This window comes from Hemicordylus capensis, chromosome 2, assembly GCF_027244095.1.
Source record: "Hemicordylus capensis ecotype Gifberg chromosome 2, rHemCap1.1.pri, whole genome shotgun sequence".
NCBI classification, from domain to species: domain Eukaryota; kingdom Metazoa; phylum Chordata; class Lepidosauria; order Squamata; family Cordylidae; genus Hemicordylus; species Hemicordylus capensis.
The window spans coordinates 404,786,417-404,858,505 of record NC_069658.1 but is presented as its reverse complement, the minus strand read 5'-3'; the positions used below and the strand labels follow the sequence as shown (position 1 = coordinate 404,858,505).

At 46.3% G+C, this 72,089-nt stretch overlaps 2 long non-coding RNA genes across 6 annotated transcripts in view; one reads left to right on the top strand and one right to left on the bottom strand.

The window, feature by feature from the left end:
* Positions 1–39,167: 39,167 nt before the first annotated feature.
* On the bottom strand, positions 39,168–56,299 carry LOC128341570 (uncharacterized). 5 transcript variants are annotated; one of them, XR_008314459.1, is made up of 5 exons: positions 56,195–56,299; positions 49,854–55,032; positions 48,353–48,554; positions 45,894–45,958; positions 39,168–43,300 (listed from the first exon to the last, which is right to left on the bottom strand). It is a non-coding gene; the product is annotated as an uncharacterized LOC128341570 (long non-coding RNA). The 5 variants fall into 5 exon arrangements; XR_008314460.1 differs by having other exon boundaries at positions 49,854–49,939; XR_008314457.1 differs by having other exon boundaries at positions 48,353–55,032.
* An 11,809-nt stretch (positions 56,300–68,108) lies between these two features.
* The window catches only part of LOC128342286 (uncharacterized), a 10,333-nt gene continuing 6,352 nt past the window's right edge, over positions 68,109–72,089 (top strand). Inside the window, exon 1 of the long non-coding RNA XR_008314889.1 lies at positions 68,109–68,681. This is a non-coding gene — a long non-coding RNA (uncharacterized LOC128342286). The remainder of the gene's footprint in view (positions 68,682–72,089) is intronic.

Here is a 72,089-nt window from a genome sequence, read left to right as displayed (position 1 = left end):
TTTTCAGTTTCTCAGGTTTTTCCAGCTCAGCTTTAATCTGCTTGTTGTTTTCTGCTTTGTATTTAATGGCAATTGGCTTCCCTATGTACATGCACTTTGATCAAATGCTGCTCATATCCATGATATATCAAAAAGACTGCCAGCTAATGTGCTCTGGCTAACACAGTTAATTTGGGCATGGACTGTTAATTAACCCTTTGCATGGTGGCATTCAGGAGATGGTTGAATACTGCAGTCATTAGCTGTGGGCAATACCCTCCCCACCATTCAGTGAGCAGCTCTGCCTTCTCTGCATCACAGGTCAGTGCTAAGTTAAACTTGATTTAATGAGCAAGTGACCTGCAGTTCTTTTCATACGGAAAATACTGGTGAGTGGTGGTGGCTGCTGTTTTTTTGTATAGTTCCAAAGCTTAGCTGCTTTGCAGAAGGGCGGATAATTTAGTGATGCTGCTGAAATTCAACCTCATCACTGAATTTGAGGTTCTTCTGAGTGCTGAGAAGTACCCCAAAATGTCTTCTTGCCTTCCTAAATATTGTCACCTTTTCAAAGAAAAAGGGATAACTTCTGTTTCAAGTTAGTCGTTCTTACCTGCAGGGTGGGCATCAAGGATCAGCAGCACTCTGAATCAGGGATCAGAAGGCCCATGTCAGGTCCCTGAGGTGCCTGGAGGCCACAGACCAGCTTTGTGTGGCAGGATTTCCTTGGCTGAATGAGTTCCTCTAATGTTGTCTCCTCCTATCCTCCCCATCCACAAATGGGAGGTTTCCTCTGTCATCATAGGGGCCTCTGGGAGAAAATTCCCATTCATGGGTGGAGAGAGCACTTGGAAGAGACATATGATGGTTGAGCCCAATACCTTTAGAGTTCAGTCTCCTCTTTCCCATAGTGGCCCACCAGTTGCCTCTAGGAAGCCCACAAGCGGGAGATGAAGGGATGACCCCCACCCTCTTCCACTGTTGAGAATTTTTTCTTTGAGAGACTTGTCCTCCACAAATTTATCTAACCCCCTGTCAAAGTCATCTGTACTAGTGGCCATCACCACATCCTGTGGCAGAGAATTCCATAAATAATTCTCTGTGTGAAGTACTTCTTTTGCCTGTCCAACATTTCCTGCCAGTCAGTTTCATTGGCTGACCCCAGACATGTGTTTCTCCATACCATGCATTGTTTGATAACACTCAGTCATGTCCTCATTTGTCACCTCATTTGTCACCTTTCCCCCCTAAACTAAAGAGCCCCAAATTGCATAGCCTTTCATTGTAAGGAGGAGAGCTGGTCTTGTGGTCGCAAGCATGACTTGTCCCCTTAGCTAAGCAGGGCCTGCCCTGGTTGCATCTGAATGGGAGACTAGAAGTGTGAGCACTGCAAGATATTCCCCTCAGGGGATGAAGCTGCTCTGGGAAGAGCAGAAGGTTTCAAGTTCCCTCCCTGGCTTCTCCAAGATAGGGCTGAGAGAGATTCCTGCCTGCAACCTTGGAGAAGCCGCTGCCAGTCTGTGAAGACAATACTGAACTAGATAGACCAATGGTCTGACTCAGTATATGGCATTTTCCTATGTCCCTATGTTCCTAACTTAGCCCCTGATCATTTTCCTCGCCATCTTCTGCACCTTTTCCTCACTGAGATCCTTTTTGAGATACGACAGCCAGAACTGTACACAGTATTCCAAATGTAGCTGCACCACCAATTGTACAGATCTGTGAATGCATGTGCAATGATTCACAAGTTATGTCTGATGCACACACAGTCCTACACTTCTTATCTATACCCTGCATTTGAGGGGGCCTGGATTCAGGTTCCCTTTTTTAAATAACTCAGGCATAGTCAGTCAGACAAAAACATGCACATGACTTCTGTATGCACATGCAACACAATATCTGAATAGGGCTATTATCTCCTCCAACTCCACAATTCTCTATGGGAGAAAACTCCCATTCACAGATTATAAGGGTGTTTGGAGGAGAGGAGGCAGTGATGGACGGAGTGCAAGTCTTTTGGACTCTGGCACTGGGGGATGGGAGAAGTGTGAACAAGCCAGAGCCCACCCAATTAGGAAAGAGCCCACAGAAGTCCTGAGCTGGTTCTAATCATCTCTATTCATTCAATAATTTGTGTCACTTTCACTATCAAACAAGATGGAAATTGTATTCTCGTGATAGCTAGTGCGGTTATTCCCACAACCAGCCCTACCTGCTAACCTCTGCTAAATTGAGCAAAGAGGCACCTTTTAAAGTGGTGATTCTCTTAGATTTAGCAGGGAGAGAGCAACTGACCCATCCAACCCCTGCACAGCATCCCTCCCGTGGCTGTTGCTGGTGTTTGCCTTATGTTTCTTTTTAGATTGTGAGCCCTTTGGGGACAGGGGGCCATCTTATTTACGTATTTTCCCCCCTATGTAAACCATTTTGAGAATTTTGTTGAAGAGCGGTATATAAATATTCTTCGTAGTAGTAGTAGTAGTAGTAGTAGTAGTAGTAGTAGTACCTGGGTAGGGCAGTGCTAGCCCAGGTTGGGTCGGTTGTAAGAACTGCCAGGATCAGTCTCGATCCTAGCACTCTCCACCGGGTAGCCTGGGTTATGTACCCGGGTTAAAAGTGAGGCCTACCTCACCTCCTGGTCATGTGGGCGAGCGGACTGTCAGCAACCAACTTGACCACAAAGCCAGGGGGAAGGAGCGTCCTGGCAGCTGGGAGGCATCCCAATGAACTGCACACACCTTGTGCATTGTGGGATATCTGGAGGCTGGGCATCCTTCCTCTGGCCTCTGGATTTGCATGCATCATGCGGGCATGCAAGCAGTAGCGCCCAGAGTGGCAAGGATCAGGTGGGGGGAAGATAGGTAGGATCCTGCCTTCCCCCCAGTCCCCTGCCAGCCCAAGCAGTTGTATGATTGACCTTACTGTATCCTTTCAATGCAATTAGTTTGCAGTTATTCTGAGATATCTGCTCCCAGTTCAAAAAGGGCAGATGACACCCCTAAACATGGCTCAGAGGGTACAACCTTGGTCTCACCACTGCGTACCATGACACCAAGACACCTTTGCTAAGAAGGCAAGCCTCATCACTGGCATGGCTACTACAGCTTGAACTTGTGCCTTGTCCCGGGTCAAATTCTTATTGTCTACACAAATCCATATTGTCTACACTGACTGGCACTGGCTGTCTAGGGTTAGGGTGTATCCAGCGTGTAAGCCACTTTGGCTCTGATATGTTTATCAGATAAATTTATTGTGGAAGTTAAGTTGACGGTCTGAGTACTCCTCTTTAGATTGCTCTAGTCACGGTGGGTTGTTTGGGTATTTTTGTCTAGGGTTTCAGACAGAGGCCTAGCAGGAGATGCCAGGCATTGAAGCTGGGCCCTTCTCCATGCAAAGCAGGTGCTCTTCCACTGAGCTACAGTCCCATTTGAACCAGGACTTCCCATGACTCACAATCACCACACTACATCAGCTTCCAGTCAGCAAAATACTATGTTATCAAACTATCTTTGTCATATGTCTAGGAACAGAGGAAGCTGTTCAGCTTCCTGAGTCAGACCAGGGCCTTTCCAGCCCTCCCGGGAGATGCCAGGGATTGAACCTTGGACCTTCTGCACACAAAGCAAGTGCTCTACCTCTGAGCTGTGACCCCCCCAACTGTTCTCTAAGATCTAGTTTTTTGGCACAGTGCCCCAGTAAGGAGCGTTGGGAAGCTCCAAGATGGAAATTCCAGGAGCATCCCAAGATATTACAGTACCTAAGGTGAGGTACCAAATGCTGCCTTGCCCCATACCCTTGATGGGGCCCAGTTCCCTTTCACAACCAACTCTTGCAAGCTTTGGAAGTGGCGGGTGGGGTGTGGGAGGCAGAGAGCAGGAAGCTTGCCAGCAGCCTCCGCTTCTCTCCCTGTGCTTCTTGCAAACTTTGCAAGGAGTGTGAGCAGAGGCATTCTTTGCAAAGCTTGCAAGGATGAAGGGTCAGATCAGTCCTGAAGAATGGCAGGATGGCAGCAGCAGTGGGAGGCATCTTGCCGCCTTGCTGACACTGCAATAATCTGCCACCTGAGGCAACTCTCTTGCTTTGCCTCATGAAAGGGCTGGCCCTGGGGAGTTCCTTCAGGGTAGCCGGGCTGGGAATTCAGGTGGAAGAAAATACATTTGTGAAAGGACTGCTCTGCCCCTTCCCAGGTACTGGGGGCGGGGCAATGCAGGGCAACATGTCCCAACACCCCATCTCTCGGAGCAACTGGCAGCAGCTGGTGATCGTCTGGTCAGGCGATCCACCCACCCAGAGGCAAGGACCTGTTTGTCTGCAGGGGAGGTAAGTTTTTCGAGGCTTCCTCCACTCACCCTGCCAGAGCCCTTTCTCTTCTCATGAGAAAGGGCTCTGTTCCTTCTAGGCAGAGTGCTGTCTGCCAGTTGAAGACTGATCTAAAGCCACTGACCAGGCCCAAACACTGCTTCTCTGCTAGGGCCAGACTACATGTGAACTCAGGTATGTGTGATTTGTCCCTGATGTGTGTGAGTGAGTGTGTGTGTGTGTGTCTCCAGTCAAAGAGGCTGCAATCTAAAGCAAAAATTGTGTGTGTGTGTGTGTGTGTGTGTGTGTGTGTGTAGATATATATATATATAGAGAGAGAGAGAGAGAGAGAGAGAGAGAGAGAGAGAGAGAGAGAGAGAGAGAGTGTATTTGGCTTCTTAACCTTTTCCGCCACGGGCAGTTCTTTAGATAAAAATCTCCCCCTTCAGCTGCTTTCCCCCCTACATGGGAAAAGATGCACATAGCCATATTTTGTAAAAGGAAAGAAAAAATGACATGTAACTGAGCTTTGTGTGTCATTTTGATTCTTAGTCTCACCTGCAGCTCACCCTCTCCTCTCTTCTCTCTCTTTTTGCTTCCTGCCTCCACCTTTGACTCTGCTTCTTGCTGTGTACAGATCGTAAGCCTGGGAGAAGGGCTATTCTTTTTCATATCTGTACAGAGTCTAGTTTGCCTTAGGCTTAACTCATAACATTACATCAAGATAATTCATGTGAAGTACTTTGCACACGCAAAAAACTGCCATGCCAATGAAAGGTATGGTTGTTGTCGCTGCTGCTACTAGCTTCTCTTAGAAACATGATAGTTGTCCACACACACAAAGGAATGAGAGGCTGGGTCATGAGGGTGAATGGGGCACTGCCCCACCAGGCTCAGGCTGCCCTCTCCCATCTGCCTCCTTCCTTACTCCCTGTCCGGGGTGCAGGGTGGGTGACCGGTTGGTAGACTCCTAGTCTCAGTCTTGTCTTCGTGGAATTTGGCAGGCAAGTGCATATGAAAGCAGAAACACAGTTTTAATCACAGCCCCCTATTTTTTTTAAAGGGGAGAGCTCTTAATGGGCAGTGGTCATGGGCATCCTCCTGGTCAATGGATCCTTAATGGGAGATATTGAGAAGGAGCTCCAAATAGCAAAAGAGGCCTTCATTCCAGCCAGTGAGCAAGCGTCCTGGTGCCTGGCCTGGGCGGATGGGCTTGGTTTCGCCTAGACTATCCGAGCTGCTGCCGATGCTGCTTTCACTTCCTGCATGAAGAGCGGCTTCTTCCTGCTTTGGCAAGAGCCCTTCTTCTTCTGCAACTACACTCTGGTAAGGAGGGGAGAAGAGTTGGTTTGTGGAGTTGGGTGATTTCCCTGGCTGCTGGTGTTATTCCGCTCACTCAGCCCATGCAGCTATTAAATATAGATTTGTTAAGGTTAGGCCATTCAGTGTGTTAACTGCATATTTGCAAAGCCTGAGCTCAGTGTATAAAAGCATAATCTGAGACAGGCCCTTGTAAACCCACCACCACCCCTCCACTCCCTCCCCTCCCCTCATACACCTTCCTTCCCTCACAAGGTCCCTTGCCACTTGACCATCCCTCTGCATGACCTTCCCAACCCAGGGGATAGTGGGGCATTTATATGAAGCACATAAGCTGAGATTCCCAGAACTAGCCCTGCAGGAAGTAACAGGGGCCTACCCAAAGCCTGCAGACGGGAAGACAAACTGAGGGCAGAGTTTTCAGTGTCCAGTACAAGAGGAAAGAGCTCCAGCATATCAAAGATGTCCCAGCATACTCTGAATAAGAATCTGGACTTTGGAGGCATGTTTTGCAGAAATGGTGGAGCTGATGAGAATTGCAGGGACCATTCTGATGTCGAAACAGAGTGAGCATCCTCTGCTCTGAACAAAATATAAACTTTCCTGAGAAAATCATGTCCAAAGACAGGCTCAACACACTAGCAATGCTGTCCACAGAACAATGGTTGATAAAGCAATCCTGGACTTTAATTATAGGACAAATGAACTATTTGCAAACCAGAAAGAGCATTGGACTAGCATCAGCTACATTCAATAGGTAAGAAGGGAAAAGAATAAACAAAAAGAGGAAGCCATCAGTCCACATCCCAGACAACTGAGAAGAGAGCAGGCCATCAACATACCCAGTTATTGAGGTGCTTCTGGAGCCATCAACATCTGTGCTTGTAGGAGGGAGATGGTGTACAGCTGTGTGATCACTCTGTCCCAGTAGCATAGGGAGGGCTTGGGTGGCCCATGTTCTTATGGGCAGTCCTCCCACAGTGGCAGTGGTGGTGGTGGGCTCTCTATCCCAGCGGCGGCCTCCCCCACCCTCTGCAATTTGTTTGTTTGTTTGTTTGTTTATTCGATTTCTATATTGCCCTTCCAAAAATGGCTCAGATCGGTTTACACAGAGAAATAACAAACAAATTAGATGGAACCCTGTCTCCAAAGGGCTTACAATCTAAAAAGAAATGTAAGATAGATACCAGCAAAAGTCACTGGAGGTACTGTGCTGGGGTGGATAGGGCCAGTTACTCTCCCCCTGCTAAATAAAGAGAATCACCACGTGAAAAGGTGCCTCTTTGCCAAGTTAGCAGGGGTTAGCAATGGCAGAGGCATGCTCCTACCGCCTGTGCTCCAGCTGGCTCTGACCCCAAGGCAGCTGGGAATGAAGAGCATGCAAGCATGCCCTCAATCCCAGATGCCTCTGGACCATCAGAACCTGAGTGTCTGGGTAGCAGCAGCTGGCTGCAGGAGTGCTACACACCATTGGGAATGGACAGTGTGCTGTGCTGCTGAGGAGAGCAAGCTGGCCAGCAGGGCAGGGCAGGCAAGCGAGGTGGCCCCTTGTGGAAGGGCAAGGTGGCTGTGTAGGCAGGAAGCATAGGTTCTTCAGACTTGTCCACCCTATTGGAGCTCCATCCTTGCTCTATCCTTAAGCCTGCTCTCTCTCTTAGGAATGAGGTCCTAGCTGGGGTAGCTGAAAGGGGTGGTGGTAGCCACACTGTTTCCCCCCAGCAGAGACTCAAGTATGACAGCATGCAAGCCTACTAAACCAAAGTAAGAGACCATATTTCAGTTCAGTTAGATGTTCATTGTTAAGGAATTGTAATGCAGCACATAAGTGTCTCAGTGTCATTGCAAGGAAGGATGATGGGGACAAAATCAGGCTGAGTTGGTGCTACCTACCACTGGCTCTGGCTCCACTCTACCAGTCCCAATGGGCACCAGCTGCCACTGTCAAAGAATGTGATACCTCTTATTTATTTATTTATTTATTTATTTGTTTGTTTGTTTGTTTGTTTATTACATTTATTATATTTATAAACCGCCCATCCAGAGGCTCTGGGCGGTGTTTCTTGTTTCTTTTAGCCTTGGTTCTGAACTTTTGAGGCATTCCGCACATTATTTGGATCTCTGGTGTGCAACCAGAAGTGTGTGTGTGTGGGGGGGGAATATGAGGAGTTTTACAAAGGGCTTTGTGGATCCTTCCTCCATGTTGATCAGCAAATGCCCCCACCCCTCTGCCAGCCTGGAATGCAAACTGCTGGATGCCTCCGCACACCCACAGTTTGCCCTCATTCCCCCTGCCGTGCTCCCAGATGATCTGATCCAGAGTCGGGGGGAGACTGGGGTGTGGGGACTGGCTGTGCGGGCTTCCTCCTTCTCATAAAGCATAGCCACAGCAGCCAATAGGGGAACAGAGAGAGGGAGGAGCTTCCTACCCTGAACTCCTGTTCCAAGCAACCCAGCCTTCAGTTGACATGTTGCCACTTTCTAGCCGGAGTTTTTGCCGTCGAAATCGAAGAGCAACTGAGGGTTCAAGTTCAGGTTTGTGGTTGTTAACCTCGGGTCACTTTTCTCACAGAACTGGGGGTTCCTGCATTCAGACAACCAAAAATCTAAACCTCTGGAATGGTTGCCTCCGGTTTGGCATGATGTCCGAAGATGGCCATTAAGTATGAAGTCAGCTTTAGACTCTACTTGTCTCTTGCACTGAAAGTACCCAAGACTGGGGGAAAGACCTACATAGGCACACCCTGAGCATTTACAAAGCATTCACATAGATAGGAGACAATTATAGCAATTAGGACTCTGGACACTCATAAACCATCAGACAAATTTCATGACCTCCAGAAATGCCTTCCATTTCTTCCTACCAGGTATTCATAGCTTTGCTATACTATTGAACTTTCCCTTCCATTCATAAATAAATTCCATTCCTTTTCAGCTGGGTTCCTCAAAGCACAAACAGCAGTTGTCTCCTGAGTTTTGACTGAAACGGCCAGTGAAACTGCTGTGGCTTTCATTTGCGAATGGGACTGAATGCCTGATAAATTAGAGAGAGATCAGAGGGAGAGATTAGGGAGGGGCGAAAAGAGAGATACCATAGAAAAGGAGGGGGAAACAGAGTCAAATGTGTGGAAAGTCAGCTATTTTGAGGAGGCTGCAGACTTTTCAAAGGACCATTTGACAGGAACTCAAAGGGGCTTCTCTGATTTAGTGCACAGTCGTACACTGTGGTCAAATCTGCATCATCCATCGCTCAGAATGCCACTGGAAGTGAAGGAGATCTATGGTTTCTAACAACCCGAAAGGCAGGGATGCAATAGCTACATGAAAGGAGGAGGGGAAGGTTTATGGCAGTAGTAGAGAGGCAGGGTGAGCCTTTGCATTGTAGCTGCACAGGGGAAAGACTGTGGTTTTTTCACCTAAAATAAATATGTTGTGTCATGAGGTAACCCTCCACACTTCTTGGGCGGTGTACCATCATGGATATCAATGTATTAATGAATGCAGTTCATTTCGGTCTATGGTCAGTAGACCGAAACAAACAACAATACAATCTAATTAACCAAACAAAAACAATCCATATCAATAATGTTGATAACATCTAATTAGATGCATACATTAATCCACACAAGTCTAATCTGTACTATTATCAACCCTTAAATTCTTCCTCTGGTGGGTATGAAAAAGCTAGGTGGTCAGGAGTAAGGAGAGGAGAAAAGCAGGAGGAGGGAGCAAACAAAGAGGGAAAGATCCAGCATTGTTCAGAAAGAGAAGAAGAGGGTCCATTTCAAGAGCCTAACTGGAAGAACTATACCCAGGACAAGGCTGGAGGGTGGAATAAAAAAGACTGGGCTGTGTGATCCTCAGGGACATATTTCCGTGTTGCACAGAGCGCTTCCATGGAAGGGAAGATTGGCAAAATTTACCCTCCCTTAATGCAAGCCCCAGTGCTTCAGAATCAGTGATGCTATTGCTGCGTGTGCCCGTTTTTTGGCTGCACAGGTACAGCTTTAGTCAAGATGTTGGCCAGTATTTATTGCATGTGTGTCTCATTCCACCTTGGAAATAGTTTGAAATTATTCAAACATGAAGTAGGGATGCTGAGGACCGGATGAACTGCTTGGTGGGCCAGAGATGGCAAGCAGTGCAGGGCACCCATTTGTCCATTCCTGAGCTACCTGTGCAGGAGGAGGAGCTCTGGGGAAGCTGCACCAGTGCTTTGATTAGGGACAAGTCTTTTTAGCACACCTGCAGGGGGCAGGTTGACCGCTGCTCTAGATTTGGGACCTGCATACCTGATCCCAAGTGCAGTCCAGAGGTTCTTGTGATCAGGCCATTAGAGGAGAATAATATTCCACTTTTGCTATGCTTCCCCCCCCCCGCCGCCGCAAAAGTGCAATGATTGCATCAATATATGTCTCCCACAACCTTTTCTTATGAGATGGAGCAAAAAGACAAAGAAATGTGATTAATAAAGTCTGGCCAAGTGAGATAGACCTTCTCTACTTGGCATCCATCATCCACCTGGGCCAAAATGGCAATAGCGGCGTGTCCCAAAGCACCTGCCAGACGGCATCTCAATGAAAATAGTAGTTCCTCGTTGTTTCCAGCACAGCAGCGTAATGTCCACAGAACATTAGTTTCACATTACAGAGTTATGTACCATAAAACAGTGTATTCCCTTGACTTGAGTATATTATAAATGACATACACATGCTAAGGATGGTGGGGGTGAAAGCGAGAGAATGGTGGGCAGGAAAGAAGATATATGTATAGTGGCTGACATTAAAAAAATCAATGGCAATTGAGTCTCCTGTTCTTTCATGGGGTCTCGAGTATCCTGGAGCAGGCTGGCAATTGGATAGTATGGACTCAGCTTGGTTTTTTTTTTTTTTGGACAGGTTTCTCCTTATGGACAAATGTACTAGGTCTCTTTTTCTTTCACACTTGTGTGGGGAGGCAAATGGAAGAGGAAGGAATGAAGATGATTCTTTGCATGGGTTTCTGATGCCCAACATGGCTCTCAATGATGTTCCTGCAAATAGGCAGCAGCTGAAATAGACTCATGTATCTACAACAAAAGGAAGCAGAGGAAGCAGAGAGGCCCCTTGAGTACATCACTGAGGCTGTTGACAGGCTACGACTACAGCTATGAATGCGGGGAGACATGATCGAGGTCTATAAAATCATTCATGGTGTGGGGAAAGTGGATAGAGTGAAATTCTTCTCCCTCTCACCTAACACTAGACCCAGGGCTCATCCCATGAAATTGATTGCTACGAAATCTAGGACTAACAAATAGAAGTACTTTTTCACACAACGCATAATCAACTTGTGGAATTCTCTGGCATGAGATGTGGGGACAGCCAACAACCTGGATGGCTTTAAGAGGGGTTTGGATAACTTTATGGAGGAGATGTCTATCATCGGCTGCTAGCTGGAGGGCTAAAGGCCACCTCCAGTTTCAAAGGCAGGATGCCTCTGAGTACCAGTTGCAGGGGAGTAACAGCAGGAGAGAGGGCATGCTCTCAACTCCTCCCTGTGGCTTCCAGCGGCATCTGGTGGGCCACTGTATGAAACAGGATGCTGGACTAGATGGTCCTTGGGCCTGATCCAGCAGGGCTGTTCTTATGGTCTTACTGTGGGGTCTTTTCTCCGTATCAGTGGGCCTGAGAAGATTGCTGCTGTATGATTGCGAGTGTGGGAGTCAAGTTTGGTGCGCCACCAGGGATAACTGGGCTGATTGCTGGCATGATTTGTGAGATATGGTGGAGATGAAACCTTGAATAAAGAAACTCCGAGCTAAAGACAGCTGTTATCCAGAAGCAGCTACTGTTCATTTCATGTTAATGGAGACAGCTCAAGGTTTTTTTGCCACCCTGGGCAAGGCACAGGTGGGATGAGGACATCACTGTGTGAATTGACAATGTATCCAGAGCCCCCAGAGATGTCACAGAAGATGCTGGGACAAATGATCTGTTTGTGGGGGAAAGACCATGTTAGAAGCTGCACAAGAGTCTGGACTCGCATGCTGCTTCTGGCATGGCATGCATTCTTTGAAAATTGCTGTCCCATGTGGCTGCCTAGACTGCCTATATGGTAGAGCTGGTCCTGTTCATTTAATAGCTTGGTGAATGAGGAGACCCAACAGATAAACAAAAGGGAACCTATGATAGTACACTAACTGTGTTAGCCTTTAAGACAGCACAGGATTATTTGCTACAATATGACTATGCTTCCGCAATGTGACACAAAAGTGACCAACTAATGGATATAGTAAGGGTTCCAGGATGCATATAATAGGACATCCCAAGGGGCAAATATAAGCTGTATCGCTCCAGCTCGAAGACATAGACTGACAACCAGCGTGGTGTTAGGAGGGCAAAGCAGGAGTTGCACCCTTGCAGAAAGGCTGCGTTGGAGCTCAGCCACCACATTACTGAGCAGCAGAGCATGCACACAGTGGGAGAGGGGAATGATTTCTGTGGCTTCCCCCCCACCATCACCAAAAGCACTGTTTGGCTTTCAGGAATATGTCCCTGAGGGCTGTGTGATCCTCAGAGACATAGAAGCCAAAGAGCACTTTTGGAGGGAGGAGTGAGCTGCAAAAATCTCTCCCTCCTCCTGCTGCTGCATACATGCTCTGGTGCTCGGCAACACACTGGCTGAGTTCCAAAGCAACCTTTTTGCGAAGGCACAGCTCCTGCTCTGCTCTCCTGATGCTGGGCTGGATGTTAGCCACTGACACAACAGCCTGTCTCTGAAAAACGGTCAGGTATACATTTAAAACATATAATAGATAAAGGTAATGGCAGTGGGCACAAAGCCAAGTGATCATAGAGTTTTGCCCCCACATTGCATGAAGCCTATTGAAGGGGTCTAGTGGTCAAACCACAATCCAAAGGGGAAATAAAAACTCAAATAACGGTTCAATTTGCATGTTGCGTGTCTGGAATTTACTTTGGACGTTGAGAATGAAGTTCACCAAAGTACTTGCCCTATTTGTGTACTCACCCTCAGTCATCCACATCCCATCTAGCAACCTTATGGCAACAGTAAAATCGCTAATGGGCTCTTCTGACTCCCAGCATGTGGGAACCCTTACAACGGATAGGGGGAACAGCTGTTTGCCCCCACCAAACCCAGTATGATTTATAATCGCTCACCCCTCCAAAGAGCATCATGGTGCATCCGCTCACAAATGCCTCGCAGCTGCTGCTACCATGACAGGCGCCAAGAGGGAAGGTCTGTGCAGGGAGGTGTATTTTTAGCTTTCTCATTAACCGAATGCTTTCAAATTAGCCTTCTATTAACCTCAAAGTAGAATGAAAGCAGTTGAAAGTGTGTGTGTGTGTGTGTGTGTGTGTGTGTGTGTGTGTGTGTGTGTGTGATTCCCGCTTCCAAGCTCAGACTCCTATAGAATACCAAAGTTCTTGTGATTAACATTATGTATCTGCCTTGGAGCTGTAATGAAGCAGAATTTTGTAATGTTTAACTCCAGTGGTATAACTGATCCAGATGAAAAGAGGGCTACGAAAGCTGCCCGCAGTCTGACATGGCCTGATGAGTTATCCTCTAGTGTAGCTCTCTCTCTCATAAGGTCTTTCAGTGTTTGGGTTCATGTTAATCTGAGGCACGTGGAAATCTCATCTGCTCTGCATTGTCTTCACTGTAAACATCTGGAAATGTGTGCAACCATAGGGCAACCCTGCTGAAAGTTATGTGCAGCAAAAATGCTACACATCACATGAGACATTGAGACAGTCACCTGCAGGTAAAGACGTCCCACCTTAAGCCACTGCATAGCTGGTGCCAAGGGAACCTATGTTCACCCCTCTGGTGTGCGGCTCTCCCTCTGGGGGTGTGCGTGCACACACACCCCTGGCGGCAGTGCACACATGCTCACATACATGCGCAAGCCCCACGCTACCACCCCACTCACTCGCTCTTGTTCATGCCTCCAGCCTTGCTGCTTGCCAGCTCTTCATGCTTCACCAAGTAGTGGTGATGAATGAGTGGAGGCAGGATGGTGTGTGGAAACAGGAGGCAGGCATGGCAGGAGGCAGGCGTGCAAGGAGGCAGGCACAGAAGGCAGGTAAGCAAGAGGCATGGAGCTGACAAGCAACATCCAGAGCAAGCACATGAGAAGCAGGAACAGCTAGGGTGGCTGGCCAGTTGGCTGGGAGGGGGAGCTGCAACAGGGGGCTCCCAGGGGGTGGAAGGGCCCATGTTCTTGGAGCGCCCTCAAACACCAGTAGCTCTGCCCCTATATCAAGCTTTTTGTTGACAAGATTGTTAAAATCAGAGCTGAACTGGGACCACTTCATTTTTTTAATGTTGATTTTTAGCAACTGTGAACAATAAGATACATCTTCAACTTTGTGGGTGGGGCACATCTAGTGAAATTTTCCAATCTTTGAAAATGATACAGTCCGTGTGACTTTGTGGAGAAATCACTTGACACATGGAGACCGAGGCAGTTGCAACTGTGGCAGCTCCTCAACATGGGGTGCAAAAGTCACCAGAACCTTCCACACAGGCAACACAGATAGGTACGTACACCCCTAAGAACAGGTCATCTCTTCAACATGTGATCAACAAGACTAAGCAAGGCAAAATAAAGAGTAGGTGTGCAGATAAAAAATACTTCATGCCGGAAATCATTGTTTTTGTAATGTACTCAATTTTGTTTGTCTGGGGGCCTTTCCTGTCCTGCTGTGTTTTAGAACACATTTAGAGAGTCTTGATTTGTTTCATTTTCCATTCATTTTTTACTGCTCTAAAATATTCCATATTTACCTGAATAGAAGGCAACTCTGAATAAGGTTTAAAAGATAAGAGGTTAAATACAGGTAATTTAACCTGGATTTACTCCCCCAAAAGGAAAGAAGACTCTGAATTTCCTCCTGCAGGGGAAACCTCATATTGGATTTGAGTAAACGTGGTATTTACTTTGTTTTACGCTGATGTTTGTCACATACCTGCCAACATGTCCCTATTTCCCCATTCAGGTGAATGGGGAAATAGGGACATGTTGGCAGGTATGTTGTCATTGCCTGTATTGGCAGTGGCAGGAGCTGCACTACAGAACCACCTAGCAGGCACCATCTTGCATAGCCAAACTGCCTGGGATGCAGCATCACCCTGGGACAGGGTTTAGTTAGTAAAAATAATGGCCGCCACTATGAAACTATGGTGACTGTTGCACTGGGGCACACCTATTCATTAGGATTCACTTTTATCTCAGAATGAATGGAAACCCTTCAAATAGGCCTAATGAATCCCAATCTCCATTCACTCCAAAACCAAATACATACCCTTAGGAAAGAGGGAAGGAAAGTGCTTTACAAAATCATCCATATCCTGCACAGAGTTCAATTTCTCTCATTGGGTCCAATTTTAAACTATTCATCACAGACATACATATGAATGCATACATGACCTGCATTCATGCTACTCACCCTAGCCTAAATCTATCCACATCAATGGGTCCATTTACCATGTTAGGAACATAGGAAGTTGCCATATACTGAGTCAGACCATTGGTCTATCTTGCTCAGTATTGTCGTCATAGACTGGCAGCAGCTTCTCCAAGGTTGTAGGGATGGGCCCGGAGACGTGAAGCGCGCACACAATGTGCGCACGTGCAAAGGACTTCTGGGAGTTTTGCAGAGCAGCAGCGGGAAGGGGCGGCAGGGAGGTATCCTGCCACCCCAATTACTACTAAACTTACGGCGCCAGAACAGGAAAGAAGCGGGAGGGGTAAGTAAATCCTCCACCCGTTCTTAAAGCCACCCCCCACCCCAGTGCCAGACCGCAGTTTGGCGGTTCCGTGCACACTTCTACAATGCTGCAGGCAGGAATCTCTCTCAGCCCTATCGTGGAGATGATTCCAGGGAGGGAACTTGGAACCTTCTGTTCTTCCCAGAGCGGCTCCATCCCCTGAGGGGAATCTCTTACAGTGCTCACACTTCTAGTCTCCTATTCATATGCAACCAGGGTAGACCCTGCTTAGCTAAGGGGACAAGTCATGCTTGCTACCAAAACACCAGCTGCCCACAGCCTCACAAATGTGTTCTTTGAATTTTCAAAATAGCTTTCAGTCACAAGACTATACTGCAAAGGCAGGAAATAGAATCTCTGATTAAATGACTTGGTTCGATGCAAAGCTCTAACGATTGCAATCTTCTACAAATACTCAATAGCATGAAATGGAGAAGAAAATACCTCTGTGCATCTTTAAATACAGCACATTCCTTAAGAACTCTCATGTAAGAATTTTGAAATACAGGAGGATCTCGTTGATTGTGAGTCCAGCACTTGCAGTTTCACATATTTACCGGTGGGTAATTTACCCAATTTTGGTATACACGAGAGGAAAGGGGGAGGATTAAACCCGTGTATCCATGGGTCAGGTTGGCCTCAGAGGTTGTTTTCAGTAGCCATCTTATGGTTGCTTTACAAAGACAGGGCAAAAAGAACTATTTTCAGCCAATTTTTGGAAAGGTGGGCTACTTGGGAGTATGGTAGGGCACTTTGAGGGGGTCATTTGAGGGTTATTGGGGAAAACAGCTATTTCCAGCCAATTTTCGGGCAATTTGTGGAAATTTAGGGCAATCCAGAAACCTACCCCGCCCCCCCCATTTCCATAGCCCTAATGTTCCATCAACTATGTATTCGCTATCCACCTCCCCCTCCCCCACCACCACGGAATGGAACCCCTGCAAATGGAACCCCGCAAATCACGGGGTTCTCCTGTACTACAAGCTGATGGAGGAGACCCTAGAATGCTCTCGAGGAATTGTAATGCAAAAAAGCCAGCCCTACCACTTAAACAAGATCAATCATTTCCAACTGAAAAAGAAAGAGTGCACAGGACAGTCATGGGGTGGGGGGAATTCAGCCCATCTGAAAGATATTTTCATATTAAAACACTTGGCTTCTGATGGTTGCTGGTTGATCCTTTGCTGCTCCATTTGTTTTTACATGCTACTGAGTTATTTTATGGTCGTGGTGTACAGAATCAGTTGGAATCAAACCCGGTTCTATTTGAACCAGCCAGGTTTGACTGGTTTGAGCTTGAACTGGACCCCACCCACCCCTACCACAAAAGTAGGGCCTGTCTGAGTTCAAGCCAAACTGGGCCTGGTTTGGATCTAACTAGTTCACCCTGTTTCAGGATGCTTGTAAAGATGAATCGGGTAAGGATTCCCTTTTACAAACAAAGGTGGAATCCTAGCAACTCAGAGAGAACACGTTACTCCTTTACTAATGGAGCTACACTGGCTGCCAATAAGTTTCTGGACAAAATACAAAGTGCTAGTTATAACTTGTAAAGTCCTAAAGAGCTTAGGCCCTGGGTATCTAAGAGAGCATCTCCAGTTACCGCCAACTTGTTTGGTGGCTACTGGACCTTCTTGGTTGCTGCCCCGAGATTGTGGAATGTTCTCCCTGCTGAGATACGATCCTCCCCATCTCTGGCAATTTTCAAAAAACACCTGAAAACCCATCTTTTCACCCAAGCTTTCTCAGCTTCCTAAATTTTTTAGGTTTTAATCTTTGGTTTATTTTTAAATTGTTAAATTGTTTTAAGTTTTTTGTATATGTTTTTAACTTGTTTTATGCTATTGTTAACTGCCCAGAGATGAAAGTTTGGCACAGTGTACAAATATGTTAAATAAAATAAATACGTAAATAAACACAATGGGGTTGAAAAGGGCAAGTGGGCAGGGAGTGGCAGGCAGGAGGTCACTTTTATGAGTGGTGGCGCCATGGTCAGCAGCAGCTCCCCTAGGCCCTGCCACCACTTCCCCCGCCCATAATCAGCATGGGCCAGTGGGGACCCAGTTTGGGCTTCCGCACATGCACAGAGGTCATTTGCACCACCATGCAATCTGTATGCATGTGCAGAGGCTCAAACTGTGCCCCCACCAGCCCATGCTGATGGTGGGGAACACCGGCGGGGCCTAGGGGAGGCTTTGCCGGCCCACCACCACCACCATGCATAAAGGTGTCCTCCCGCCAGCCTTTTCAACCCCATTTTAGTTGCCAGGGCTCCCTTTTTGCTTGTAAAGGGGAATCCTTACTGGATTCCCCTTTACAAGCATCCCAAACCGGGTCAAACTGGACTGATCCAGTTAGACGCAGTTCGAATGCACGAACTGAATCACTAGCCGGATCTAACCAACTGGTTCACAGTCCAGCAGTTTGATTTGAATTCAATTTGAATTTGAACCGACCCACCTGGAGTGGTTATGTGCACACCCTTGTTTTATGGACTGTTCTCTCCTATGTTGGCCCACATGATGTGTGATGTCAAAAAAAAATAATAATGCTCTGCCCCAGAGCTGCTGTGGATTCTATGGCAGCTCTGGCACTGTTCAGAAGCAGCAGTTGTGCAAGCATTACTACCACCGTTTTCTCCATTTGTTGCAGTGGGGAAATTTCCACAAGACCACAGCAGCAGCCACAGGGCAGAGTATTACATCTTTGTAATGCACCATTTGGGCTCTTGTCTTTAATTCCTACACCACTTAGGTCTTTTGCATGGAAAGCAACGTATAAGTTTTGTAAACCAAAAAAGTAACCATGTCCATCATTCACTGAGTGCTTCAAGAAACGAAGTGCTTTACATAAGATAAGAGCAACAAAAGACTAATTAGGGATACGAGATTAAAAAACAAACAAACATGGAATTGGGCCAGTAATAATTTAGTAGCTGAGTAAACATTTGGATGTACTCCATACATTCACTTCTGGTGGGAATTATTGGCTGGATCTGCTGAGGCCTTTCCTTGGTATAGTACAGGGCTACACAACTTTGGCCCTCCAGCTGTTGTTGGACTACAACTCCCATAATTGCAAATTATCGACCAATGTGAAATTGTGCAACCCTGGTCAAAATTGTGCAAAGAGAGTCAAAGTTGTGCAGCTGTGGTATAATAGATCCATGTGATGTTCAAACAACCATAACATCTGTTTCTATTGCAGCCAAAGCTTGGAGGAAGATTTAGAAGGGAGGGACCAGAAATGCCTGGCAATACCCAGTAGGCATGAATGGAGTAGAGAAGGTCTTTGTGTACATTGAGAGTCTGTGTTGACTCCTGGTGACCTCAGAGCCTTGTGGTTGTCTCTGGTAGAATACAGGAGGGCTTTACCATTGCCCCCTCCCGCGCAGAATGAGATGATGCCTTACAGCATCTTCCTATATCACTGCTGCCCAATATAGGTGTTTCCCATAGTCTGGGAAACATACCAGTGGGGATTCGAACCTGCAGCCTCTGGCTTGCTAGTCAAGTCATTTCCCATAGTCTGGGAAACATACCAGCAGGGATTCGAACTGGCAACCTCTGGCTTGCTAGTTAAGTCATTTCCCGCTGCGCCATGAAGTAGGGCCCATTTAAAAAGCAATAAACAAAAGGAGGACATGTTTTCAAAGATCTCTAACATGAAGCTAATGAACTTGACAAAGACTCTGAAAATTTCACCAAGCTTTTCAGACTGAATCAGCCACGTTAGCCTATTTGCATGGAACTGGGTGAAAACAAATGGAACAGACAGCAAATCACACACCCAATAAAGAATACTTTAGACTTGGGAGCAGACCAAATAATAAACAAGGTAAATCAGATTTGGGGCCCACTGACCCACACTGTCTCTCCGACGATGGTCTGTGATATACCAAGCATCTAAAATCACATTTGGGCTAAGCTAGATGAACGAGTTTCAGTTCCAGCTCTGTCTTTCCCTGGATGCTGCAAGTGAAAAATGTCCCATCATAATCCGGTTGAGGGCATTTTTCACAGAAACGCTTGAGGAAATTGCTCGCTGCCAGGAAGGTGTTTATTTAATGAACGTGTTGCTAAACAGATAAAGATGATTTTCTGCCCCTGATGGACTATAGCACTGCAGTAAATTATAGAGAAGCAGAACTAGGGCTGCCACTTACCAAGTCCTTACAGCTTGTGAGGGTGCTGAGAAGCAGAGCTGAGCTCTCTGTCAAGGCCCAGTTCAGCAAAGGGCAGCCCCATCGTAGCCTGGAAGGATGTTGAGGTCAGCAGGTCTTGGGCAGCGCTGGTAGAACAGGATTTGCTGGAGGTAACAACAGGTTGTAGTGAGATGCTTCCATATTTACTATGGGATAGGAAAACATCCCTACATAAAAACAAATTGTTTTTATTAGCAGTAGGCAGGTGTTCTAGGCCTGTTGCTAAAATACAGGCTCGGCGGGCGGGGAGGCTACATGACCAGAAAGGCAATTGCCTGAGATACTAACAACTCTGAGCCTGGAGGTGGGAAGGCTTCCTGTGCAACTCAGAGGGCATGGAGGGGGGAGTGGGAACAATTTTCTAGGGATGTGCATGAATAATTTTGTTAAAAAATTTGGACCCAAAACATTCCCCAATTTGTTTTGGGTCCGAATCTCCCACCCCCACCCCGAACAACTTCAGATTCTATTTGTACCGGAATGTTCTGAATCTGAATCCGAATAGATTTGGATTTTTTAAAGTAGGGGTCTCAGGGACAAAAGAGTGGGGTGGGGTGGTAGTTCCCAATGGGTGGATGTTACCACAAAAATTTCAAAGAAATTGGGCAAAGGGGTAATTTTTTAAAAAAACTGAAGTTGGCACGTCTTTAATGGGGATTTTAGCAGCCTTAAAACTCCACGTGGGAGGCACAAGGGTAGCCCAGATTGGGTTGTGGTGGGTGGTAGTGCCCAATGGGTGTAAGGAAGCTACCTCCCATATTTCAAAGAAAATGCATCATTATTGTTATTACTATTATTATTGTTCCTCCTCCTCCTCCTTCTTCACTGACCCACCAACATAGAGGCTGCACATAACACAAAACCGGAGGTCCCTTTACCTCTGGTTTCGGTAGCCATATGTCCAAATGCAGGCAACCAAAGTTAAGCAGGAAAGTGGACCCACAGTTTCCCTCCCTGTACTGCAGTCTGAATCTTTGGTTCAGAGTGGAGTTTCTCTGCCTTTAAGAACAGTTGCTTGGTGCCAGCATTGCATCCGAACGCTGGCCCTGAGGTTTCCCCCCTCATGCAACAGGAATTGAGGGAAGAATAGATTGGAGTTGAAGGAGGAAGCTCTTCCCTCACTCCAGCTGCCATTGGCTGCTAAAGCTGTCCTTCATAAAAGAAGGAAGCCCTGGCAGCGAGTTCCCCCTCCTCTCTGCAGTCAGCATGACTGCAATTAGATCATTCTCAATTCGTCCAAATGAGGATGGGAGAGCAGGGGGCAGAGAACCCACAGGGGGCATGGAGAGAGCGACAGGCATGGATGAGTTACATCCAAAGGCAGCTAGTGATTAAGATCCTCAAATCTGCCTACTACATACATTAGTCTCTCTACGGTACCCTGGAGTCCATCCTACCAGGCACCTTTAGGCTGTGCTGTTTGTGAAATAGAAGTTGTTCCTTTGGCTCTACAGAGTTCTGAAGGAAAAGGGCATTTTTTAAAAAGATACTAGAAAATCTTGGCAATCTTAGTTCTGATGGGGAGGAAGGGAGGGTGTTTGCTGTCCAGTTTTGGAAAATCATATACTGCATAGACACTGTCCTCATTCTGTCTGCATAATGGCTAGTGCAAGTCAGATACCTGCTAGAAAGGCAGCCAGCATTTGAAGAGTATTGCTTGGCTGTTTTGTCTGATAGATCTCAAGGAGAAAATGCATATTTATGACCCAATCCAGCTAACTAACTGTATGTGGCAGACATCTCTATAGAGTCATGGCCAAGCCATATCACAGGCTTCATGCAACTTATGGCTGTTCCCTGACACAGTGACCTGTCTTGTTTCTGTGAGCCCATGGGGCACAAGGGGTGTGCATGGAACCGGCTGGTCCAGTTCGGTGTGAGTCCAGAATGGACCCGAACCAGACCGGGCCAGTTTGGTCTGGCAACCCCTCGAACCGCACCCTCCCCCCAGTTCAGTTCAGTCCAGGGGGGTTCCGCGAACATTTTTTTAAAAAAGAAATTTTAAAAATGTTTTGTTTTACTTGCCCCCTTCAGGGGGGTTGTTGGAGGCAGCAAGGGGATCCGCGGAAGTTTCCCTTCCTGCCGCCAGCCTCCCTTCATGCCCATACCGGCTGTTCGGCCGGCTCTTTGGCCCATTCAGTCCTTCCCCCTTCGGCGTGGCAGCCATTTTTGGAGGCTGCCGAACCTGTGCAATTGGCCTCTGTGTGACCCAGGCCAGTAGGGGAATGAAGGGAGGCCGGTGGGGGAAGGGGAACCTCCGTGGACCCATCCCCTGCCCCCAATAACCTCCCCAAGGGGGGTAAGTTAAAAAATTGGGGGTTTTTAATTTTAAAAAATGTCCACAACCCCCTCCCCCCAAGAGACAGGGGATGTTTGGTTCACGGTTGGACCGAACAAGGGATGGTTCAGTTTGACCGTTCAGTTTGACACGTTCAACATTGAACCTCTTTGCACATCTCTATGGGGCACTAAGTAAGGTCTGGATTAGACTGACCATCAGCGGAAGGAAGCAGGCACTAAATTTTAGGTAGCAGGTATAGGAAGGCTCCATCCATCCAGGCTAGAGTCAGGGTCTGTTTCTGTAGAACTGAGGAGAGCTTTCAGGAAAGGCAGATGTTGGTCCAACAAAGCCCGTCCTTATATACCCAAGAAGTGTCTGATGACTCCCAAAGCCCCACCTCTCAAGCACAGCAGCAAGAAATTTAGAATACAGCACTCTGGCTTGGAGACATGCACTGTTGAATGGCCCCAGACTATGCCCTCTGGGGGGCTGTAGGAGAAAGTGGGTGAGTGGGCCAATTCAAACTTCTCAGCTGAGCTGCCACCTCCAAGTTCAGGGTCCGGTAGCCTCCTCCTCCGAGAAGTCTTCAAGGAGTTGTCCCTTTGATTCTTGGTCCAGTGGATGCTTGGGTCCAGGGGCATAGCTAGGGGAGAGGGGGCCCATGTTCATCCCTCTCCCTGGCGGCTCCCCAGAGTGAGGGAGATAATGAAGGAAATAGGGAGGGATGGAGCTGGAGGGCCCTCAGGAGTTGGGGGCCCATGTTCTTTGAACCCTTTCACTCAGTTATAGCTACGCCCTTGCTTGGGCCAATAGATATCCTGGACAGGTGAGCCTGACTCAAGGTTGTTTTTGGAGCAGTGGATATCAGAATGGCCGGCGGGAGCACGCTGGCTCTCGACACCATCAGCAACTCCTGCTGAAACTGCTCCTGAACTTGAAGCCACATCAAGCATGCGTCTCCCTCATTCTCTGAACTCTATCCTTTAGCTCAGGTAAAGCCACTATTTTAAAGGCCACAAGAGTGGAGTGATGGGGGAACATGCATTATCTAAAGTTGCCAACTATATCTACTCCATAGAGGCCTGAACCACTCGTAACTGAGGGGAAAACCTGCCTCTATATATTAAAGATATTGACCGTCTGAGGTCTAGTGCACAATTTCCTGGCTATTCCAGAGTTGCTCTCTTTTTCTCTGAACCATAAAATGTTAAGAGAAATAACTGAAGAACACAATCAAATAACTGTAGAGGACAATGCTTAAGGGCAGAAGAAGCCATCAGTTTATAAAGTGAATGTTGGATAAAGTCCAACATAATTAGGGCCCTGTGAGTCAGCTTTCTCACTGATGGTTTCATTTGGGAACAGCAATCTAGATACCATTCAATAAATGAACTAATCTGAAAAGCAGAAACATATACAGAGATATACAGAAGATAAGAGGTACCATGCTGTCTGCTGAGAAACTGGTTTCTGTGGGGGCAATGACAGACATGTTTAATTGTTCTGTCACTTTCTAATGCCACTAGATGTGCTGTCTGAGGACATAGGACACAAGCCAAGGTTGGGTGGATGCAATGGATGGAAAAGTGGATTTCTGATTTTATCTACATGGATATATAGTGGGACAAGTGAAAGCATTCAGAGCTAGATGCCTCCAGATATCTGAGCTGTGGTCACTATGGCTATCTTCAGATGTAATGCCGAACCGTGGGTCCAATGGACCCATGTTTCCACACACACCCCTCCCCGCTCTCCCATCCGCATTCGGCCATTCGGGAGAGCTGCCTCTCTGCAGTCAGCAAGACTGCACAGAGGTGGAGGAGCTGGCTGTGTGAGCTTCCTTCTTAACAGAAGTTCAACCTACACAGCCAATCGGGCCAGGGTGAGGGAGGAGCTTCCGCCCTCAACTCCAGTTCCATGGGGCCGAAACTGCAGTGCCAGCATTCAGATGTAACGCTGGCACCGCAGAAATGGAGTCTGCAGTGATGAAACTCCAGTTTGAACTGAAGGTTCAGATTAGAGTTCAGGGAGGAAAACCATAGGTCTCTTTCCAACACAAACTCCATTTCCCCAAATTCAGATGGGCTGATGAGGAAACCAGAGATGAAGGGACCTCCAGTTTCCTGTTACATCTGAATTTGGCCTATGAATTGAATGGAGAATATACATGAACACTGTACATTGCACACAAAATGCTGGAGAGAAACCCACAATGGAGAGAAACCATATCCCTGCTTGGAGTGTGGAAAAAGCTTCAGTGATGGTGGATCACTTACCAAACACCAAAGAATTCTCACTGGAGAGAAGCCAAATCACTGCTTCAAGTGTGGAAAGAGCTTCAGTAACAATGGATTACTTACTATGCATCAAAGAGCCCACACTGGAGAGAAACCAAATCACTTATCAGAGTGTGGAAAGAGCTTCAATGTGAATTACAGTTTCACTTTTCATCAAGGAACCCACACTAGGGATGTGCAAACTGGCTTGCTTATTATTTATTGTTATTATTATTTCGATTTCTATACCGCCCTTCCAAAAATGGCTCAGGGCAGTTTACACAAATAAATAATAAATAAATAAGATGGCTCCCTGTCCCCAAAAGGCTCACATTCTAAAACGAAACACAAGATGGACACCAGCAACAGTCACTGGAAGTACTGTGCTGGGGGTGGATAGGGCCAGTTACTCTCCCCCTGCTAAATAAAGAGAATCACCACAGTAAAATGTGCCTCTTTGCCCAGTTAGCAGGGGTTAGGGTTAGCCTGTTGATGTTGAGCCAGTTGGACTTTGAGCCAGTTTGGTTCGGCAGTACGGGGTTAAACTGAACCACCCTCTGTTCGGTCCGACCCCGGACCGAACACCCCCAATCTGTTGCAGGATTTGCGGACTTTTAATTTAATTTAATTTAATTTAATTTTTAATTTTTTAAAAAAATATGTCACTTACTCCTTCCGGGGGAGTTGTTGGGGGGGGGCATAGAGGTTCCCCCTCCCCCTGCCGGCCTTCCTTGCAGCCCAAACTGGCCATTCGGCTAGCTCTTCGTCCCATTTGGGCCTTCCCCCTCCGGTGCGGTGGCCATTTTGGAAGCCACCGCACCTGCAATAGGCCTCTGCATGACCATGTCCTGGGTCACACAGAGGCCAATTGCACAGGTGTGGCGGCCACGCCGGAAGGGAAAGACTGAACAGGCCTCAGAGCCGATCGAATGGCCGGTTTGGGCTGCAAGGCAGGCCAGCGGGGGGGAGGGGGAACCTCCATGGACACCCCCCCCCCGCCACCTCCAACAACTCCCCTGGAGGGAGTAAGTAACATTAAAAAAAAATAAGGTCTGCAAACCCCCCGGATCGAACCAGACCGGGGCGGTTCAAGGGGGTGCTGGACTGAACTGGCCCATTCTGGTTTGAGTCCGGTTCCATGCACATCCCTAACCCACACTGGAGAGAGGTCATATCTATGCTTGGACTGTAAAAGGAGCTTCAGCATGAGTGGAAATCTTAATCACCATCAGAGAGCTCACACTGGGTAGAAACCATATACATGCTTTGAGTATGGAAGAGCTTCAGCCAGAGCAGAAATCTTACTAAACGTCAAAGAACCCACAGTGGAGATTGTGATGAAATGGGGAGTTCTGTTTGAGAATTTAACTTCTAAGTAAAGGAGCAGTTTGAAATTTGTAGGTTTTCAACTTCAAACATTTTTCATTGAATTGTATAATGACCATATATGGTAAACCTGAATCATAGTGCATTTGAATCTGAGAAAGATCTTCTGCTTTTCTTGGGCATTATGTTGTTTTAGAATTATTGATTTGATTCTTGAGTGTTAAAAAAATCAATTGAGTGCAATAACAGTGAAAATGTGATTAATTCAGTATTTCTTTTTAAAAACCCTAAATTATTTGAACATGTCCCCAGGTATATTCTGGTGTAAAAACTGGTGCATCCAGCTACTGTAAGAGGCAGGATTGTTCATCCACAATTTGGTATGTGCAGGTAATCAGGAAGTACAGTATGATATACGATTTGCTGAAATAAAGCCTCCCAACCTCTGATAACTTTTTAAAAGGCAGTTAAGACACATTTGTTCACCCATGCATTTAATTAATTTAATTACAGTTTTTAACTTTGTGTTAAATTTTAAATTATTTCATGCTTCAGTGTTTTAATTGTGTTTTAATTTGTATTGTTTTATTGTAAACTGCTCAGAGGGACATGAGTTTTGGGAAGTATATAAATGTTATTTTTTTTTAAAAAAAAACTGATAACATGAACAGGACTTTCACATATTTATCATATTTAACATATGACCAATTGCCGTGGTCTTTCTTATTTGTTTGTTTGTTTGTTTATTCTTTCAACCAGTTTATATGACCAATTGTTGAGCAATTGCCTGGTCAACTTAAACAAGTGATGGTGAAGTATGTGCACTAATGGATGTCATTTGGGTAGTGTGCACATTAGCTGTTTGGTACACATATTCTTTGCTTCAGGGCTATTCACTGTAACCAGAGAATGTAAAAAATATGTGTGGTCAATGTGCATTCATTGTCCAACATCACTTGGCAAGTCTCCCTATTGAACAGGGTAAGTGAAAAGTCCCCCCTCTTCAGTACTGTCAATATACACATATTCCCCATTCTCCACAGCAGGACTTCATACACATTTGCCAGTCAACTGACATGAATGCCAAACATCTGGATGCAGTCGACATGGTTAACCTGGAAGAAACTCCACTGAGGTCAGTGGAACTTGCGGCTGGGCAAGTGTATAGAGCAAGTGGTTCCCAACCAGGGTTCCTTCAGATGTTGCTGAACTGCAACTCCCAGCATTCCCAGCCACAATAAATTGTAGCTGGAGATTATGGAAGTTGTAGTTCAGTAACATCTGAAGGAACTGGCCCTGTCCACCCCCAGCACGGTACCTCCAGTGACTATTGCTGGTGTCTATCTTATGTTTCTTTTTAGACTGTGAGCCCTTTGGGGACAGGGATCCATCTTATTTTTATTTATTATTTCTCTGTGTAAACCGCCCTGAGCAATTTTTGGAAGGGTGGTATAGAAATCAATCAATCAATCAATCAATCAATCAAGTAAATAAATAAATCTGGAGGAACCCTGTTTGGGAACCACTGGTGTAGAGGCCACAATGCTGCAAGCTAATTTACTTGCACTCAAGAGCTTTTATATGTGCATCATGCCTTTTCTTTTTCTTTTGCTGCATAATGGCCTCACTGTGCCATATCAGTTGCTGTTTTTGAAGCTTGAGGTACAGCATAGGGAAGGAGTGGGATGGGGCACTATGTTGCCAAAGAAGAACAATCCCTTCTTTCATGATGGACCTGGCATGCACAATTCTCTTTCAGCTACAGCCTAGATGGCCTGCCAGGTTGACTATTTACCTAATATATATTTACCTAATATATTAAATGCAAGCATGGGCCATTGAAAACTTGCAAGCTGCATCTGGTCAGCTGTGGCTTTTCCTCCTCGAAAATTTGTTCTTCAGAAGGACCAGCCTTGAGTCCCCACAAGGCCGCAGTGCAGGGCTGGCGTGGAGCAAGTGGGATGGCCTTCACTTTTGTGTACTACCAACAGCAAACTGCAGACTGTTTTTTCCTGCTTCCATTCGGTTCTCTCTACCTATTCATCTAAGCCACTTAAAGTCTTTATTGAGTCAGAGTTCAGGTCAATATCAAAAAGATATAATTAAGGGCTCTTAATAAAAGGATCTTAATTAGATGGACCCAGCAGAATTGATGTGACTAAACGAGGGAATTGGAGGGAACTTCAGTGTTAGCATTAAGATTTAGGATCTTGATATGTTGCTGCTGGTGCTGCTTCTGAGTGGTATCCTGCGGACCTGCCTCTGTCCCGAGTCCCATCTTTATAGTGCTTTATTTTTTAAAAAGTCATAAGACGGCCTTCCCCTCTTAGCTAGATGCTGGGAACAAACTAATGGAGAACAAGCAGGGAAAAGAAACAGCAGAAGAGAAGGAAGTATGTCATCTCAAGGACAAAGGAAAGCATTGCTCTTTATGCTTAGTTCAGCTTGCTTACAAGTAATCCATAAGTACATTCTAGAAGAACTCTACATTAGTGTTATCAGATTATGAAAACCTCATTTTAGAGCTTCAGCATGGGCTGGTCCTGGCGATACGTCCACTGGCCCTCTGAACAGCTCATCTCCTTTCCACCCCATCCAGTGTACCTCCTTGCTGTCACTTCATCATGCAGGGGCTGGCTTGTCAAAACTGCCCCTCATTATGCAGATAAAATACTATTGACAGACAGATAGATAAAAGGGCAATTCAGACAAAACTTCCCCGTGCAAATAAGCAACAGCAAGATGGCATGTCAGATGTGTGGGTGGGGAGAGATGTGCGTGTCCATGCTCCTCCCCCATACATTTGAGAGGGCCAGTGGCCCATTGGTCACAGCCTTCACTTGCTTTGGTCAGTGGAGGAGAAACTCCTGATTTAGCCTCATAGGCTGGCAGAGTTGGTCAACTGCCAAAGGTTCAGGGCCCTCAGAAGGTGTGAGGTGGCTGTGACTCAGGGGTGGAGAAACATGCTTTGCATGCAGAAGATCCTGGACTCAGTCCTTGGCATCTCCAAGTAGGGCTGGGAAAGAACCCTATCTGGAACTCTGGCTTTTAATATTTCTAATGCTGATCTTCAAGATGACCTCTGTGCCAGTTGCCTTTATGTAGTAGTGATGGAGCAACTCTCTTGAAGCCCACTCAAGTAGGAGAGGCCCATGGAGGAGAATTTGTCAAGCCACCTGGTGCCTGCCCTCTTTCTCTGGGTATAAGTGTTCATGGGCATATGAGCTGTTCCTTGCACTTAATAATTTAAAGACCCCCTCCCCCACATTGCCAACCTTCCCTGCCCTCTTCTCCCTATAGTGTCCTATAGGCACACATGTTCTAAAAATGCCTGTATGATTTGTCTGTACGAAGGAAGCCTTCACAGGAAGCAAGAATTGGAAGAAGAGGCAGTCGCAAGGCAGAACTGTACAGTGTGTCTGATACATCTGTGTCAGCGTTTGAAGTAACTAAAGATGCCCGAGCCATTTTCATGAGCAACAGTATACTGCTCTCTTACAAGAAAGCAAGAAAGAAATGCCCTCAGCCTTCCCACTTCAGTCATTCCTCCAGCTGCACTGCCCACAGCCTATATGGACAAACTGAGGAAGAAGAGAGAGGGAGGGAGGTTTCCTTCCACACACCCCGCTGCTACTTTGGGGGAGGGAAGATGGCCAGAACTATCTGTTGCTTGATTTGAAAAAGAGCCTTACATACAGTGCAGATATCTGTGCAGGTAAGAAAGAGGCACGGGCACTACTTCTGAGCCACTGTAATATAACACACCGACACTGCTTCCAAAGGCTGTGCTGTGCCTACTAAGCATTGGCAAGATGCTTGGTTGGGAATGATGACTTCTTTCCATTGCATTTTCCCTCCACTGCATTTTCACAATGCTTAGTAGCCATAGAGTTGTCCTGCATTCAGAAGTAGTGTAGGTGTGTTTTACAGAGGCTCAGAGGTAGTGCCTGTGCCTCTCACTTATACGCACGGATATCTGCACCAAGGCTTCCCTAAGTAGATCCTCCCCCTTGCACTCTTATTTTAGACCTGTGCTGGCTACATTGAGGACTCCTGCCATGCTGCCCAAGTTAGTAATGCTCTGAGAAAGCAACAAATCTCATATATTTGCATATCAGAATCACCAGGCTTCATACAGCCCATTAATTGCCATACATGCACAAGAACTCATCCTGAGTGCTTATTTTGCATGGAAAGATGGGGTATAAATTACATACAGAAATAAAAAGAATTATTGCACATTACTGCTGATCTCCTAGCAAAATATGTAACTTGTCCCTACAATCAAGCTCTGTACCAGAAGTCTGGAAAGTAGCTAATGTAACTCCGATTTTCAAGAAGGGATCCAGGGGGTGATCTGGAGATTACAGGCCAGTTAGCTTAACTTCTGTGCCGGGTAAATTGATGGAAAGCTCATTTAAGGACAAAGTTGTTAAACACATAGAAGAACAAGCCTTGTTGAAGGAAAATCAGCATGACTTCTGCAAGGGCAAGTCTTGCCTCACTAACCTTTTGGACTACTTTGAGACATGTGAATAAAGGTGATCTGGCTGACATAGAGGCTATTCACACGATGGGGTGAAATTGGGCTAGCAGAGGCTAGCCCCATTTCGCCCCATTGTGTGAACCACCGGCCTCGGCTGCGAGCCCGGTGGTTCCTAGGTGGGTAAACCGCCTAAGTACCCCTCCCCTAAAACCAGGTTTGCGGAGATTGTGAGTAGCTGCAGTGCGGCTCCACGCCATGGTTACTCATGAGTAGACCCCCGGAGGGGAGGCGAAAAGCCGCCTCCCGGCTCCGGGAGTCTCCCCAGTATGCCCTGCATGCTCACGCAGGGAATACTGGAGTTTCTGGGGGCTGCACAGCCCCCGAGCTCCCCAGCCCCCACCGGCTCTGTCACGGAGCTGGCAATCGTGTGGGCGGCTGATCCGGCCACTCAGGACTCCTGCTCTGCTCGTGTGCGGGGAGAGCAGGCTCAGCCCGCTCTCCCTGCTCACCCTTCTAAACTGGGTCTCACTGATTGTGAGACCCAGCTCATAGTATACTTGGACTTCCAAAAAGCTTTTGTCAAAGTTCTGCACCAAAGGCTCTTGAGAAAACCTAGCTGGCATGGGATAAGGATTGGTAACTGGTTGAAGGACAGGAAACAGAAGGTAGGAATAAATGGACAGTTTTAACAATGGAGGGGAGTAAGAAATGGGTTCCCCAGTGATCTGTATGGGGACCAGTGCTCTCTCTAATTTGTGTTTATCTGTGTGTGGAATGAGTTATGTTCTGGGCAGGTGTAACAAGGCATTGTGTGCTTCATGCATTCAAAATGGGGCCTTCCTGATTCTGCCTGAGTGGGATCTAAAATTAACTGAGCAGACATTAAAAAAACTTGTGAGTACTGACAATGTGTGCACACTTTAGAGGGAACACTGACTAAGACCAGTGTTCTAACTTATTCATAAATGACCTAGAAGTTGGGGTAACCTGTGAAGTGGCCAAATTTGCAAATGACACTAAACTATTTAGGGTAGTGGAATCCAAAACAGATTGTGAGGTGCTCCAAAAGGATCTCTCCAAACTGGGTGACAAAATGGCAAAAGCAGTTCAATGTAAGCAAGTGTAAAGTGATGCATATTGGGTCAAAGAAACCCCAACTTCACATATACACTGATACACACATATTGGGTCTGAACTGTCAGTGACTGACAAGGAGAGAGAACTTGGGGTCATGGTGGACAGCTCACTGAAAGTATTAACTCAGTACGTGCCGGCAGCTGTGGGGAAAAGGCCAATTCCATGCTAGGGATCATTAAGAGGGGATTGAAAATAAAAATGCTAGTGTTATAATGCCCCTATATAAATCTATGGTGTGGCCACATTTGGAGTACTGCGTACAGTTCTGGACACTGTATCTTAAGAAGGACATTGTAGAACTTGAAAAGGTGCAGAAGAGGGCAACCAAGATGATCAGAGGCCTGGAACACCTTCCTTATGAGGCTAGCCTACAGCATCTGGGGGGTTTTAGTTGGAAAACAGGTGGCTATGGGGGGACATGATGGGGTCTATAAAATTATGCATGGAGTGGAGAGAGTGGACAGAGAGAAATTTTTCTCCCCCTCTCACAACACTAGAACCAGGGATCACCCCATGAAACTGAAGGCCAGGAAATTTAGGACCAACAAATGGACATACATGTGAGCACTGTAAGATATCCACCTTAGAGGATGGGGCTGATCCAGGAAGAGCACCTGCATGCTTGCATGCAGAAGATGCTAAATTCCCTCCCTGGCATCTCCAGATAGGGCTGAGAGAGACTCCTACCTGTAACCTTGGAGAGGCCGCTGCCAGTCTGTGTGGACAATACTGAGCTAGATGGACCAATGACCTGACTCAGTATATGGCAGCTTCCTGTGTTCACACAGCATATAATTAATCTATGGATTTCTCTGCCACACGATGTGGTGATGGCAGGGGCATATGGAGACTCCTGGCAGACCAGGGACAAAGTTGTTTTGGGGGCTTTCTGCACGCTCCCTACTTTCCAGCCCTGCCACTGCGCTTCTCCCTCTATTTACCTGTTGCAGCAGTGGGCGGGTGGGTTTCTCGGTACACTGGCTTCTACCCAGTGTGCCAGATTCTCCCCGGTCAGCGTGCTGGCATCCCTCTGGCCAGCACATGGACCTCCTGATTCCCTGGCCAGAGCACCGGCCTCCCCATTGAGTAGGGAGAGCATCGCGTGCCATGCTGTGACATCATGCGACACTCTCCCTACTCAATCAGGAGGCAGCGCGCCGGACAGGGTAAAGGAGAATTGGTGGCACGGCAGCACGGGGGGGACCCTTGTGGGCCCCTTGACCCTCCATACCCAGGGGCATTTGCACCCCCTCGTTTAATGGAGGCTATGTCCATGGGTGATGGCCATTAGCTTGGATGGCTTTAAAAGGGGCTTAAACAAAGTCATGGAGGACAGGTCTATCAATAGCTACGAGTCGTGGCTATAGGCCACCTCCAGCCTAAGAGGCAAGATGCCTCTAAATCCCAGTTGCAGGGGAGCAACAGCAAGAGACAGGACATGACCTCACCTCTTGCCCATTCAGCCATGATAATAGCTGGGTGACTCTGGGCCAGTCACTTCTCGCTCAGCCTAACCTACTTCACAGGGCTGTTGTGAGGAGAAAACTTAAGTATGGAGTACACGCTCTGGGCTCCTTGGAGGAAGAGCAAGATATAAAATGTAATAAATAAACAAATAAATAAATCTGGTGGACCACTGTGTGAAACAGGATGCTGGACTTGGGCCTGATCCAGCAAGGCTGTTCTTATAGGGACAAACTAACACTTGCAATAATTGCAAGACCCTTCCTCTATCTCAGGGGTTCTTTACCTTTTTGTACCTACAGACCCCTAGGGTCGTCAAGTATTACCAATGGATCCCCAGCCCATATATATAATATATGTTCATAAGGCTCCAGTAAGTTGGAGAAGGGCAGCTAATGGCACAGAGGGGAAATGCTTGACTAACAAGCAGAAGGTTGCTGGTTTGAATCCCCTCTGCTGCTATATCGGGCAGCAGCGACATAGGAAGATGCTGAAAGAATCTCTCCTGTATTCTACCAAAAGAAAACCACGGGGCTCTGTGGGTGCCAGGAGTTGAAATCAACTTGACAGCACACTTTACCATTATCTTTAAGTTGGAGAAAATGTAAGTACTCAGGATAATTATTTTCAAGCATATCATTCTACCTCACCAGGAAGCAAATTAAATTTAGTGCAGCTAAGATTTTCCACAGACCACTTGGTACTAGAGGGACCATGGACCTCAGGTTAATAAGAACATCTGCTGTAGCAGTTATTTGTACATACTATACAGCTGAGGCCAAAAGGGAGAAAAGTTCTTGTCACGAGCTCTCCTTTTCTTATTGGTTGAATGAGAAAATGTTGTTCTGAAGCTGATATTTCCATGGAGCAATTTCAATAAGCATCCAAATGAGGTCTGAACTAACATCTTCACCCAGCTGGTCAGATATCTGGTCAGATATATTTAATTTCAGATTTCAGTATTTTAAAGGTTTGGGTCAAGATAAACCAAGATCCACTTCAACTGTTCTGTGGCTACTGCTGCTGCTGCTTCTTGCTATTTCTCCCCCTTTATTTCTTTTTGATATTATTTTCCCTGTGGAGTTTCTTAGGGATAGATTAGTTCCAGGTTCTCTATTGGACTAAGTTGACTGAAGAGGTCAACATGAGACAGATTCATGGAGTCGTCGGTTTCAGCAGGCTAATTTTTTTTCTTAATTTGTCCAAAATATATGTTTCACATAGGATTTCTTTAAACAATACCTGGTTCAGATATTCAGGCTTATGTGCCTCTTGTAATGGGGGTGAGAGCATGTGCACTTGGTACTTCACAAATGGTGCAGTGAATTAGCTAAATGATCATGCATACAAATGTGCATGCAATTTGGGGCATCATTTGTGTAGTCTCAAGCACACACACACGCTTCTGAGACCTGAACCAGTCCCAGCTCTCCCAGTGTGATATATTTCAATTGATTTGATCATCCTCTTGATTTTATCCTGCTGTTTCTCAATCTTTTGGCAGGGTTTTAAAATTATGTTGGAAAGTTTGTTCTTTTGATTGATCAATGATTTTGTTTTTAGTATGCACTTTTATTGTTGTATTTTTTTATTTGTTGTGAGCTGCCTTGCTCCTGCCTCCCCACTTGAGGCACCAAAAGGCAGGTTACAGATCCCGAGATACAAATTGCTAAATAAAATAAAATAGACACACTACTGTGACACTGAATGTCTGGATGGAGTCCATGTGCCACAGGAATCTGTTATGTGTTGGGTTGCAAATACCACTCAAGTAGATGTTCGGTATCTAACTTAAATCAAAAGTGAATGAGAGAACAAGTAGCCGTGTTCACAAAACTATACCATTTCATTCCATACCATCTTTCATATGGCAAATTGGTCTGGTCAGGTCTGACAGGCCAATCACTCCATAGCCAATCTGCTGTAGCATTCTGTTCAAAATGACACCATGAAATGAGAGCTAATTGGTCCGTAGAAATGTTCCGCTGGAATTCACTGGTGAACACAGGGAAATCTAGTGAGTGGTACTGGCTAGCCTACAAGGGAGGGAAGGAGGAAGGCCCTGACGTACTATTTGCCCTTGGGCAAACCAGCTTAGCTTCCACATCTGTGAAATGGGGTTACTAGGATTTACCTCCCTTCTTGGGGGTAATCTCGGAAGATTAATTTGTGCCAGTGTTATGATTACATTACAGTACATGGCGCCTGCTGCATCGATAACACGATTAGAAGCCATTCTGCAGTCACAGCCTGCTTCCGGGGATATCGTATCACACTCCATGCAGCTGGGAAGAAATGACCCGGAGTAATGGGCAATTGAAAGCAGATTTATTGCCTTGGCTCTAGGTTATAAATCCTTGGCATTGAATCAGCAGTGCTCACAGTGTAACACAAGTGGGCGGCTGGTGGTAAGGTGGAAAGGGTGTTTCTAATGTCAACAGAGTGCCCAGGCTCAGAAAGGGGAGCATGTGGAAAATTTATAGGTTTTAAAGGTCAGAGGGTCCCACTGAGGCAGTCCTGCCTGAACTTCTTTATAGTACAGGCTATAGAACTGTGTCAACTTACTCCTCTATGAAGCCCATTAAACTGTACACTGTTGCAGCACCCTTTTTAGAAGGGCAATCAGTCTTGATTCAGCGTAATGGAAAGCTAACGCCTTTCGTTGGACAGTCTGTTCTGATGTTCAGCCATCACATTTCCTGTCAAATAACACACACTGAGCCCCATTTCTTTCAACCTTGAATGTTTCCACTTTGAATTGCCTTTCATTGCCATTTGTGCTACCTGATTAGGGTTGCCAGTTTGCCAAAAAATAACCCTGTTTCTCCAGCTTTTTGCTGCAGGACAGGCAGCAAAGGTTAATCTTGGGCCATTTGCAGAGGGGGCGCTGCTGGACTCTGCACCGGTACCAATTTCCCCCCATTTTTCAGGGGTTGGCAGTCTTGTAACATGCCTCACCTAGGCCTCACCTCAGAAATCTCAGGTTTTTTGAGGCTTCTAACCTAGCAACCCTATGCTTGATACAATGAGGCGATTTTCACATCACCAGGGGTGGGCTAGGAGGGTGCAGGGGAAAGGCTGCTCCTAACTTATCTTCCCCCACAGATGACCAAACCATCCATTGTCAGTACGCAGCTCCAAGAGGCAAGCAGCAGGTAGGAGAGATGCGGGGCCAGAACTTGTTGTTCCAGCCTCAGGATATTGCACAATGCAATGTGCAGCATGTGTGTTGCACTAGGGATTCCCCTGTCAGATGGGCGCTCTATGCACCCATCTCTGTGTCTCCTTGGGCTGAACTCAGCCCAAGGAGACACAAGATACCCGGTAGCTGGGGTAAGGGTGTAAATCTTAAGAAGCTTAAGAGGCAGGCAGGGAGGCAGAGGGATCTGTGAGGATTCCTCTGCTTCTCATGACCTTTAGTAGCAGAGAGCCAAAATCTTCTGAAAATTGTGGAGTTTGAGTATATTGAACCACATTGCCTCTGATGAAAACTTAAATATAACCAAATATCACCAATGATGCTTTTGCCAAAGGTCACACATATTTTATGCATTTGAGACTTCAGAGATGGTACAGTTTCTGCCGTGGTCAACTTAGAGGACTGCAAAGATACTTTGGTTCCATTTACTACCTAGATCTTTCATATAGGCTTTTGTTGTTTGTTTTCTTCTTCCTTGGGGCCTGTAGCAAAGTGGCTAAAATATGTCAGTGGCAAGTGCACTCTGGCCCAGATTTGTAGATTTGTGGCAAAGGATCAAGAAGATGTACGGATCCTTTGGGGGCTGGGTAGTCCTTTAAAAAAAAATTGGTGTTTTTTTTTCAGTTTAACTTATTGCCAAGAAATTTAAGGCCGACAAAAGGAAGTACTTTTTCACACAAAACATAATCAACCTACAGAATTATCTGCCACAATATGTGGTGTCAGCCACCAGTCTGAGTGGCTTTAAGAAGGGCTTAGATAAATTCATGAAGGACAAGTCTATCAATGGCTACTAGTCTGAAGGCTATAGGCAAGATGCCTCTAAATACCAGTAGCAGGGGAGTAACAGCAGGAGAGAGGGCATGCCCTCAGTTCTTGCCTGTGGGCTTCTCAGAGGCATCTGGTGGGCCACTGTGTGAAACAGGATGCTGGACTAGATGGATCTTGGACCTGATCCAGCAGGGCTGTTCTTATGTTCTAAATGAACTCTGGCCCAGACCCATATATTTGTGGAAACGGTGCTTATTTTGGGGAGGGCGGGGGGGAGCCCATTAGGTCCAGGGTCTAAAATTACCTAGCTGTACCTCTGGGGCTGTGCAAAGCTTCAAAGTTCAGTTTAGGTTTGAAGAGAAAGAGGTTAATTTTAACTTAATTGCTTTGATGTGGACCTGAATCTGCACCATGCCGTCAGAAGGGGCTACCATTCCTGCAATTTTCATCCACTTCTATCAAGAAATGAAAATGTTTAGAGACATTTTATGATTTCCCATTGTAGCCCATGGGCCAAGCTTTGGACCCAAAGCAAAGTGGCTCTCCAAACTGGATCAAAAATGCATAGCAATGTGCAGCTGAAGCAGACTCTGAATCTCCAAAGCAAATGTTATTTCTGTGCACAGACCTAAAACTGTCATAGAAAACACATGTCCGTTTCTTGCTTGCATTGGAGAGAAGGTCTCTTCTAAGGTGATACCTGCTGTGGCATACACACAGAGGCGTAACTAGGGAAAACGGCGCCTGGGGCAAGCACTGAAATGGCGCCCCCCCAACATACTACATTATACTTAGGTTTTTTTCTCACAAGCGCCTGCCGCCGCCGCCAAGCCAGGCCACTGACTGGCTGCCAGGCGCCAGCAAAGCAATGGGGGGGGCGCAGGCGGCGCGGAAGGGACCGCTTGTGGGGAAGGGGGCACCGACGCGCTCCCTTGACTGCTGCAGCGCTGCTGCACTGAGCAGGAAACATTTGTATTAACAAAAAAATTTAAAAAAATGTTTAAAAAATTTGGTCATGGCGGCGCCCCCCACGTGACCAGAAAAGATGGTGCCCGGGGCACGTGCCCCCCCTATAGTTACACCTCTGCATACACATACATCATCATGCAGTGCTACCTCAAAAGAGGCATTCCCTTGTATGAGAGAGAAATGGACAATGCCTCTTCTAATATGGCACAATTAATCGACTGATTAAAACTCCTATGAGCAATCAACTAAGGCATCTTTAATTGGGTAACAATCCTAAAATCAATGGGATTAATTTCCAAACAAATATGATTAAAACTGAGATTTTTAAATTTATTTTTTACTTTTTAATGAAAGCTGACATTCTGGGAGTAACTCACTGGCAACCCTATACTGAATTTTTTTATCTCTTCCCAGTAGCATCTTCTTTCAAAAGTAACATGCTGACCAAAAAGCTTTTGGATAACAAGGAAATTGTTTTTCTTGAGAATTCATGGGGCCAGTGTTAAATTACTCCCATGGAGTTGGAAAGGAAAGAAAGAGAATGCTTTAATTCCTTTTACATAACAGCACACTGAACAGTTTTTGCTGCACAAGAAAATGTTCTCTCCTCTCTCTATTCGACATTTCTGAAGTGGCAACATTAAAGCTTTTTTCCCCCTGATGGGTCCTTCAAAGGGGACCCGATCTCCTAAGCTTCGGTGTTTCCAAACAATTAGAAGTGCTGTCTCAAGGGAATTATATGAGTGGGAGGAAAAGGTATGTATGTGCAGTGGCGGAATACACTTTACTGAAGGTGTTAAAAACAAACCAGGAATTAAGTGTGCCTACCACTCAATTTATACATCACTATGTGGATCCTATTGATGGTTTCGTTTTTTCCCGTGGTGTGTGTGTGTGGAGGGGGGGAACCTAACATATAAAGAACAAAAGTGGTAGATAATTGTAGCAGAATGGGATGATAAGTAATGTTTGGTATCCTTTCTGTAAATGTTCCCTGGGGGCCCATTATGGTAATTTTTCTTCTATAACTGGCAAATTGTATAACGAGTCAGATGATAAACTAGGAAGCAAGACAGGAATTTGCATTTTAATACAACTGTCTAAATCATTTATCCACATAAAAGCTGGACGGGACACTTTGCAGATTTTGCCGCATTCTTGGTTCCTGTAGGGTCACATCTCTGGTTCTACTTGCTGCCATGCTATTGACCTTCCCATGAACAGCTTCAGGCAGCTGACAAGACGCTCCATTCCACCCCCATGAGCATTATATGTCTTTCCGTTCTTTCCCATGAGTATTAATATAACTGAGCCACTTAAAAACTCCCCCTCCCAAATTTGGGAGATATGTGAATGCATCTCCTCTACATTTTTGAAGCTTACGTCCTACAGCTAATGTAACCAGCAGCTGTTACCCCTTTCACAAAGACAGGAAGGCACAATGTTGGGGCTGATGCAGCTTATCTACTGCTTCACTAGGGAGCTAGCATTAACATGTACAGAGTATCAAAATAACATTAAGGAAAGGACTGTGCCCACATTCAGCACTAAACTTAGTTATTGTGCCCCCAGGCTAAAAGGTTTGTGGAGAATTCTGAACTAAGTGCCAATCAATCCCAATCGACACTTTTAGAATTGCAATTCACATTCCAGTCATATTGGTGTGCAAACTGAAGCAGTTTCAATCAGTTAATCACCCATTTATTTGATTCATCAGGGAAACCTATACTCCCATTACACCAGCATCCTGGTTATCCTCATGTTGGCATATAGTTCGGATCCGCATCCATGGCAACACCACCAGCATGCACCAATCTGCAGGAAAATCACCAGTATTTTTCAGGAAAACACACTTTTGCCCACCGTAAACCATAAAGAGAGCCCTCAGCCCCAAATGCCCTCAGTCGCAAATGCACCCACATGTTTTTCATTTGGAAAACATTACACAAAGCTGTGAATTAAAACCAGTTACAGTAGTGTGGCAATTACTTTCTGTCTCAGCAACTCACTAAAAACAGGACGCACACTCAAAACACATTTCAAGCTTCTGCAACTCAGATGGCAGAAAGCACAGACAGAGGATAGGAACCAGGCAAGCCAGGTGTGAACTCAGCTAGTGGAATGATAAGACCAAAGCCACTCACACTTTGCATGGCTGGCCAATAACAACTGTGTAAGAAGTCAAAGAGGAAGAGCAGACAGGTCTTGACCCACCCTGCTCAGTCCACAGAGCAGCTCTTTAACTATCTGGCAACAGCAGCAGAAAGGAGGACAACACATCATGGGGCAATTGTGATTGCCATGAAGTTCCCCCATGAGACAGAGCCCTAGGCCCACGGAGCGGCAGTGGTCAGATGGACAAAAATTACAAGTGTGAGCCACAGATGAGATTCCCTTCTGGAAACAAAAAGGCATGAGAGACTATATTGTCTCAGCCAGATGGACCAATGTAGGACCCAGTCATCCAGCTCTCACATCACATGGGTTGCTTTTTGCTCCTGTCACTATGGATGTGCAAATAGGTTCAACGTTGAATGTGTTCAAAGTTGAACTGGTTCGGTTCGACCATTCGGGATCAAACCAAATCATCCCCTTTTTGGTCCGACCCTGGACTGAACAACCCCCGACTTTTCAGGAGGTTCACGGACATTTTTTTTTTAAAAAAAATTATTTACACACACACACACACACACACACACACACATATTACTTACCCCCTTTGAGGGAGTTGTTGGAGGCAGTGGGGGCTGGGTCCGTGGAGGTTCCCCCTCCCCCCGCCAGCCTCCCTTCATGTCTATCCCCACCAAACTCTTCAGCCCATTTGGGCCTTCCCCCTCCAGCACGGTGGCCAGTTTGGAGGCCGCCGTGCCTGCGCAATTGGCCTCTGCATGGCCTGGGTTACACAGAGGCCAATTGCAAGGCATGGTGGCCTCCAAAATGGCCACCACGCCAGAGGGGGAAGGCCCAAACAGGCCAAAGAGTATATGCATGAAGGGAGGTCGGTGGGGGGAGAGGGACAGAACATGTGCAGAACCACAACCCACTCTGGGCCACCCTGGTGCCCCCAGAATAGAGTTATCCAGCTGCTGAAATCCCCATTATTCCCTATGGGGGAAAAGCTTAAAGATGTGCCAACTTCAAACAATTTTTAAAAATCACCCCTTTCACCAGTTTCTTTGAAATCTGGGTGGTAGCAGGCACCCATTGGGGCACTACTACCTGCCCCACTCTTCTGCCCTTAGAACCCCTTTTCTGCCCCAAATCTGCCACAAAGACATGCCAACTTCAAAATATTGTTCAAAGCCACACACATCCCTACTTTTACTCAACCAGAGCAATGTGCATGACTGCAATTTTTTTGTCTGGACAGTGGAGCATCATTGTAAGGCATCCTATTGTACAAAGGAGCCAGGAGGCCACAACTATTCCAAAGAAACATTTCATTACAACAAAGAAAACACAATGAACAGCCAGTAAATATTGGTCATCAGGATGGATCTGAAGGGAGTTGGTTATCCCAGCAACAGAGGGGTGAGAGTAAGAGAAGGGGGGAGATTTTGTCTCAGGACAGTGGCATGAAGTCAAGTGGTGGCTGAGAAACTGAAAGTAGAGGGAATGAGGAGGAAGGAAGGATGAAATTGCAGCATTACCTTCCCAGTTCTGTTGTGAAGGGAAGAAATCTCAAGGGGGTGGTGAATTCAAGTGAGAGCTTCTGATATTCCAAGCCACAGGAAAGTCTTCACTGGGCTGGAGCCAGGAAGTTTTTCACATGAGGCTTTTAAAGCCCTTTAACTCACATATCCTCCAGAATGCAGGGGGTGTGTTCACATATCAGCCAGATTTACCCTGAAGTCTCTGAGAGTTATTGGGGAGCAGTTGACAGACAATTTGGGTTTTCCACTGTGCATTAAAGTGTAGTCCGATTTATATCCAGGGTAAAACAATCCACTTTTTGCGTCATTTCTTGGGGACAGCTTCAAGTTCACAGTAAAGCCTCACGGTAAACTGGTGGTAAAGCCTGCTGTGTGTAAAAGTCCCAGGGAGCAGGAGTACAAGGCCAGTGCCTGATTCATGAAGTCCAGGGGAGACTCAAGCACTGCCTATGCCAGCAATCTTGGCAGTAGCAGAGCACCCAAACTGGAATTTTCAGGGGAGACATGGACAGAGCATCTGTCAGCAAGTCTGCTCTGGAAATCACACTTGGATCAGAGATCCAGGGGAAATTATATGGGACAAAACAAAGAACAGGGAGCCTTGAACAAAAACCGAGGATGTTTCTGAAAAAGGTTTCTTCAAAGGACAATGAAACAAGGTGCACCTGCTAATTTCTGGAAAGCTGGTCAGAGAAGCTAAATGAATAGGAAGGTTAAAAAAATCAAAAAAATTGCAGTTTTTGATAAGCCAGTTGACCAATGGCATGGAATTGTCCTGATTGCATTAAGATGGGTTGAGTTGGTCCATTCAGAACTCTTTTGTTTGGGGACCTTAGGTTCCTGGTTTGCTCTAAGATGCAAATTGTTAGAGATGGGCACAGTTCCTGCCATCCCAGGCAAGTCAATTCAAGGCACAAGTCTCAGGCTATGTAACAGTCTGGCTTGTACAACATGTAGGTTTCACTCCTAAAATGGGACTACTCAGCTATGTAGGCAATGGTCAACAAGCTTTGGTGTGCTTTTTCCTAAACTGAAGAGCGTTCTGCATAGGTAATTCATAATGTCTGAAGTGGGACTAAGAGAAGCTCAGCTCAGGGCTCATTTGAATTTGATTTAACCAGAACTTGAACATGACTAAGTTTTATTCGTCACTATAAAACTTTCATGTTTGATTTACTAATTGAGAATTGAAAGTTTAAACTGCAGATACTGTTCATCTCTGGATGCTGCACTGTGTAACTGGAAACAAATCACTCCCAAATCTATAGTTATCAAACTAACTAGATCCTTGTAGAACCTTGACCCCATTGAGGCAGTTCCATTCATTGTACCCCATAGAACAATCAATCCTCTTTTGATTGTTGTACCACATGTTTTTCAGGAGACACTCTCCAACAGTTGCAGTAACAACCTGATTTTGGGGAGTTTGGAGACAGAAAGAGAAAGGATGGAGACATTAGGACAGTTCAGACGTAACATAGAGCTGTGGGTCCAACCGCGGGTTCAGATGTAACACTGGCACCGCAGAAATGGAGTTTGTGGTGGTGAAACTCCTCTCTGACTGAAGGTTCAGAGTGGAATTTGGCAAAGGAAGCCACGTGTCGTCGTCGTCCCCCCCCCCCAAACACCATTTCCCTGAATTCAGATGTTTGGGTTAGGATACTGGAAGTGAAGGGACCTCTGGTTTCCTGTTATGTCTGAACTGAGTCTAAGTGAGTTTGGAGAAGGACTGAGAGAGGGATGGCTGCATTGCAGACTGTGAAGAGGACTGTAACAGAAGTACTGGCTGCCTGGACAGATGCAACATGACAATGCAGGGAGGAACAGAGATGTGGGAACGACACAGTTTTTTGGAGCTGCAGCTTTAAAACAAGGCACACCCTTCTAGAATATGGCTTTCCTTCCAGCATTTGCCCCACATTTCCTCCTCTGCACTACCCAGATTTTCAGCAACTGTTGGTATGTCAATGGAGTGCAGTCACCCATCTGGTAAAAAGGCTGTGGCCATTATCAAGTGTCCTGCATGAGAACACATCAGTCTCCCCCCCACCGCTGCCGCAATTCACTATTGTTCCTTCCCGCTCCTTGTTGACCTTCCATCAGTGTAGAGACTCAGACAATTGAAACTCATTCAGTTGGGACTTGAGCATCAGAGCCACCTGGAAGAATAAGAAACACATTATGCGAAGAAAGCAATTTACTTTGCCTGCAGTTCTGCCGCATTTTTTTCTCTGCTGTCTATTGTTGTGCTACTATTGCCAAGCTTGGTGGAATATTTCCTCCCTCTCAAATGGAAAAAAAAAAGTGTTTCCCGTCTGTTCAGCTCTTCCTTGAAAACATAATCCTGCCATTTTGTGACTATTATTCAGTAGTTTGCAGCACGAAAGGCTCAAAGTCATTATTCAGGCCTCAGAAAATGATGAAACTGGTATAAAACATCAAGTAATTAGAATATAAAAATGTATTTTGATGTATTTTTACTGGCCACCTTTCTTTAATCCTTTAATACTTGCTGCTGTTGTGCTTGTCAAGCTTTTGCTTTAAACCCACGAGGGCTAGATACTAGTATTTTAAATGAAAAGTAATTCCCTCATAAAACCAGCTGTTACCTAGACATAACTTGGGAGATCTGTGAATGGATCGTTCAATGTCCATTACTTTTACTAAAAGCAGTTACAAGGTGGCCCAATTTGGATTGGGACCACAGTACTAGGGGAGTGTGTGGGGCTGTTTGATCATTGGCATTGTTAGCACTGGGCCCAGGGAGCTCAGGCCTCCATTGTCTAGCTGGGAGCCCTGATCCTATTAGCTGCCTGCCTCCCTCATTCCTGACCTTGTCTGGAAGAAGCAGGAGACGGGGGGGGGGGGGAGGGCATGCTCGGAGCTGGAAGATTTCAGGCATTCCCCATTACAGCCTCCTCGGTCACGGAGCCTCCTTCCTTGCTCTCTGTGTAACTGTGGCCACAGCTGAGGGCCTTTCCCCATTTCTTCTGTCTCTGTCCCTTCTATGGCAACCCAGGTGCTGGGGTTTGGTGGAGAAGGAGGGACAGTGAGCAGCCCCATAGAGAGGGTAAAGTATGGTCCTTGCACTTAGTGGCTTGCACTAAGTCCTTGCACTTAGTAGGGTGGCAGGCAGTTCTTGCACCCAGCAACAATGCAGATGCCAGGCAGATGCCGGCAGGCAGGCCTCATGCCCAATGGCAACCCAGTTGCTGCGTACTGTGGAGGGGGTGTCAGGCGGCCCTCGCACCCAGTGGCAACCCAGCAATTGAGTATGGTGGAGGGGGCAGTGGGCATCCCTCGCACACAGCAGCAATGTACTTCTGTACTCAGTGGGGAGGGTGGGGAGTGGCCCTCATACCCAGCAACAACCCAGCTGCTGTCAATGGAGGAGAGGCAGCGAGCGATCCTTGCATTCCAACTCAATCCAGTTGCTCGACTCAGTAAAGGGGGTGTCAGATGGCTCTTGCGCCCAACGGCAACCCAGTTGACAGTCACTGTGGAGGGTACGGCAGGATAGTATTTCCTTTTTTGTTGTGTCCCTCCAAACAACTGTTGCTGTTGCTCTTGATTCAATTTTCATAGAAGTAGGAGATTATTTTAGTCACTTCAAAGGAATGCTTATTTGCTACATGGTTTGCACACACGCCTCTGAGATAGTAATGGGAAGATTTAAATGGCCAAAAGGCAAAGCTCAAAACTTTAAAATCCTATGGTATAATGGCCTCACAAGGGTCTACCATGCTTCTGGCTTTCATCCCATTCCAATGAGAAATAAACTCTCTTATTTAAAAGCATTTTAGTGGTTTCCCATTCTAGCTTATGCCTGAAGCATAGGGGAAAGAGGCGAGAACAGCTGAGGGTGGCAGCCTTCATGCCCTTTTCTTCAGGTTGCGACACCTAATTATCCTCCTCCTCCTCTGATCCCCTTCTGGGTTCCCCTAACAAGCATTATAGATAGATAGATAGATAGATAGATAGATAGATAGATAGATAGATAGATAGATAGATAGATAGTATTAACATTATAGAACTTATTCTTCCACAATCCCAGTAATCAAAAGAGTAGCAATACAATATACAATTTCTTTTAAGGATGAAATTGATGCACAACTGATGCATGTTTACTCATAAGTAAGACCCATTAACTTAAATGGAACTTACTTACTTACAGGTGACTGTGTATAAGATTGCAGTCAAGTCTTGACAGGGGAACAATCGGGCAGGAGGAAAAGGAAACAATTTTTTTTTAAAAAATCAGAAAGTAATTCATTACGACAGTAGCAAAGAAATCCAGAGAACAAGGAGAAACTTGATGATTTTCAATCCAAGTTCCACAAGAATTTCAAGAGAAGCATGTGTGAGGCATGTGTGGGGTGGAGGTGGGTGAATATTGCAAAGTCAAAAGTACAGTAAACTGGATATTTAAATAAAAAAGTAAAATGTGCTTTCTAAAATATGCACATTTAAGCAGCTTGGGGGTGGTGAAAGTGACAGGGGCAGTGGGAGTGTTAGGAAGGGAAAGGGGAAGAGTGCACCCCCCAGTGACTGCCTTGGTGCAGACAGAAAATAGCAGGATAGACTAGGGCAAGAACTGCTAGGTGCAGATGCTCAAGAATAACTTCTTATGCAACCCCACTGAATCTCCCACAAAGAGGTCTTCTGTCTACAACAATCCTAAGTGAGGAACATGCTGTCTTGTTGGTCCTCAGCATACTTAGAAATAAGTTGCATTCAGATCAATACACTTACTTAGTAAACATGGATAGGATCATTCTGCAGCTGCATGCAAACTTTGGCGGGGAACTGTGGCTCTTCTGGACAGAATCATATTGTTACCATTAAACAAACAAAAATTCAAGGTTATGCATAGCAATGGATACAGACAAGAAAGAGAAACATTAGTTCAGTGCACCGTGTTATCAATAGATCTTATTAGGGATGTGCATGCAACAGATTTTGCGTTTTGTTTCATGCCCGAAATGAAACACAAATGGCCAAAACGTTGTGGTGGTTTTTAAAAAAATAGTGCTCAAGCTGGCTGTTTTGACAAAACAAATTTGAAATGATTCAAGTATTTTGGCCATAGGGAACAATGGGGGAAATTCAAACACCCTGTTGTTCCCCATGGGTAGCTCCTACAGACACCAAAGTGGCTTAGGTGGTAGGTAATGGCAGGTGACCCAACCCACAAGAAAAATGAGCAAGCAGGAGATTTTTAACCTTTTCCCCAAACCCCCATTGGATCCCATGGTTAAAAGTTTGTTAAAAATTACCCACTTGATTTTTAACAAACATTTAAAAACCCCATTTCTTTTGTGGGTTGGGTGGTAGGTACCACCCATCATGCCCTACCACACCACCTACTTTGGTGTCCCTAGGAGATACCCATGGAGAACAATGGGGTGTTTTGAGTTTTCCCGTTGTTCCCTGTCATGCACTGGCTTGGAATCACAGTATCCAACCACCTCGCTTCCTCTGATCCTGTTCATAGGCTGTGGAAATGGCCTCAGGAGTGCTGGTGAGGGGGTTAATTGTCACCCTTTTCCTCTACCAGCTGTCAGGGGTAAGACTGCTCCTCACCAGGAGACTCTAGGTACAATTCACTCCCATCTCTCCAGACCTCCTCATCCTTGGCCATCAAAGCCTTAAATAAATCCCTGCAATCAGGGCAATCCCAACCACCCTCTTCTGACTCTGTCCTCTCCAATGTAGCTGCCTGCATCCTCCCTCCATCAGCTGTTGCCTGTCTTGCCAGCTGTGGAGACCCTGCCTTCTCCAGTTTGCCACCAGGAGGCAGCCTGTTGGGCCATGCTGGCCCATCCACAGTCTGTGGGTTCCTGTGTGTCCTGGCTCTCCCTGGCAACTGTGTAGGGTCCCGGCTCACTTTGCCTATACCCAGGGGCTGTATTGCCTCCGTCTTCTTGGCCCCCTGATTGGGTGAGTACTCAGGCCTGCCTGTGCCCAGCGGGAAGACCTGACATTCCCTATTGCCATGCCAGAACAAGCTGCACTCACAGAGTGCATACACAGAAGCTTTGCATTTAAATTTGCAATGCATTTTGCAACCCTGCCTTGAAAAACATTGCAGAAGCACACAGTAAAAGGTAATCTGTCTCTCCCAACACAGAACACACATTTCAAACACAGTCCAAAAATGGCCAAAAAAGAATCACTGGCCCAGAATCCACTGCCAGCCACAGTGCCGGTGCTGCAGTAACATCACTGGCACAAGCCTCACACACAATTATGACTCCTTACCTCCTGGCATTGCAACAACTGCCACAGCAGCACCCTTAGAAGCAAGCATAACCATACACTCAACTAGAGCAATTTCAGCCACATTTTGACTGAGTACATCTTCCAATGAAATTGCAGAGCATACCAGAGCAGTGAGTGAAGCACCAGTTGGCCTCAAGGCCAGACATGGAACTCATCACAACAATTACACAAACACACAGTGCTTCCACTGTCCGTTTCTCACCAGAACACTATCTCACAAACAAAACAAACCACAACTCAAGAAAGGCAGGCAGGCACCCAAGTTCTGCCTTCGTCAATTTGAAATCCTGCAAAACCAGATAGTTATAGCAGCAATAGCAAAGCATATTATACTTGGTGCTGAGAAAACTACAAAATCAAACCTTTCTTTCTCCTCTCCTCCTGATGTGTCCTTCAAGAGAGGCACAGTATAAGGGCTCTCTCTGCCTCCCAGTCCCTTTGAATACATTTTGAAATTCCCTCTTTTTGTGTCCCCCCTCCCTCCTCTCTCCCCCCAGCCAATGAGTGCCCATGACAACACTTCATTTGTATGATAACAAGCCAATGAAGAAGCAAGGAGATTGCAAACCAATCAGAAAACCAAACAGCCAGGGAAAAACAGACCTCCAAAATGGTGCTTGAAACATCAAAACATTTCAATCAAAATGGGGTTGTTTTGTTCCAAGCTCAAAATGGCTTTTTATTAAGAGGTTGTTTTGTTTCGAGTGTGAAACACTCGAAACATCCCGTTTCAAGCTGAAACATTTCAATGTCGAAATGTTCTGCACATCCCTAGATCCTATGGATTGTTTTCAGCACTTGTGATTCAAACAGAAGTTTCTTCTGCAGTGGCATCCCATGCTAGACTTGTGAATGGGAGCCATTTAGCTCTACCCCATTTGCCATATCAGTTGTTCCTAGAGCTCCACAGTCTCCCTACTACATATTACCAGGACAGTCCGGCACAGGCCACGCAGGAGTCATAGGCTGCTCCACCAACACTGCATTGAATGAAATGCTCCACTCTGTATGCACCTTGCACAGCACAACTGTAGAAACTAGCGATTATGCAGGACCTCTTTATCAGCAGACACAGCAGAGGCAAATCTGGCATCACCACAAGAGAATGCTGGATCCCACATGCCGCTGTTTCTGTGCAGAAAAACACAGGTTTAGGCTGTAAGTTTTGATGTATGCACACTTGGGGAAAGCAGTCTCTATCCTTAAGATGACAGTGAGAAAAAGGAGCCCCACTAGAGAAGCGAAGATTGTGTTTTCCTTTCAGGAACATTCTTGTATGGTGAAGAGGCTATCATGCTGTTGATACCATCCACAGAAGCCACCTCAGTCTAACAACCAGGAATGAATGAGTGAGTGAGTGATTAATAATCCTCTAAGTGCATGTGTGAGACTTTTAAATGGCCAGAATGTGGATTAAAATTCACTGTTTAACAACGTGCTGGCAGCACTTGATGAAGCTGTTAAGTCACTGAAGCCATTTTTAAATACAAACTAATGATTTAACACAGCCACAATTATCTAGGCCATGATTCCTCAGTGATGTGCAGGTAGAGGAAGTCCCCCCCACACACACACACACCACTGCCTCCATGGCCAATACCACAGGTAAGCCAAGTCAGGCACAGGTCTGAGGGACTAGGCAATGCCATCATGGTGGAGGAGCAGCATATAAGTAGTCACACATATATATAGGTGCAGGTGCCCACCCACAAGAGCTTACTGGATAGTGGCAGCAGTCTTTCTCTTTATTCCCCAGCCCTCAAAGTGCAGACCTTCACCATCAGCTTTGAGTCTTCCCACTCCCACTGGCCAGTTTCCTTTCCTTTCAAAGGTCTTTGCATTATTATTGGCTGGGAAGGAGGGAGGGCGGGACAAGGAGGATCTGCTGCTCCAGTTGCATATAGAGATAAGAAAACATAGAGGGCATGCACACAAGCAGCCCTACCCAGGCTTGCACAGCCCCACCTGGGTAGGGTTGCTTGGACCCAATCTTGGTGCTGCCCTGCCGGGTAGCCCAAGTTTTTTTACCCAGACTAATGCTGCGGTCGAAAGCTGCAAGCGTGCCCTTCTACCCCAGTCAGCCTGCAGCCTGAGCTTGCACAATGCTGAGTGGCAGGAACACCTGGCTGTGTGAGCGGCAGAACCTAGTGGGGAGAATTGATCCTGTGTGGGGAGGCAGGTAGGCGCCTGCCTCCCCAGTTCAGTCATGAGAATGACTACATGATTTCATATTTCATTATCTCTACATATGCAACTTGTGCAGCACCTTCTCCACCACTAAGGGATTGGCCAGATCCCAGATGAACCCTTGCATGGGCCCTCAGGTGGTGCCCAACTTGGCTCACCTTGTAGCACTAGCTCTAAAGAACATGTAGTGTTACATATATAGAAAAGAAAATAGTGTCATTACATTATTCTATATTTTCTTACCTGTATACATGTAACTCACACGGCAACTACTCCACAACAAGGAAGTTGGACCCATCCTGGTATTTGGCCCGGTTGTGGTGCCAGCCCTAAAGAAAACACAGGCCTCATTCAGACGACATGCCAACCCTCAGTTACACTTACCTGAGGTCGGTGTTTCTCTTTGTCCGGATGTGGGGAAATCCCACAACCGCCACCCCGCTGTTGCCTCTAAACTGCAGATTGAATCTTCGGCTTGAAGTTGGGCAGGTTGCTGGAAACGGAGCTCTGCTAACCCCATCGTGCCATCTGAATGCGGCCACCTGGGATTTGCGCTGAAGCTCCTCCCATGAGCAACCCCTCCCACTCCAAATTTCACAGTCAATGGTTGCTGGTCAAATGACACGCTCGGTGGAAGAGGAAGTGGAAGAGGGAGGGAGATTGCTGATGGAGGCAAAGAAACTGGAGCTGCCGTATCATCTGTGGCATGATTTGTGGCTTCCGAGGTTAACCTCAGATAAGCATACCTATGGTATCACTTGTCATCCAAATTGGACCATAGAGTCACACAGAAAGATAACAAAATATAGAGTTACCACAAGGAGAGTCAATATCCTGGGTGAATCCTTGGGCCTGTGCTTACTTGGCCAGCTGTGGCACTGGCACTGGCACTGGCACTGGCACTGATCTCTCTCTTTCTCTCTCTCTCTCACTCACTCACTCACTCACAGACACACACCCCCTTGCTGTCCAATCATCTTCAGCTCAGGCTTCTTCTTTTTAAATACTCTTCTCCAGGTGTGTTACATCTCCTGGGCTGCTGCTGAGCTGGGGCTTCTGCCATTATATAGGGCAGGCTGGCCCAGGGGCTCTCGTCCTTGTGGCTCTCAGCCATGGGGCGAGCTGCCTGGGGGCCCAGAAGATCTCTCTCCTCTGCCTGAAGATCCGTCTTCCCTTAATCGAGAAGCTAGAAGGAGTTTACATCAGCCTGGTTCTGGTTTTTATTAAGCCAAGTGGCCGTGGTGGGTTAGTCTGGGGAGATGTGCCTGGGAGAGCGAAAAAGTGGGTCTGGAGTGGGGGCGGCAATATCACGGGTAGCGGGCAGAGGGAGGTATGGCAGTGGGAGTTGGGCGGGCCGTTACAGGGGAAATCGGTCCAGGCAATTGAGGTCTGTTCCTTTTTCCGGCCCTTCTCCCAACCCTCTGACCCTAGGGAGCTCTGAGAACACTCCTTCGAGGATTAGGGTGCTGCTGCTGAATGCCAGGTCAGTTAACGCAAAAACATCTCTCATCCACGATCTGATTGTGGATGAGCGTGCTGACCTGGTATATGTGACGGAGACCTGGTTGGATGCGCTGGGCGGGGTCGGTCTCTCTCAGCTTTGTCCTCCAGGTTTCCAGATCATGCAGTAGCCCCACCTCGAGGGTCGGGGAGGAGGCGTTGCAGTCATCTTTCGAGAGACTCTCCCCGTTTCCAGGTGCCCGGTCAGGCAATCTCAGAATTTCGAGTGTTTTTCCTTGAGGGTGGGCCTCCGAGATAGGCTGGGGATTCTGCTGGTGTACCGACCACCCCGCTGCACTTCAGTCTCCCTACCTGAGCTGGTGGGGGTGGTCTCGGAGGTGGCCTTGGGTTCCCCCAGGCTTATTGTTTTGGGGGATTTCAATGTCCACGCTGAGGCCCCCCTAGTGGGTGCGGCTCAGGATTTCATGGCCTCCATGGCAACCATGGGCCTGTCTCAATTGGTATCGGGCCCTACCCACGTGGTGGGACACACTCTGGATCTGGTTTTTGCCGACTGGGAAATAAATGATCTGGAGGTGGGGGAATTTGAGACCACTCCCTTGTCATGGACAGATCATCACCTGGTGGGGTTTAGTTTGACTGCTCCGTCTGCCCTCTGCAGGGGTGGTGGGCCGATTAAGATGGTCCGCCCCGGGCGGCTTATGGATCCGCTCGGATTTCAGACGGCCCTCGGGGAGTTTCCAGTGTCCAGAGCTGGTGACCCTGTCGAGGCCTTGGTTGATCTCTGGAATGGAGAGATGGCCCGGGCTGTTGACACGGTTGCTCCTAAACGCCCTCTCCGGCTTGGTGGAGCCCGTTCGGCTCCTTGGTTTTCCTCGGAGCTTAGGGCGATGAAGCAACTCGGGCGACGGCTGGAGCGACGCTGGAGGAAGAGTCGTCACGAATCCGACCGAACACGGGCTAGAGCCCATTTTAGGGACTATGCTGTGGCGGTGGGGGCGGCGAAGAAATGCTTTTTCTCCGCCTCCATTGCGTCTGCTCAGTGCAGACAAACAGAGCTGTTTCGTGTGGTGAAAACCTTGCTCCACACATCCCCCCAGACAATGGGGGAGGAGTCATCTACAGCTCTTTGTGATCGGTTTGCCTGTTGCTTTGCAGATAAAGTCGCTTGCATCCATGCTAACCTGGACTCCAGAGTTTTGGCAGTTCCGGCAGACATGCCTTTGGTACCATCTGGTCCCGTTGTGTTGGATTCTTTTCAGTTGGTGCGGCCTGAGGATGTGGACAAGATTCTCGGCAGTGTGCAGGCGACTTCGTGCGCTCTTGACCCTTGCCCTTCATGGTTAATAAAAGCTGCCAGGGAGGGGACAGGCAGATGGTTGGAGGTGATCGTTAATGCTTCATTAAGGGAGGGCAGGATGCCATCATGCCTCAAGGAGGCGGTGGTAAGACCACTATTAAAAAAGCCCTCCCTTGATCCCTCCAACCTGGACAACTATAGACCTGTATCTAACCTTCCCTTTTTGGGCAAGGTGATGGAGCGTGTGGTGGCGTCCCAGCTGCAGAGGGTCTTGGATGATATGGATTATCTGGACCCTTTTCAATCTGGCTTCCGCCCCAGGTATGGTACTGAGACTGCCTTGGTCGCTCTAGTGGATGACCTATGCCGGGAACTAGACAGGGGGAGTGCGTCCCTGTTGGTTCTGCTGGACCTCTCAGCGGCGTTCGATACCATCGACCATGGTATCCTTCTGGGCCGCCTCTCAAGTATGGGAATCGGAGGCACTGCGTTGCAGTGGTTCCGGTCCTTTCTTGAGGGGAGGGTCCAGAAGGTGGTGCTGGGGGACTACTGCTCGGCCCCGTGGCCGTTGGCCTGTGGGGTCCCGCAGGGATCGGTCTTGTCCCCCATGCTGTTTAACATCTACATGAAGCCCCTGGGAGAGGTCATCCGGGGATTTGGACTGAGTTGTCAGCAATATGCGGATGACACTCAGCTCTATCTCTCCTTGTCATCTGATCCTAGGGAGGCGGTGGATGTCCTGAATTGGAGGCTGGAGGCCGTGATGGGTTGGATGTGGGCTAACAAACTGAAATTGAATCCAGATAAGACGGAGGTACTGTTGGTCAGTAGGAGAGCCAGTCGGGATGAGGAGATTTTACTGGTTCTGGATGGGGTTGCACTCCCCTTGAAGGAGCAAGTACGCAACTTGGGGGTACTACTGGACCAGGCTCTGCTTTTGGAAGCTCAGGTGGAGGCGGTGGCCAGGGGTGCCTTTGCACGGCTTCGGCTGGTGTGCCAGCTGCGTCCCTTTCTCGAGAAGGCAGATCTGGCCACGGTTACCCACACCTTAGTCACGTCGCGGCTGGATTACTGTAATGCACTCTACGTGGGGCTGCCCTTGAAGAATATCCAGAAACTGCAGCTAGTGCAAAACGCGGCAGTGAGGGTGTTATCTGGAGCTGCCCGTTGGGAACATATCACCCCCATTTTGAAAGAGCTGCACTGGCTGCCGGTTCGTTTCCGGGTCCAATTCAAGGTGCTGGTTTTGACCTTTAAAGCCCTTAACGGTTTGGGCCCGGGGTATTTGAGGGACCGCCTGCTCCCAAGGGTTGCTGCCCGCTTGACAAGGACATCTGAGGGGGCCCTGCTCCAGGTGCCGACAATGAGAGAGGCCCGGCTTTCGTGCACTCGGGACAGGGCCTTCTCTGTTGCTGCCCCTAGACTCTGGAATGCTCTCCCGGTGGCCATTCGTTCCTCAGACTCCATCACGGCTTTTAGAAAGCTTTTAAAGACTTGGCTTTTTACCCAGGCTTTTACATGATCGTCTTTACTGCGGCTTCTCTGTGTTTTTATCTGTTATGTTGTCGTGTTTTTATGCTTGTTTATATGTTTTTAGCTTGATGTTTTTACTGCTTTTATTGTATGTTTTAATTTTTGTAAACTGCCTTGGGGTTTTCTTTTAACGAAAGGCGGTATAGAAATGTAAAAATAAATAAAATAAATAAATAAATACAGAAACTGCACAAAATTATCAGAATAGAATAACTCATTTTGCTGGTCAAAATAACATATCAGCATTTTTTTTACACTCATGATTTTTCGTGGCAGCTGTAGTGTCAGTACGTTATTAGGATAACAAATGCTTGTCGATTAGACACATTTTCAAGTTTCAAAGAGTTCTGCTTCAGGCTGGTGATGTTTAGCTCTGTGAAACCTGAAAGCTTATCTGCTCATGAATAGGAATAGGTCTGTAAGAATAAATTAGAACACTCTCTTGTATCTTAGCACCTTTGCAGCTATAACAGCTGAGTTAGAATTTATTCTTTGATTCTATCTATTCAAGCTTGAATCAAGACAACGGTTTCCTGTCACATTCAGGGTTAATTAACTTAGCATGGCTAGGAGGATCTTGTTATCACCCATTGCTGCTGCTGTGAATTGTCACTGGGCTTATCTTATATACATTCCAGCTCTACACAGAATTGTCAAAAACAGTGGAGTCAAATGGCCTTGAAACACAAGAGGTGAAGTCTGTGTCAATTCTGTGTAGAGCTGGAATGTATATAAGATAAGCTGTTTTTCTTCTCCTCTGTACCTGCCACCCAGGATAATATTGCATGCAACTGATTGGCTGTAGTCCACCAAAGTGCTACAATATGTGTTCGTTTGACACCAGACTCTTTGTTATTTTAACTGCCAGGTAGATATTCTGGAAAGACAGGTATATTTGGGAGTCTTTGCAAGTGAACTTTCTTTTTCAAATAAGCAGTGACAGATGAGCCATAGACAGTTTATGATAGATTTTAAAGAGATTTGCAAAGATGCCAAGCCGGCATCAGAGGACAGCATAGTTGGGCACGAGCAAGACCTACAATCCAGCAAGAGGTCCACTGCCAGCTCCTGAAGCTCCATAGGCCAGCCACGTCTCCTCTTTGCTGACCCTGTATGCTCACCTGCCCCCTGCAAATGAGAAAGCAGTAACAGGAGCCAGAAGAACCATTCACCTCTCCCTCTCTGGGCCACGTGGATTGGTCCCAGAGGGAGAGGGCAAGGAAGCAAGCAGTGGTGACAGAGGCAACAAGGTAGGCCAATTCAGGGAGCCGGGCTACTAAGGACATCTCGTCCAACCCTGTCAAGCCTCCCCACCCTGGCACTAAACCTGGAGCTAGCATTGCATAATAGAGAACCTAGCTAACAGAAGACAGCTACTCTCTTACTCCAGTACAGAAAATTATTCTGTAACAATTTGCCCTTTACCATTTGAGGCAGTGCAGTTGTGATGAAGCAGCAGGGGCGTAGCAAGGTTGGAGTGGGCCCAGAGACAAGATTTTAAAATGCCCCCCGCCCCAAAGTCCAGGGCCTCCGCACACCCCAGGCCCCCAAGGATTTAAGTCTGATATTCCAAAATAAGTATGCTGCCTGCAAATACATTTCACTGAATACACACACACACGTCACAATATATAGTGATATACATTGAGTACTATACATTTGTATTACTTTTAATGCCTAGAACACACTAGAAAGATGAATTATTAAAATGGGCCCCTCGCTGCAGATTAGCAAAGGAGACTTTCAACCATGCAGGGTGAACCTATGTTTGTTTTCCCAGAATTCTGAACAAATTCAGTCAAGTTTGATTGCAGGAGGTTTTTCACAGGAGGCTTTTAAAGCCCTTTAAGACACATCTCCTCTGGAATGGAGGTGCTGCATTCACATGTTGGCCAGATTTACCCTGAAGTCCCTGCAAGTTATTGGGGAGCAGTTCACACACAAGAAAAATAAAATAAAAGCACCACACATGCTTCACAGTTCTCACTCAGACCTTCTGGGTTGCAAAACAACTTGAACATAAGTGCATTTATAAATGAATGAATGAATAAATAAAATTAATAAAATACTGTTCCAGAAGTTTTTGCAATTTTCTGCCATGAAACAAGCCACTTATAGGACTTTTTAGATAGTTTTTTTTTAAGTCAGCAAATTTTCCAAGCTGTTTCAAAATAAATATTTAGAGAATTCTCGGTCCCTCCCCCCCATATCCAAGCCCTATGGCAAGCAGATCCCTATATATGGAGGGGGGGGCGGGAAAGGTAACCACAAAAAAGAGTTCACACTCTACCTGGCAAATGCTGGTCTGGGTTGAGCAGGGCAGCAAGGGGTCTTCTGCTGCAGAGAACACTCTGGCTGCCTCCTCCTTCCTGGCTGGCTTGGGCCCTACTCGAGTTCAGGCTTCACTGCGGCCTACACGGAGGCCTCCCTGGAAGCCCCGCCCACCCGCCGATCATCTGAGAGGCGGGAGAAAAGGAGCTCTTTGCAGCTTGCCTGCTGCTTCCATTGCGGGCCAGCAGAACAAGCAGGAGAGACGGCGAAGAGGGCAAGTGGCTGAGGGGCTATGGGGCTGGGCAGGGGGCAATGGGGAGTCACATGAGGTGCCCCTGGGGTGCCCCTCCAGGCAGTGGGGCCCCCAGACAACTGTCTCCCCTTGCCCTATCATTGTTACGCGCCTGTGAAGCAGCCAGCCTAAGTAAGGGTTAAAAGGTAAATCATTTTGGAGAGGTGCTGCCTAGAAAGCCTTCCTTCCATACAATGGAAGACAGACATCTCCATACAGGGAAATGAATAGCAAAGCTCATGCAAATTTAAAATCAAGTTTAAAATTCATCAACAATCCATGCCATAGGAAGAGAAGGCACTCTTTCAGGCAAGCCAGTGGCTCCTGTTCAGGCCCTGAGCTCTTGAAGGAGCCAGGGTACATTTTCAGAGTAAATCCTATGTGTCATTTCCCTAACCTATTCCCGAGTCAGAATATCTTGAAAAAGTACATTTTGATTCTCAGATGGTGTTTTTCAATAGAGGTGGATGATGTCGCTCAAAAACCTTTACTTTAGAAACGATTTTTTTGTCTTCAGAATGTGAAAGGATTTTTTTTCATGACACTATAACTGGAAGTTTAAAATGTCACTCAAAATGAGAACGAAATCTGTTTCTTGACTTTTTATTCAAGAAGTACTTTCTTTACTTTTTAAAAAAGCATTAACAGGTAGAGGTTTTAGAATTTGAAATGTGGGGAAATAAAATAAATAAAACAAACATGCAAAACAAAACAAAAACCAATTAAAAATAAATTGCAAGGATACTCTTCCACCTGCCCTTCTGAGAGCAGAATTGCATGGATATCAGTTCTGCATAGCATATACGATACGATTCCATAGGATGGATTGAAGGGAGGTTTCTCCCTTCCCACAAGAGTTCTACGTTATGATTTGAGAACTAAAGTCATCTTATTTGGAGCTCTCCTTCCTGTGAAGGTATGGGATGAAGTACACATATGCACCATCCATATGCAGAGAATAACGTGAAGACTAAGGAGTCTACCCCAAGATCCTGCAATCTATAATTCAACACAAGGGAGGCAAGAGAGGAAGGGGGAGGAAGAGGAGAGAAAGGGGAAAGGGGGGAAATATATGTGCAGTTCAGTGAAACAAGCTTAACATCAATAGGAGATGAGGGCCAAGGGTCAAACTAGACCAGGGGTTCCCAAGCTGGGTTACTTCAGATGTTGCTGAACTACAACTCCTATCATCCTCAGCTGTAATTTATTATGGCTAGGGATGATGGGAGATGTAGCTCAGCAACCTCTGGAGCAACATCTGAGAGTGTCAACAGGTGTGTGGATAAAGGTGATCCAGTTGACATAGTCTACCTGGACTTCCAAAAAGCTTTTGACAAAGTTCCTCATCAAACACTCTTGAGAAAACTTAACAGTCATGGGATAAGGGGACAAGTACATGTGTGGATTGCTAACTGGTTGAATGACAGGAAACAGAGGGTAGGGATAAATGGAGAGTTTTCACAGTGGAGGGAAGTAAGAATTGGGGTCCCCCCAGGGATCTGTACTGGGACCAGGGCTTTTTGATTTATTCATAAATGATCAGTACGTTGGGGTAAGCAGCGATGTGGCCAGATTTGCAGATGATACCGAACTCTTGCGGGTAGTGAAATCCAAAAAAGATTTTGAGGAACTCCAAAAGGATCTCTCCAAACTGGGTGAGTGGGCAACAAAATGGCAAATGCAGTTCAGTGTTAGCAAGTGTAAAGTGATGCACATTGGGACGAAAAAACCCAGCTTCAAGTATACGCTGATGGGATCTGAGTTGTTGGTGACTGACCAGGAGAGAGATTTGGGGGTCGTGGTGGACAGTTTGTTGAAAGTGTTGACTCAATGGGCGATAGCTGTGAAAAAGGCCAATACCATGCTAGGAATCATTAGGAAGGGGACTGAAAATAAAACTGCTTATATTATAATGCCCTTCTACAAAACTATGGTGCAGCCACACCTGGAGTACTGTGTACAGTTCTGGCCACCACATCTAAAAAAAGGACATTGTAGAACTGGAAAAGGTGCAGAAGAGGGCAACCAAGATGATCAGAGGCCTAGAGCACCTTTCTTATGAGGCAAGACTACAACACCTGGGGCTTTTTAGTTTAGAAAAAAGATGACTGCAGGGAGATATGATAGAGGTCTATAAAATCATGCATGGTGTGTAAAAGGTGGTTAGAGAGAAAACTTTCTCCTTCTCACATAGCACTAAAACCAGGGGTCATCCCATGAAATTGATTGCCAAGAAATTTAGGACCAACAAAAAATGGAAGTCCTTTTTCACACCAACAAGCAGAAGTACCTTTTCACACAAAGCCTAATCAACTTCTGGAATTCTTTGCCACAAGATATGCTGACAACCAACAACCTGGATGGCTTTCAGAGGGGTTTGGATAATGTCATGGAGGAGATGTCTATCAATGGCTACTAGTCGAAGGGCTATAGGCCACCTACTACTAGTCGGCTACTAGTCGAAGGGCTATAGGCCACCTCCAGCCTCACAGGCAAGATGCTTCTGAGTACCAGTTGCAGGGGAGTAACAGCAGGAGAGCAGGCATGCCCTCAGCTCCTACCTGTAGGCTTCCAGTGGCATATGGTGGGCCACTGTGTGAAACAGGATGCTGGACTAGATGGGCCTTGGGCCTGATCCAGCAGGGCTGTTCTTATGTTCTTAGTACAGGTTGGGAACCCCTGAACTAGACACTGTAGGACGCCTTCAGACATACCTCTTAACTGCAGTTGCAACAGAGCTGCAGTTACACTCCAGCTGCATTCATTTCCCCCAGCACGCTCCCAGATGATAACGATCTGAGGTCTGGGAGACTGCAAAGGGTGCAGGACTGGCTGTGCGAGCTTCCTCCAAACCAGGAAGGAAAGCCGTGTCATCCAACAACATTTGAGCAGTAAGAGGAGCTTCCTCTCCTAACTCCAGTGTTGGCAGCTTTCAGAATTCAGATGTCACTCTCCAGCCACTGGACCCTTGCTTAGGTAAGTGTACCTTCAATGTAACTGAGGGTTCATCCAGAGCTTTTGGGGAGGAATGGGAACTGCAGGTGGGTTCTGCAATCGCGGTTTCGATAATTCGGACATCACGCTGGGGCAATCAGAGGTGAGTTCACCTCCAGTTTCCCATGATGTCTAAAGGCGGTCAATATGTTAAATGAGTAACCACCTCTCCCATTTTTCTTTAGAAATAGTTGCCATGGGGGTACAATTCAGATCAGGACCATAATGACCTGAGCCCCCACCCCCATGACATTTGTCTTTCAAGGATCTTCACCCTGCCAAGCTGCCTGTCATGGGCAGGACAGTTGGATGGAATCGTAGATAAACCACATAGATAAGGCCAGATTGAATGAGAGATCCAACTGGTCTCACGCACCAGCATGGGACACCAGCATGTCCATCGCCCCGCCAACTCCCAGCATGTCCTGCAACCACAAAAGGTTAGTCCAGAATTTAAATACTACTTTAAATACAATTTTAAAACTAATTTTTTAAATACTTTTTATTCAATTTTTCACAACATAAGATATATACACGCATACACAAAAAGGGAAAAGAAGAAAAGAAGAAAGAAGAAAAGCACAAACAAAACAAAACAAACAAACAAAAAACCACGAGGACTTCCATCTCATCATTAGAACAAGTATCAGTTACAATACCCAAGTCTTGCCTGTAATTTAATCATTCTCCCCTCGATAAATCATACGAAAATCAGCTCTAGAGCATTTTTGAAACATTTTTGTTACCACTCAAGTTACCACTTTATTTAAAAGGGAGTGGGACCCTCTTCTTATTTACCTTAAAACATACTATAAAATGGATTACTATCAGGCTTTTGAGAGGTAACAAGTTAAACACTAATTTTATGTACTATTTAAATTGTGTGTGAGTGGCAATTTGGATGAACTGCCCCTCGCCCACACAGAATTATGAGGCAGTGGGACATTGTGATGGGAGGGCGACTGGCACAGCCACTTCTGATATCATGTTGGTACTGGGGCCAGTTGGATGTGTTGTCCAACCCCGCAGAAGAGGCATGTAGTTCTGACCTTCCATCTCCTTGACACTGGTATAGAGAGGCTGGGGGGACAGGCTGCGTAGAAAAGCTTGCCCCCGTACTTCTGGCTCCTGCCCCTGAGATGCAATTCCTTCCCTTAGAGAATTTAGTCCTACTCAGTCATTCTCCTGAGTAGTTTATCCAGGTTCAGGGCAAATGGGAGCACATCAGCTAGCCACTGCCAGCACACTCCGTAGCCACATACGCAGCTCTTGTTGGGTTCCGCGGCAGAAGAAAGCCCTGAACCCAGGGAGAGTTTCTCCCTGCAATTTAGAATGCTGGCTGGCCAGTGATCCAGATCATGAAGAGAAACTCTCCCCATGTTCAGCACTTGCCTCTACAGACAACCCAGGGAGAGCAGGGTGTGTGGCTATGGAATGTGTTGGGAGCATGGCTAGAGTAGCCAGCATGCTTCCATTCCTCCTCTACCTGGGCTTGCTGTATGCTGGGGAAAACCTGGACAGGGCTTATGAGGAGGCTATCACTCTGAAACTTCAAGTCAAACTGACAATGTTGCTGTCCTGGTTTTTAAATGTCATCTTTTTGACAAATTTCAATTGGCTGGGTTTCTCCCCAATTCAGCATGGGAGAGGTTTTCAGAGAGTGGGTGAAAAAAAGGAAATAAGGGGCTAAAATTTCAGAGAAGCAGAGCTTACCATGACTTTTACTGGCAATGAGACCCCTGTATTCTTTTCTCTAAATTTGATGGTGTGACATTGGTGTGGCAGCAGCTCTTGAAGTGCTGACTAGGGATGTGCAAACCAGTTCAGATCCGAACCGGGGCGGTTCGGCGGTTCGGATCTGAACTGAACCAGTCATCAGGTTTGGGCTGCAGGTTCGAATTCGAACGAAACCGGGGGTGGTTTGATTCGGACCGGTTCGGACCAGTTTGGATCGGTTCGGACACCCAAAAATTGGTAGGATGGTAGCTGGCACCCAGGGATAGCAAATGAGATTTTCAATGACACCATGAATCCACTCTAATATGCTATCGTAGAATCCACACTCAATACCTCAGAAACAACAGAACCCAATAGAAACCCATGGGGGTGGTTGGCACCCTATGTGCACTACACCACCACTCACTCTGGGCCACCCCAGCACCCCCCAAGTGCACTTATGGGGCTGCTGAAAGCTCCATTATACCTATGAGGAAAAACCTTAAAGACGCGTAAACTTCAACAATTCACCAAAAATCAGCCCTCTGCCCAAATCCTTTGAAAAAATTCAGGTAGCTTCCTTGCCCCTACCTGGCACTACCACCAACCCCAAACTGCTCTAGGCCACCCCTTTGCCCCCAACGTGAAGCTATACATTTGCTGACACCTCCGTGCTTCTTTATGGAGAAAAACCTTAAAGACGCGTAAACTTCAAAAATCACTTAAAAATCACCCCTTTGCCCAATTACTTTCAAGTAATTCTGATAGCTTCCTTGCCCACCCTAGGAACTACCACCCACCACACTCCACTCTACGACACCCCTTTGCCCCCGACGGAAGCTATACATTTGCTGCAATCCTAATTATTCTCTATGAGGAATTCAAAAATACTTTAACAATTCACCAATAATCAGAGGAGTGTCCAATTGCCTTGGGATTTTTGGGGTGGTAGGCACCCCTATCTGTCTACCACCCACCCCGCTTTTGTGCCCCTAGGTCCTCCACAATAGGGGATATGGACTGGTTCGGGTCCCATTATACTCTATGAGAAAAATAATTAAAAATATTTCAAATATTCATAAAAAATCATAGGGGTGTCTGATTGCTTCAGGGTTTGCATGGTTGTTGGCACCCATGGGTGCTACACAATAAGGAATAATGGCCTGGTTGGAGTCCCATTATATCCTATGAGAAAAAATAGAAATAATTTTCAGAAATTCATTAAAAATCGTACGAGTGTCCGATTGCTTTGGGGTTTGGGTGACAGGTACCCCTGGGTGCCAGCTACCATCCTACAAATTTTGGGGCATCTAAACTGGTCCTAACCAGTCTGAACTGGTTCAGATCTGAACCGAACCAGGGGTGGTTCGAACAAAACCAAAACCGAACCACCCCCTCCTGGTTCAGACCCGGTTTGGATCCGAACCGAACCGGGTGAACCAGTTTTGTGCACATCCCTAGTGCTGACCATCTTCTGAGCAGTCAGGTGCATTTTCCTTCTCAGAATGCACCAGGAAATGACACTACATTGTGACATAAGTCCTGTGGCCCACAGGGCCATTTATTTTTCCCTGGAATGCAACAGGAACAACTCTATATCATAATATAATGTTATTCCCCAGTGTATTCTACAAAGGAAAATGGCACCCATCTGCTTGGAAAATGATCAGCACTTCAAGTGTGGCTGCTGCCGTATAGCATAGAGTATAATTTTTTTTTTAATGAAGTCCTGTTGCCACTGGCAGTAGAACTCTGTAAAACTTGCAGTGAGCCACCTCCTAAATTATGTGTTGTTCCCCTGCCCTGAATCCTGGAAAATGTTACCCTCTCACCCTAGAATAAATTGTCAAATGCTCCTGCATTTTTGCCTGTAAATATGTAAGGAAAAGTGTGGGGGGGGGATGTTTGGATCCGTACTAAACTTTGACCCTAGAGTCCTACTGGCAACCTTGGAAAGAGGAAACACTGAAGGTGGCTGGCTGGTTGGGGAAATGTAGAATAGATAAGAAGAGAACGGACATGCATAAAGATGAAAGGTATGGAAGAATGAGACAGATGCTAGGAGTACGTACAATGGAGTTAAGGACTTAAGCAACAGGTGCAAGGATGATTTGGAGCTCAAATTCTTCTCTGCATCCTAGACCAGATGCTGAACTTGTGAGTGGTACTTCTTGCGCTTAGTGCACATTGGACCTTGGATGTCATGCTCTTCAATTGAAGGCCCCGATCAATAAAGATTACTTCCATCCCATTATGCCTTGCAGTCCACAGCTACACCTTCAGTTAATACTAATGCATGATCAGGATTACAACCATAGCCAGGCTTCTCCTCTGTCATGTCATTACCTTATGTTGCTAAACAGGGCATGCAAGGAGCTTTCCCAAAAGCTGCTGGGAACCATGAGTGATGGATGTAGCCTGGGTTGGGAGGCAGTGGATTCATTCTCTGCAGCTAGCATTCAAGAGGATTTTTCGGGCTTCTCTCTTCTGCTGTTGCTCACATGGAATAAAAGTTTTAACATCTCGGCCTAGCTGGGAAGCAAATCCTCAGAGAGCCAATCTGTGCACAGCTAGTCCCATTAGCTTTTCAAAGCAGAAACAAACAGGCCACGTATGGAGGGGAGTTCTGCGAAGGCTGGTTAATATTTCATTGAGTACGTATTTGATGCTGTGTCGGTAATTCAGGCAGAAGCAGTTTGCTAGCTGCCCAGCTCCCTGAGGGAGATGAAGGCTCTATCTTCTGGCAGGCATGACAGCTGCTTATCCCAGGCTCCATCTCGGATAATTTGGGGTAGGGATGCCGGTGAAGCTTGTGGGACTCGAGTCCAGGCACACGCTCTGGAGCCTCAGAATGCTCACCTCAAATAAGAGGTGAGCATTATGAAGCTCTGAATATTTCTCTGGCTTGCTTTAAAATCCAAGGCAGAGAAGAACCCCAGCTTACAAAGCATCCACCCAGCCCCACCAGTTCTTCAGCCACTTCCCTTTCAGCTACACTAACTGGTGGCAATGGCAGTCCTTTGACTGTGATGAGAAGGGAGGAGGGAGGCCCATCTCTTGCTCTCTCCCCTTTCCAGCTAGCACCTGGTGTTGGCATACTGTAAGTGCCCTGCTAACTGGGCAAAGAGGCACCTTTACCGTGGTGACTTTCTTTATTTAGCGGGGGGGAATAACTGGCCCTATCCACCCCCAGCACAGTACCTCCAGTGACTGTCGTTGGTGTGTGTCTTATGTTTCTTTTTAGAATGTGAGCCCTTTGGGAACAGGGATCCATCTTATGTGTTTGTTATTTCTCTTTGTAAACCGCCCTGAGCCATTTTTGGAAGGGCGGTATAGAAATCAAATTTATTATTAATTATTATTATTATTAAGTCATATGCCTGTGCCAGACCCTGTCTGGAAAGACAGACAGACCCCTCTCTCCTTCCCTCTCGCTGCAGCTAGAATACTGCTGTTGCCAGAAAATGCAGTTTAAAGGGTAAGGGAGAGAAAGCTTGATGTATCAGGGACTGGGTAGATGAGAGGATGGCCATGTGCTCAAGAACCTCCCCCTAGGAGTGAGCGAGGACTGGGTGCAGGACCTGCTTGAGCTAGCGGCACATGAAAAATGGGCCCCCTTAAAAGTAAATAAATTGAATAAATGGTCAGAAATCTGGGACAACTTCCTTGAACTATTCTTAGAATAGAAACCCCTTTGATCTACCCACACTTACTAGTGCAATGGTGAGTATCCCTTCTCCTCTTCCCTCCCTCCCCTTCTGCTTTCTTTCTCCCTCTTTCTCTTTCCATCTCTCCTTTCTTTTCTCATCTCCCCCCAACCAGTACTGAAAGGGGAAGGGAAGGTTGGGCTAGGGGGCTGGGTGGGGTGGGGACTGGGAAATATGTTGTAAAATACAAAATGTCAAAAAACCCATTAATTTTTTTTTTTAAGAACCTCCCCCCAAACGAAATATTTTAGACTGGCTGGAAGTTCTTCAAAACAGTGGGATTTAGGCAGGCTTTTTTTTTAGCAGTCGTCATAACACTGCCACCCTTGGGGCTAGATGGAACCCCCATCCCTGAGAGAGAAAGGCACCACTTCTTGCACCCATTCAACCTGTCCACTTTGGCAAACTGAACCAGAAAAGGGCCGAGTGCATGTGTAGCAGGTTGCAACAATGGGAAAGGCATTCCTAATAAGAGGATAAGCCGCTGCTGCGGCTGCAGGTACAGCAGTCTGCAATAGCTAGAAGTCAGAACTTAAACAATTGACTCTGCAAGGAGACACCTTTCAAAGTGGTGATTCTCTTTATATTTAGCAGGGCGAGGAGAGCAAATGGCCCTATTCCACCTCAGCACAGCATCCCTCCAGTGGTTTCACCGTTGTCTACCTTTGTATTTCTTTTTAGACTGAGAGCCCTTTGGGGACAGGGAGCCTTCTTCTTCTTCTTTTTTAATGTAAACTGCTTTGAGGATGTTTTTGTTGAAAAGAGATGTATAAAGTATTATTTATCCACAAAGTGCCTCACAGCAGCCACCGTGGTCTTCCAGCCTCACACTTAGACCAAGATTTATCACTGCTACTACTACAGATATTTATATATAACTTTTCAACAACAACAAAAGTTCTGAAAGCAGTTTATACAGAAGAAGAAATAAGATGATTCTGTGTCCCAAAGGGCTCACAGTCTAAAAGAAACACATAGCAGACACCAGCAACAGCCCCTGAAAAATTGTTGTGCTGGAGCTGCATAGGAACATTTACACTCCTCCTGCTAAATAAATGAGAGTCACCACTTTAAAAGATGTCTCTTTGCTCAGTTAGCAGGGGTCTACTGTTGACCTGTACACATGTACACTTATTCACAGATTATGTTAGATGAATATTCAACAGTATGCACAATCTGTACTCTAAATTTTTGAGGAGTCCAGTCCCAATGTTGGCTTAAATAAATACATTATTATACATTTATTCATATCAAAAACTTGTGCATACATACAGATGCTTGTACAGTGTAATGTGAGAATAGCCTATCAACTCTATAAAAAACCCAACCAAATATTTACTCACATCAAGCCCCAAATTACCCCCATCAATCCTTTTTTATCCATTTTATTTTGTAGCAATTTGTATTTTATTGTGAGCCGCAAGTTTTGGGCAGGATATAAATATGTTAGTTACATACATACATACATACATACATACATACAGTACATACATACCAGCCCTTACACTGCCCCCTGCACTCATGCACATCTCTCAGCAACTCCCCTCAAAGATCAGGATTAATCCGTAAAAGAAAGTCTCTTTCGAAGCCTCACTCACGCTGGGTTCTTCAAACAACTATTTTTAGTAGGCAAGCAAGTGAGGTAAGTAAATTCACTCCCACCTTCAGTACCACTGCTATGCCTGGCCCTAGCTCCAAAGTATATAGGTTGGATTACTGCATTAACCAAAGCCCATAGCCCTTAACAATCAAACCAGTACCTCTGTGTTACAGCTTAATGTCATAATTAGAATAACTTGTGCAATGACAGAAGATAGCAAGTCACAACCCTCCTTAATAAAGTTGTTTCTGATTCCATTGCAAATGAAGCAATCTCTACTGAAATGTTTGCATCTTTATCTCTGAGCAGGAAAACAGTCTTGTGTATAAAATGGCTAAAAGAAAAAGTGTCACTAGTGCTCATTGCCATAAATCACCCCTGCGTTTGTTATAGAAAGGGTAGTGCGATCAGTACGGTGTACCGTTGCACCAGAGCCATGGCACAATGTTGTCATTCCTAGCTGCTTGTGTTTCCATAGAAGCCATCAAACACCTTAAGCCCTTTTTCTCGATCAGGGAGAAAGGGCTCCATGCTGCTCCATGCTCCATGTTTTAAGGAGGAAGCCTTAAAACACTTACCTCTTCCGCAGATGATCCTTGTCTTCTGGCTAGGTGAGCGGATTGCTCACCCAGACATTCGCCAGCTGCTATTGGCAGCTGGGAGGTTTGGGGGCCGGGAGGCTCCCCAAACTCCTATAATGCACTGCACAAGTGCAGGGTGCATTATGGGGAGCTCCCCGAGGCAGGCTGGGAGGCCACTCGTGTGTAGGTGCTGTGTGGAGCCACGTGGCACCGACGCACAATCAGTCAGCTAGGACTCAGAGCGTACTCGTGCCCTTAACTCTGCCAAACAGCCAGGGCTCCCTACAGGGTTCGCTGTCGTGCCGCTGCCGGGAATCACAGGGCTCCCGGAGGTTCTCATGTGCAGGCAAAACCGAGCTGGGCTTCCTTAGCCCAGTTTTGCCAGCGTGTGTGAATCGCCCCATTAGATCACATTGATTAGAAGCTCTGTGCCACAGCGGCTTTCTTTAGCTGAAAATTTGCCAAGCTGTCTGACTCTGTTCTAGTAGTTTTCAACACTGAGCAATTTTTTTAAAAAAAAATTTAACCATGGTGTTTATCACAGCTATACCCCACCAGGCTGCCAGATCCTGAATCCCCTCCTTTACTATTGGCTTGAGCATGGCAGTGATCAGATCTGCCCTTGTCTTGGTTGGGGCCCAAAACACCACTCCTAGATGCACCCCACTCCTGCACCCCCACTGCTGTGCCAGCTCTCTGCCCAGACTGTGCTGCAAATTACACTTGCCAGTTATTCGTAGCCCTCTCCTTGGCCTCATGCCCCCGAATCCATCTTGCACCACAGCTGATCTCTACCCCCTGTTTATCTGCCACTTTAGGAAGAAGTTAGAAATACATTTGATATACAGTAAATTTGATTGTGAAATGCTGGCCTCTCTTGACAGCTTATAAATAGCTTCTTGGAGTCCAATTTTGAGATTTGTATTTTTTTAGATATAAAAAAGCCATATAACCCAAGGAACCTATCAGCCATCTATCTGCAACACAATCAGAGACAGCTTGTCTCTCCATTTCCCACCTCCCTCCTGATTCCATTATGTCCTGTAGCGTGCTCGGGCTTCCTTAATATCCCATGGGAAGAGAGTCCATTAAGACAAAGACTTATATCAATCTCTCCCTTCCAACTTAATTAAGTTTTTATAAACACTGGGCCCCATATGGAAAAGAGGGGAAAAAGCAACCCGGCACCGAATTACCAAGGCAAATAGAATCCAAATGAAGTTATTTTCTCTGCCTTGTTTGAGTCCGGTTTTAATTAGGCAGCTGTTGGGACTTGGTGTTGCCTGCATGTAATTGTGTCATTGTCATTCATTAGAGGTTTGATTAGAGTTATTGTTTGCTTGCCTCCTAACGTTTTCATTTCTTCTGTTTTCCACCGATGACCTGGCCAACTTTGCCTTTCAAGTAATTACAGTTTAGCAGGCTACATTATTTATCTATTAAGGCGGCACTGCAACTGTCTCAGCCCTGGTTTTTTGTTCTTTCGCCCTTACTGAGGATTTGGATCCAAGGCTCGGGCTGGGGGTGGGGAGGACACCCAATTGCCCTGCATCATAAAGCCCAACATGCTGACTGTATTGATGGCCATAGGGTTGAATGTGAAGAGGGCTGCCCTGGTGAGTACATACATCAAGCTTGTATTTATTGCCTTGAACATCTGTAATGCAGCTCAGATTTATCCAAACTTTTGGGAAGCATTTCAAATGTTATTATGATCGAACGTTCAGGGAAATTAGAGTGACCAAACTGTGCACACAGGACATACAGAGAACTTGGATATTCAGGATATTTGAGGTTTGGAGTCTGCATTATTTTCAGGTTTTGCACCATGTCCAACTTTGCCTCATTGTCTCTATTCATTTATTCTATTGTGTTGAGATGCAAGCTCACTGAGCTTGTCAGTTAATTCAATCATTTTGCATTGATTTCACCCAAATTCCAGCTAATCAAAATCTAATTTCAGCTTTGTTATAAAGTAAGTAGATTACACCAAGTTCAAAGCCTAAGCACAGTCCAGAAGGCCATTTACATATGCTCCATGCAGACACCAAATTCCATCCCCCCACCCCAACTTTCAGAAGGTACTTTCACTGAAACCGCCATTGCTCTTCAAAGTCCCTAAATTCAAAAAGGATTGGGGGGATTAAAAACAAAGCTTTTCTAAAGGAGAAATGCCAGTTGTGTGTCCTATTCCCACCCAGTTTAGTCATCTGCCTCCCTATTTTGCTACTGAGTACTGACAAGAGTAACTGTGGCAACTTTTGCAGGAGGGAAACCACAGCGGAGATATTGCCTGTGTGGCTCCTGGTTTGAACTTGAGCTCTGAGATCTACAGGAGGAACTTAAAGAGGATCACCAGTTTAGGCTACTCCCATCAAGTAGGCCAGAGAAATAAGTGGGTTTTTAAAAAAAAATTGTTTCCAAGGTTGGCTTTTCTTTTGATCAAGGGCTTGACTTCTATCTATACCAGTTAAACTGTCATGGCTTTCTGACCCAAAGCATTCTGGGAATTAGAGTTTGGAAATGGTGCTAAGAAGTCTGTTTGACATCCCAAGCTGTTCTTACAGAATCATGGTTCCCAAAGTTCCCCGTGGAGAGGAAATGACTATTGAACCAGTCTAAATCACTATTTTAGATATGCTGTAAATCTTCCACTACAGCCTTGGAGGCTGAATCATCAGTGTAATTAACTCATTTTGAGGCTTTGAAGTTCCTTCATCTGAGATTGTTTCTTTCAGTAGTATAACCAAGATAGGGCCATTGAGGCTTGAGCCCCAGGCAGTGTTCCCTGTAACGGGGATTCCCAGAGGTGACTGGCTGCAATTCCCAGCATCCTCAGCTGCAGTGGCCTTTGACTAGGGATTATGGGAATTGTAGTCCACCACATCTGGGAATCTCTGTTAGAGGGAACACTGGCCCCACCAGGCCTTAAGTTACTGGAGGAGAGGAGACACCAAATCAGCTTATACAGCCAATGTGCTTCATGCCCTTCCAGCTCCAATCTGCACAGTTCCTGCTAACTATTTTTCCTGCTTTCATCAGTTTTCAATGTTGTAGCACATTGCTGTGCATGTTGCTCAAAAGTCCTATTGTGTTTAAGACTTGCAGCCCAAACCTGTGCATATCTACTTAGAAGCAAGCCCCGCTGAAATCAATGAGCCTTACTCCCAGATAAGTATATAAGGATCATAGCCTCCATTTATAAGCATAGGTAAACAAAATATATCTGCAATCTAATGTAAATCATTCTCACAGCACAGTGACTCACCAAGCACTCAAGCAGCAAACTAACCACCAAGTCACATACATGTCCACAATTTGGAGTAAACAAAGGCAATTTCTGAAGAACTGATTTGATTGTGGGATCGCAGCAGTGGTCACCAAGGCTTAAAATGAAGGGGAAAATGGCTGCAGGACTGCTGTGATACTCAATTTCAGATCAGATAAATCAAACACAACATGACAATTCACATCTGCTAGACATTCAAATAGCATCTTAAAAAAATGTTAGGGATGTGCATGGGAGAAGGAGCTGGTCTTGTGGTAGCAAGCATGACTTGTCTCCTTAGCTAAGCAGGGTCCACCCTGGTTGCATACGAAAGAGAGACTAGAACTGTGAGCTCTGTAAGATATTCCCCACAGGGGATGGAGCCGCTCTGGGAAGAGCAGAAGGTTCCAAGTTCCCTCCCTGGCTTCTCCAAGATAGGGCTGAGAGAGATTCCTGCCTGCAACCTTGGAGAAGCAGCTGCCAGTCTGTGTAGACAATACTGAGTGAGAAAGACCAAGGGTATGGCAGCTTCTTATCTTCCTATGTTCCTATGTGAAACCGGCACAGGGTGGCTTGAAGGCAGGGGGCATACCTTTAAGGGTGGGGGAGGGTGCCCTCCCGCCGTGTTTTCCCCACCGTTGCTCCATTTAAAAAGTGCCCATTGGGGTGGCAGCGTACGTCCCTGCCACCCCATGTCCTTTTTGGCCAGAAGTAACAAGAAATACCCAGTGCGTGTGCGTGCGCTGGGCGCATGTGTGCACATGTCACACTTGCTCGTACGCATGTTGGGTGGGTGCACGAGTGAGCACGATGTGCGCTCACATGTGCCTGGCATGTACACATGCCCTGGGTACTTCCTGTTACTTCCCGCTGGCGAGGATACGGGGCAGCAGAGAGGTAAACTACCACCCGGACAGACACTTTTAAAATGGAGCACCAGTGGGGGAAACGCAGTGGGAGGGGTAAAGGCACCCTCCCCCACCCTTAAAGGCATGCCCCCTGCCTTCTAACCGGCCAAACAGCCAGCCATTTGAACCAGTTTGGAGGCCCTTAAAAGGGCCTCTGAACAGATTCTTGCGTATCCCTAGAAAATGTTAAGAGAGTGAGGACCTCTATTCCAAGCTTCTAAATTGATATGTAATCCACTGCACCTTTATTCAATGCTAGATATGGTTACCAGCTTTTACTGGCATGTTCTCCTGTGTCTTTAACAGCAGCTTGAGCTCTAGATATTAGGCAGGTGATCACATTTATTTCCATGCTGTGGAAAGCATCACCTGTTTGACTTCTGCAAATTAAACTACTGTTAAAAGCACAGGACCAGGATAGACCCAATATTCCGGGACAGCTGGCTGTGGGTATTTTGTGGAAGTGCAGAGAAAGGGCACAATGTGGTACAGGGCTTTCCGAGGAGCCTGGTTTTCATGGGGAAGTTCACACTTAACATGGAACCTAATTATATTTTTATGTATTACAATTATATAAAGGTAAAGGTAAAGTGTGCCATCGAGTTGATTTTGACTCCTGGCACCCACAGGGCCCTGTTGTTTTCTTTGGTAGAATACAGGAGGGGTTTACCATTACCTCCTCCCTTGCAGTATGAGATGATGCGTTTCAGCATCTTCCTATATCGCTGCTGCCTGATATAGTAGCAGCAGAGATTCGAACCAGCAACCTTCTGCTTGTTAGTCAAGCACTTCCCCGCTGCACCACTTACGGTGATCTATGCCACCACTCAATAAATATTGTGACAGTT